This window comes from Carex rostrata, chromosome 1 (assembly GCF_964058835.1).
Source record: "Carex rostrata chromosome 1, lpCarRost1.2, whole genome shotgun sequence".
In the NCBI taxonomy this organism is placed as follows: Eukaryota; Viridiplantae; Streptophyta; class Magnoliopsida; order Poales; family Cyperaceae; genus Carex; species Carex rostrata.
Window position 1 is genome coordinate 502,770 of NC_135918.1, and position 72,089 is coordinate 574,858.

The following is a 72,089-nucleotide window of genomic DNA, read 5'->3' on the forward strand; positions in this document are numbered from 1 at the left end:
CAAGCGATTACAGATGGGTGTCAGATAAAGGGTCCAGCTCGGTGGGCCATCTGTAGGTGTCAGTAACCCTACAGATGTGGGTTTGATAAAGAGTCCAGCTCGAAAGAACATCTGTAGTTGCTACAAGCCCTAATGAGTCGAGTTAAGCCAACTATGTGTTGTGTTTGAAATTCATCTTGGAAATTCCGTAAACTGTGATTCAGTTCGATTTAGTTGTTGTCGAGTATTGGCATTCTGTTATTTATGAATATATATACATCTGTTTGAATTGCTATTGCATGGGTTTCATTTTTGAATATGGAGTTTGATTGCAAGTCCAATAATCTAAACTGTGGCAAATTTCGCACTGAGAATTTATTCTCACCCCCACCCTCGGGTTATTTTACAGGTACTGGTGCGACTGATTCCGGAGAGGCACGCGAGTAGTAGGCCTTAGTAGCTTACCATTACATGACCCTAGATTCGTTTTGTTGTATAGATTTAGGGTAGGCCTCATGGTTGGTATCCGGATGAGATACTTTTGTTGTATTATATTCTGACCAGACTGTGTACTCTGATTTATATTTAGAAACTTGTTTTATATTGCTTGTTGTTTGGATTAAATTGTTAATTGCCTTGTAAGCATACACGGCGTTGTATGCTTACGGCGGGAGACTGTTACGACCCGTGGCCGCGGGGTGTGACAATTAATGTGGTTCATTCAGATGTGGTTGTCATCAAGAATTTTATTACCAACCACTCAATGCGGTTGCATATGTATCTTGAGTGTTGTGATCTCAAGTTACTTTCGGTGGTCGAGATGCATTTTTCCTCGGTAATTGTTGTGTTCAAAAGGTTCTTTCAAGTTAAGAGAGGGCTAAAAGAGATGGTTATAAAAGATTGTTTGAGTAATTATCAAGAGGATAATGTTGATAGAGCTAAGTTGAGTATGTTCTTAAGTAATTATCAAGCGGATAATGTTGATAGAGCGTTGGAGTAATTATCAAGCGGAGTTTTGGAAGAAAGTTGAGTATGTTCTTAAGTACACCGAGCCAATTTATGAGATGTTGAGAATTGCGGATACTGAAAAACCTTGTTTGCATTTGATTTATGAGATGTGGGATTCCATGATTGATAGAGTGAAAACCATTATTTATCATCATAAGGGAAAGAAAGATGATGAAGAATCAATATTTTTTAATGTGGTGAGCAAAATTTTAAACGAAAGATGGGCAAAAAGCAACACTCCTCTTCATTGTTTGGCTCACTCGTTGAACCCAAGGTACTGTTACACTTATATTTTACTTAAATTCATACTATAATGTTTGGCTCACTATATTCCTCTTCACTGTTTGGTGTCTAATGCATGTTTTTACTTAAATTTAGATCTGATTTTTTACTTAAATTCTCAATATTTGATGTCTAATGCATATTTTTTACTTAATATTTTTGTAATAGGTACTATAGTCCACAATGGGTTGATGATCGTCCAAATCATGTGCCTCCTCATATGGACGAAGAGATATCACACATGAGAAATCAATGTTTTAGAAAACTCTTTCCCAATATCGAAGAAAGAAGAATCGTGATTGGTGAATTTGTGAGATTCTCCATTTGTGGTGTCGGATTTGAGCATCATGATTCTATTGCGGATAGGGGAGAACTAGATCCGCTTGCATGGTGAGTTACTTATGGTGGAGCGGCTCCTATTCTCCAAGGTGTAGCTTTGAAGTTGCTTTTTCAACCGTTATCATCTTCATATTCTGAGAGAAATTGGAAAACTTATTATCTTATCCATGACACTAAGAGGAATCCAATGACACCCAAGCGTGCTGAGGATTTAGTTTTCGTGCATTCTAATTTGAGACTTCTTTCTAGAAAATCCAAAGAATATTCTGAGGGAGATAGCACCTTTTGGGATGTTGCGGGTGATGCACATGAGCCATTTGATGGTGCCGAGCAACTTGTCATTGCAAATCTTTCACTTGATGAGCCGGAGTTTGAGAGGATAGTGTTTGGAGATGATGTGTAATATTTGAGATGAACTATGAATTTATTTTGGAGATTTAGGGTCTAATCGGAACGAAAATATAAAAAAATTCAATTCATTTCAATAGAATAGAGTTCAAAAGGATTGATTTAGAATTGAATTTTAGTGATTGGATTGATTAAATTAAAAAGAGAAATTGATTTGAAAGCAAATAAAAAAGGTTATAATTTTCATTATAATTACAGTGTATGCCATTGAGAATTTCATCACTCTTCCCATTCGCATTAATTTTCACTCTCCTTCTTCCTCTATCCTTCCCTGCTTCTCAGTCCACCCGACAACTCATCAGTTTCCTCCCCTCATTCTATCTCTCCCCCTCTCCTTCTCCGTCTCCATTGCTCCCCAGCGCCGACACTCAGTCTAAAGGTTTTTTCCTCTCCTTCTCCATTGCTCTCCTGTGTCAACATCTAGTTCAAGAAGATAAGGGTAAAAGAGGCTTTTCACACTAACAAAACGAATTCTCCCCAAATACCATCGTTTTTCCCGTGATTTCTTCGCACGATTTGGGGCTCCTGAAATCTCGTCGAATCATTTCCATTCTCGTTTCTCTCTGCGTTCTGATCAGCATATTGGGAATGAATTTCGGTTCAGTTTCTCATTTGAGCGAGAAAGGACCATTCCGATCAGACCCTTAGTCTTTCACTTGTTTTGTTGGATCTTTAATTAGTTTAATTTGTTATGAACTTGTGATGAAATTAAGTTTAATTTTATGGACTTTGAACTTTATAAGTGTTGTTATGAACTTGTGATGAAATTAGTTTCGTATTTTTTCATACTATCTCAAAATCATAGGTGTTGTTATGAATTGCGGTCATTTTTATTAATATCCTTAAAAAAAATTAATTTTAAAAATAATCCTACATTTCATTTTTTATTAAAAATGCCCTAACCGCCAGGCCCACGGGCGGCCCAAAACACAAGCGGACCGCCCGTGGCTGGGGCGCTCCATACCAACTAGCGGAGCGCCCGTGGCTGGGGCGCCCCATGGTCCATTTTTTTTCTTTCTTTTTTTTTAGAGATCTTAGTATTTTGATTTGAATAATTTTGTGAAAAAAAAAATTTCTTATTTAGAGTGTATGCCAAAAAATAAAATATTTGATATATTTACGAAATGAAGTCGTAAATTTTTATAACTTTGATTTTTTTTTTTTTTTTGGTGAACTTTGATTTTTTTTATTTTTATTTTTTTGGTGAACTTTGATTTTATTTATCAGTTGGATATCACAAGTCTAAATATAACACTAATAAGGACTTGGCCTTTATTATGGTTTTTATAATATATGTATAATACACACACACACACACATACACATATATATATACATATACATATGCATATACACATACACATATACACATACACATATACATGGATGTGGCTAATTTGCTGCCGGCAACATTTCTGCTGGCGGTGCTGCCGCCCATTTTTCTATTTTGTGATGTCCAAACAACAAATCCAAACCGTTAGATGTTTAATCTATATTATAATCTACTTGGAGACCAAATTTTACATTTTTTGGAATTTTTTTACTATATATTAAGTAGGTTTGAAAACCGCTGATTTCAATGCTGCAGAAATTTGTTGAAATCAGCAGTTTTCAAACTAGCTTAATATATAGTAAAAAAATTCCAAAAAATGTAAAATTTGGTCTCCAAGTATATTATAATATAGATTAAACATCTAACGGTTTGAATTTGTTGTTTGGACATCACACGGCTAAATATAGCCCCGGCAACACCTCCGCTGAAATGCTGCCAGCAGCAATTTAGACAGACCCCATATATACATATACATATACAAAGCTACATATATACACATACTATTTTAGTAGCTCTAAACTACTATTTTGAATAAAGGTCAAGTCCTTAATTAGTGTTATATTTAGACTTGTGATATCCAACTAACAAATAATATTAGTATACATATACACATACACTTTTGCTTTGGTCCATACTACAATTATAATTTGATATTATTTAGTAAAAAAAAAAGGTAGAAGATTACAATTCATGCAACATATATATATACAAAGCCTTTTGTACATGCAATCCCATGTGATAAAACATAACATATACTCCTCAGGATCCAATACAATGTTTGTATAAAAGTTATGTCATTACCACTTAGTAACAATGTGATCAAGGTTTGGCCCAAATTGCCAAAATGCTTGGTTATGATCTAGTTTGGACCGAAATTTCATACAAACTAAGACGTATTAGATCCAACATATCAAAAAAAAGAGTATGCATGTGATCCATGACATGATGTCTCTTGGTTAAAGATCTCCAACATATTGCATCTCCAAATGACATTCATCAACATATATGTGCATACATAATAAAAAATAAAAATTCTCAGTTAAAATTTTCGTTCAAAATTATACGAAAATATTTATACATAAAATTAATTGAATCTGTATAACTTTTATACGAACCACTGAAAATCAATTTTGTAAAAAAAAAATTATTGCATATTATATGAATTTACGACATCACTTCATAAATATATCCAAATGTTTTATTTTTTGGCATATACTCTAAACAAGAAAACTTTTTCTTCACAAAATTATTTAAATCAAAATACTAGTATATGTATATCTGTGTGTGCGTGTGTGTGTGTGTGTGTATTATACATATATTATAAAAACCATAATAAAGGCCAAGTCCTTATTAGTGTTATATTTAGACTTGTGATATCCAACTGATAAATAAAATCAAAGTTCACCAAAAAAAATAAAAATAAAAAAAATCAAAGTTATACAAATTTACGACATCACTTCGTAAATATATCAAATATTTTATTTTTTGGCATACACTCTAAATAAGAAAACTTTTTTTTCACAAAATTATTCAAATCAAAATACTAAGATCTCTTAAAAAAAAAAAAAAAAAAAAGGGGACCATGGGGCGCCCCAGCCACGGGCGGTCCGCTTGTGTTTTGGACCGCCCGTGGGCTTGGCGGTTGGGGCATTTTTAATAAAAAATGAAATGTAGGGTTATTTTTAAAATTAAGTTTTTTTAAGGATATTAATAAAAATGGCCGGAGTGTTGAATTAATAATATAATTAAAATAATAAATATATAATAGCCGTGTCGTATCCTCTATTTTTGAGAATTACTTTGTCGCCGTACCCGTGTCGTGCCCGACACGACACCCCTACCTGTATCATGCAACATAGGTCGTACCCAGACATATAGCATAATGCAAATTATTTTGATTGCTTTGGTAAATGAACTACATATTTAAAATTATATTCCTATGTAAATACTAAATACATTGATGGTAAAAAAAAATTTGAAAATTGAAGAACCAACAAAACTAAAAGGCTCGAGATATTTTTACAGTGTGAATTTTGTGACTGTGGTGGGTTAAATGAAAGCAGATGTCTTTTATAAGCATCTCATCAGAAAAGTTGAAATGCTGAAAAAATCAGCATTTGTGGTATAAAATGAGATTTTGGTGGATTATTTTTTTTTAATGCTAAGGAAAATTATCGGGATAATGATTGCTCTCAATTGGATATACAAAGCCAAACCAACATGACAATATATATATATATTTTTAAAAAAATAGTGGTTGTATCACCGATTTCATTACGAAATCAAAATAGTAGTTGTATAGGTATTCAAAACGGAGACCTTAAGACAAGTACTATTAAGTCATATACTCATATGTTCATATTATAATATAGCAATAACAAAATATAAGTACACTACAAATCCAGCCAAAATAACAAGTAAATGTAGACAGGCCCTCAAAATATAGAAACACAAATGTGAAGTCTAAGTCACTCTAATTTTTTATATTTATTTTGCTTAATTTTTTTCCTTTTGCTTTCAGGAGTGTAAATAATAAATAGCTATCTGTAATCATAACTTTTTATTATTTATAAAATTTGTTGACGGCAACTTGCCGTCAACCATAAAAAAAAAGTCTAAGTCACTCTAGATCACTCGAAATAATGGAGTCAGCATCTTCCTCATTGACTTGATCATTTCCAAACATTCCATCCCAAACAACATACACACACCAACACCATCCATTCACTCCATTCCGTCTGAGCAGGTGCTTCTGTCCAGTAGATCTAATCATTATTCTCAATGCTTTAGTTTAGTAAATATGACCACTGCAAGCACCTATCCAGTAGATCTGATCACTATTGTCGATGCTTTAGTTTAGTGAATATGACCACCGCTCTCAATACTTTCACGTAGTGGATTTGATCACCGCTCTCATTGTTTTCGTCTCCTATATCTGATCATCGCTCTGGGGGTCTTTATTCTCCAAAATAAGTGGTTTGTTGTGCCTATTAGTTCTCAATTCTATTTGATTAAGTAGTTCTTAGTTCGATTTGAATTAATGTCTTCTCTGCTGCACAAGTCTATCAGAAAAAACAAGGCACAATATGCACACAAAAAAAACAAGGCACAATATGCACATAGAAAAAACAATCACTAATTCCTTATCATTACAAATAAGCAAGAATATATAATTTATATTCATATGATGTCATGTAGACATTGGTAAATGCCCCCGGGGGCTCAATCCGGACCGGACCGTGCCCGTGCCACAGGTATGCACGGGTATTAAACGGGCCGGGCCCGGTTTTTCGAAAAAAAAACTCGTGCATACCCGGACCGCCGTACCCATTAACCCATACCCGAGAGTTCGTGCCCGTGAACCCGTGTAACCGTACCCATTTTTTTCAAATTTCAAATTTTTTGAAATTCCCTCCAAACCAATACATTTTCACATAAAAAATAATATTTTAAACTAATTATATTAGACATGCATAAATTTATTTTATATAAAGTGACTAAAATATATAATTTAAATGACAATTTCATTTGCAATTTAATAGATATATGATATTTCATATATTTTAATGAAATTACTTTCAAAACGTCATATTGACAAGAATATTAATTTTTATTTGATCATCTCATAAATTAATTTCATATATTTTTTTTTAAACACTAAAAGCAATAAAAAAATTAATTGCATGAGTACATTGCTTTTTTTTTTGGATTTATAATTTACATATGTTTTAATGAATTTGGATTTATAATTTATTTATATTTCAATAAAAAAAATTATTTATATTTGATTATAACAAAAATTATTGAGTTCAAATATACAACCATGTCAAATAAATTTTAATTGGTATGAATTTGGATTTACAATTTATTGGTTTTCAAAGAAAAAAAAAAAAAAAAAACAGGAAAAAAAAACAGAAAAAATAGGAAAAAAAAAAAAACCGGACCGCCCGGCCCCCCTACCCAAACGGTCCTGCCCCCGAACCCGTGACGGGCACGGGTATTAAACGGGCAGGGCAGGATTTTTGAAAAAAAAAAAAATCCGTAATGCCCGGCCCGTTGTACCCGTGTGCCCATGATACCCGTGACCGTGTCTACCCGTGCCCGTGCCTGAATTTTGCCCGGACCGTTTACCAAACACTAATGTCATGTGAGTTCTTTTTATTTGTACTTGGTTGAATATTTGTAAAAACACTTGTTGACTTATATTATGTTTCAGGTTAATACTCTAGTAATACATATTGTACCCGGTACCATGTAACTTTTCTGATGTACTCTCCCTTGTACTTTAGTAAAATATATACCTATATACGGTTTGACCAAAGAGAAAAAATACTCTGATCCGACCTCCTTTTAGCAGTGTTATGAGAACCGGACCGGATCGGCGGTTTAATAAAAAAAAAATCGGACCCAAATGCCTTACCGATTTGGTTCATTTTAAAGACCGATTGTGCTGTTGAACCGATAAAATCCGGTTTAATAGACCGATTTTTCAAAAACCGGCTACTCGTTTTAAAGAAAAAAAACGCTTTAAACAGTTCAAAGTTCAATCTTTTACACTGTTACGCATTAAATGCGACATAGTACCAAATGAAAGGACTATTAGACCTGTATTCTTCTAAAAAAAGGAGTAGTAGGCCTGTACTGTACACAAGTCTGTGGCCTAGGTTTAAATTTTATTCATTTCACATATTTTATTTATTTTTATAAAATTTACACATGAAACCTTAAATTTTACATATTCTTAAGTATCAATCATGCGTATAAAATTTTGTGTGTATATATTTTTTTGAAACCTAACAATTGTTATTATTATATTATGTATTTTAATTGTCGTTATTTTTTTGTTGAAGTCCTTTTTCATTTTCATTAGGATATAATTTATTGCTATTACAAAATAAAATTCCTAGTACTATTCAAATAAAAATGAAACTTTTGGTTTGCTAAATTATTCCGCCTTAAAAAAAATACTCAGTCATCTCTAATAAAAACTAGTATTTTTTATTATTTAAATATTAAGTTTGAAATATATACACACACATATATATTATAATTTAGTCTTGTATTATATTATTTGAATATACGTTGTATAACAATTCTCATATCTCATATCTATGTGAATGTTTAAATAAACCAGCAATTGAACCGGTTGACCCACCGGTTCGATCAGTAAACCGTTGACTCAAAGCTTTTCCGAGGTGATGTCCGGTCCAGTTCTAATAACATTGCCTTTTAGGGTAGAATCTCGTGTACCCAGCAATACGTCAAAATATCACGTATAAAAAAGTATCAGGCATTCCAAGAAATCCTTAATAAACCACCGAATTTTTAGCAGTTTGTTAATAATCTAGTTCATCTAATACTACCATTACTTGGAGAATTTATCTTATCATACTCCAAGCCAGAATAGATCGCATGTTATATTGAGGCTTGTATGGGTTCCAAATGATAACTGTAAACTGTTACTAGATCCTATAAATTCTATTAATCCAAATTCAACAAAAAAATCTGACCTTTTATTTGTTCGCATGGGCTGCTAAAATTTAACACAACACTCGCTTATTTAATTTATTAAAAAACTTTTGTAGGTAGGGATTGCTTTGATTTTCACTTTTAAACACTAACAGATTGAATAAAACTGACCTCATTACCATAATCACTAAGCAGTAACTTGATTTCCAAAAGTACTACCAGCAAGAGCAGGACAAAAATAACAAATAATCCATGTTGTTTGTTTCAAACACAAAAATAGACCCTACAAAACTCGACCAAAACGAAATCTTACTCTCTGCTTAAAGTTTCAAGAACAGCAAACACCAATCTCAAAACAAAATTAAGCCTTGCCATAGTGTTTCTTCTTCTCATCGGTTGTCTGGAAGCGGCCATGACCGAACTTGGAAGAGGTATCGATGAACTTGAGCTTGATCTCCTCCAGAGCAAGACGTGAGGTCTGCTTCAGGAGAGACTGGCGCAGAGTCACCACCCTCTTCTTGGGCCCCACACAGCAACCCTTGATCATGAGGTAATCATCCTTCACAACACCATAGTGTGGGAACCCTCCCATTGGAGTGATATCCTTGTCAGTCCTGTATAAACACAGATGTTAGTGTACACTAAACAAATATATTCTTTATTTAATTAATTGCCCTCCCCACATTCACACTCCAACAAGGACAAGAAAAGAAACTGTTAGCCTAAACCAACTTAAAATGTGAAATAAAGCTTGTGGATCTATAAAAAAAAAAAAAATCCAGCAAGAAACAGATCATAAAAATGTTACCTGTCGAACTCAGTCAAGGCCATGTGAGACTCATCACCACCCTTGCCAATCTTGTAAATCTTCTTGTTCATTTCAGTCCTGTGGTGGTATCCATTCTGACCAGCACGTGCCACAGTGTATGACACTCTGGCAGGATGCCAGGCACCGATACAGGCAACCTTGCGGAGACCCCTGTGGGTCTTGCGGGGGAGACGAGTAACACCCCAACGAGTGACCACACCCTCATATCCCTTACCCTTTGTTACACCAATGATGTCAATCATTTCATCCTTCTGGAAGATAGCATCAATAGGGATCTGTTTCTCAAAGAAACCATAAGCATAGTCAACCTTTTGTGCAATGCTCCCTCCATTGACCTGGATTTCCATCAGGTGTGCCTTCTTCTGCTTGAGCCCCTTCATCTTCCTGATCTGTAGATAGTAAAACAAAGATGCAGGTTATTATTCAGATTTGAACATGCAATGTAATCTTTAAATAATATTTTACATGAACCAAATAAAACAGCAACTACAAAGCAAAAGGCAACTGAAATGGTGTTTTAAAAAGTTCGATTCTAACCTGAGTGTGCGCAAGGACACGGATGACAGTAGCATACTTCTTCATCTTCTCAAGCTGGGCCTCAATCTCCTTCTTGCCATCCTCGGATTCATACTTCTTCGAGTACTTGAGGAAGGCACGCTTCTTGCTCTTGTACCAGTTCTTGTAGAACCTCCTCCTTAACTCCTCACTCAAGTGCTGTGCCCACACTGTATTTAGTGTTCGCAAGCCACGGGGTGTCTTGATGTAGCCAACCACACCAACAACAACCATTGGTGGTGCCTCGATGATTGTCACAGCCTCGCAGGTTTCCTTCTTGTGCAGCTCTGTGATACAAATAGCAAGGTAACTCATTTGCTTGAGCATATACAATGTCAAGTAACAAGATAACTCATGTTCATTCCAACATATTAGGACCTAACAATTTGTAATGACTAGTTAAATAACATTCAACAGATTAAAATTTAACAAGTTCAATAAAATGGTGGCAATTCATACTCACTACAACTACACTCAAAAGGTAACTTTCCTTTCAAGAAAATCACCTAGTATTTAGGGAACAGTTTGTATAGAAAACTAGATGAACACATCTAAAATTACAATATAGTAAAACAAGAGACAAAAGCATACTTGATCCAGGTTTCTCGACCTCACGAACAATGTGGGTCATACCAGCCTTGTAGCCAAGGAAGGCTGTCAGCTTGCATGGCTTTGTAGGATCATCCTTGGGGAAGCACTTCACTGAAGTCAACATTGGCAAAATGTTAGCACCAAATTTCATAAAAATAAACAGCCAAGTACCAAGTAGAACAAATACCCAACTCACAACATGTATTTTTCTATATAAATATTTGATTGTTGCAATTCAAATGGATCTACAACTGATTTTATATCTACATGTTACAAAAGTATATACAATATTAGTTCTTTGTTCAACTTATTCAGGATAACCTACAGCATTACTAATTCTAGCACAAAAGTCAATCTTATTTAAAAATATTGAAAACATGCTGTGAAATTCTTTCAAATTATATGATCAATCCTGAAATTGAAGTCAATCTAGAAAAAACACAACAGGTAATATAATGTCGTTACCCTTTCCACGGTGACGGTTAGCTCTCTTCCTTGGAAGGAAACCAAGGGAACCATGCCGTGGGTGCTCAAACTTCCTATGAGACATCTTTGCTCACACCTCCTCTTACCTTACAATAAACAGATAAGAAGTCGGAAGGGGTCAGAAGAAACAGTAATAAGCTAAGTTATACTAATAATAAAGAGGGAAATGAGACTGATATCCAGAACTACTAGTAAATCTATAACGGAATACTAAGTTTTTGCGTTTCCTGAGCTGCAAGTCTCATCCTTCGTTTAATACCAGTAAATGCAACAATTCAGAATAATTGCAATGTGTTTATTAAATGAATGGAGGCTACTAGATCCTATAAAATACTAAACTATTCCACTATTCGTATACAATGTTATACAGCAATAATTAGTGCCTGAACTAAACAGATACACACATACAAATTACATGACTGAGCCTGTAGAAGAAGATTTATGATTGTCTAAAAACATCCAATGTGATAATGTCTACCAACGAGCTGGTAGAAACCGAGATTAAATGATTATAACAACTAATAGACGAAGGAAATGAGAATTATCGAACAAGATAGAAAATCAAACTTTGATGATATAAATAAATATAAAGAGATGGAAACGAGATTACAAGCGCGGGGTAGGTTTCGGGGAGTACCTGGTTGTGTCCCGGCGGCGTAAATCTAAGAGGCTCTCGCATAAACCCTAGCTGATTATATATATAGACTGTACTGGACGCCTTATTTCGAAATGGACAGAAATACCCCTTCATTTCTCGGGGGAATAGGGATCATCGTCTTTTACGGGCTTTAAGGGAGTAGCCCATGTTTGATCCGGGTGGGGCTTTTTTGTTTGTTAACCGGGCCTAGTCTGTTGAAGTTTAAGCTTGTCAATGTTTCATAAATCCACGGCAATTTGTTCCCATCGAACCCTTTTTGTTTGTTAACTCAGGACCGTAAACGAGCCCAGTTTACCTGTTCCAGAAGAGCGTAATCGGAGAGAGAAAGGAAGGAACGCGAGTACTGTAGTGAGGAAAACCCGGAGGAATACGCTTTGCAAAGTTACGAGATTTGTACCCTCCAAATCGAGGTGTAAGTTTCACTATAGCGAGAGTAGCAGCGCGGCACTCCTTCCCTTGCTCTTCGTACTAGAGTTGTGGAGCACAGCCTAACAGTTCCAGTGATTTCTTGTTCACATAATTTATAGCTCCCCTGTTGTACAGAGAAAATTTAACATACTTATTGCTACTAAAATTACAAATTCCGACGGTATGTCATTTTTATCTTTTTCTTATTTTTGATATTTAGTAAAAAATGAAATATGCAAATCGAATTGGATACTGGTTGAATAGTGAAAAAACCATATTCGTATTTAATTTTTTCTTTTTAATATGGATACGGATTGGACTTGATATTTATTAAAAAATATAAAAATATTATTAAATAAATTAAAGTTTATAGTATTTATCTAATTATAATGTTGAATAACATAATTTTTTTTCATAATATATATTAAACTATATTGTATATATCTACTATTCTGATAAAGATAATAAAAATTTAAAATCATATTTGTGTCTATATCCGCAAAGATATTCAAATATAAGATATCTGTATCTAATTTTCTAAGACCTTGATAACAGTCCCTGCACTCCAGTCCCCAAACTACCATAAATGTCTTGGGAGATCGCAAAAACTCTAGCGCTGAATTTTTTTTCTAAAATATTAATATTTATGTACGAAAAAATTTATACCTACATACGGAATACATATAAGGTGAACAATTTTCACCTAAATAATAGTCCCTCCAACCAAATTTCTCAAACGTTCTCGCACCATAACTACCATAACTTCCTGGGAGGACCGCAAAAACTCCAACTCTGATTTTTTTTTCTAAAGTATTAATATCTATTCACGGAAGTATTTATTCCTTTGAGGTGAACAAAGTTTACATAAATAATTCTCCCCTACCAAATCTCTCAAATGTCCCCGCACCATAAATATATGTCAGGAGACCACTCAAACTAAATGGTGGGGGGTGGAGGCCATACACGTTTCTAAAAGTTAATCTTGCTATAACTATCTGGAGGGGCAACAAAACTTGAAATTATTTTACATATGGTACTGGGTGACATCTGAAAGTATTAATATCAAGTATTACATGTATTTTTAAAATTATCACTGAGTTACTATTTAATAGGTTTGCCACATTAATAGACACATTAAAGGTAAAATTATTTAATAACCACATTAAAAGGTAAAATTATTTTTGGTGATATTGTATGTGCTCATGAAGTATCACGTCAGATAAAACAAAATAAGATTGAAGGTACACTTTTTTCCATGTTTACTTTCTAGTGAAAATACTTCACGGCTGGGAATTTTGGAGATAGCTATATATAGTGGTTAGATAAGTTTCGTTGTTAGAGGTGCAAACGTATCGAATATTATTAGTCAGTATTTGATTCCTTGTTTGATTTTTTTTTACTGATTTGGATATTCAGATGCATAAAATTTGTAGAATTGAATACGGATACATAAAAGCTTTATGTGATACAAATACAGATACAGTTTCATTTTATGAAACAGATACAGATATAAATATAAATAATTATTCGTTTTTGTATTTTTTTTTTTAAATGTTCATTTGTGTGGATGCATATCCAATTATCTGTATTTGTACTATATTAATTTTTCAAATATATGTTTGTGTCGACACGAATACATATACATATACCAATTATCAATATCCATATTGTTTTATTCATTTGTTTTATAATCGTACATTTTAAGAGAGAAATATTATTTTTTCTGGTATCTTTTGATTAAAAATATGACTATTTTTGTTAACAAGATATATATTTTTGTAGTAATTAACATAAGAAATTTAATATAAAGAAAATATTTTGTTCACCATAATGATTGAAAATTCAAACTATATTCGTAATTCATGTTATTTTTATTTTTTAATAGAAATAATCTATTGAATAATATGTTATTTTTTACAATTTTAAATTAGATATTCGAGTTATATTGTACATGTGTAATATATGATTTAAACATATGATATATATTGTACATGTTTAATATGTGCTTGTATCTGTATATGTTTAATATCTGATCAGTATCAATAATTCAATATCCGTTTAATATTTAATTTGTATCTAAAAAATAAAAATAAGTATGGACTATACTACTGAATTGATTCGTTTGCAAGTTTGCAACCCCAATCGTTGTACGCAATTGATTAATGGCCATTAAACATATATTTAATTCGTTTGCAAGTTTGCAACCCCAAGTCTTAATTGGGTTGTCGAGTTCGATCGGGTCGTATCGTTATAATTAATTTTATTTTTCTTTTTCTTTGACTTGATCCGGCCAGACTCCTGACTCGAATAAAATTAATCATTTGACCCGAATTGAATTTGATTCGAGCAGGTCATGACCAATTAACCCCATGCATGTAACTTCATTACTAATTTATTCATGCACCTTAATCTTACATCAATATCTAATTAATCTTAGTTAGTGGGTAAAAATATTAATTTAACAAAACACAATGAAATGAGTCCGATTATGTCAAATATTCGAGACCTGTGCACAACCCATATAACCATCCTGTACTTCCTCATTAGGCCGGATCGGATCGGATCGATTATTTGTCGACTCCGATTATGTCAAATAATTATTATGTGTGGTATATATAAACACAATAATTCAGATGTAAATAAGTTTTATGTTCAGTATAAATTTTTTTTATTGTCAAATCTTGATATTAACTGCTGAAATTTGAATGTAAGCGTAGGCCTTATAGTGTTACATAATTCGAAAAAATTCCACTTAAAATGAAGATTCTCATGATTAGTATAAATAGATAATTTGTTTACTAAAAATAATATGATTAAAAGAGAGAGATATGGGCAAAAAATATTATTTTAACTTCTTGTTGGTTACTTAATTAAAATTACGACTCATTTCCAATAGGCTCTGACTACGGGTGTAAACGAATCGGATATTATATGATTTCGTCTGTATTCGAATATGAAAAATTACTTAAATTATCCGATCTCTATCCGTATTCGAGACTATCTAAAAAATTATAACGGTTAAGGATACGGTAACATTTTTAACTATCCGTATCCGACTGTTTACATCCGTAAACCACAACAAATGTACTCTTTGTTATTAAATTGATTTATTAAATTACATATTCATACTAATGATTTATTAAATTGCATATACATATATATTTTGATGAATAATATAACACTATGACATAATTAGTGTCTAATGTTTTGATAATATGATATATGTTTTTTAATCAACAAACTTATTATGAAAAATATTAGATCTAATTTATGAATGAAAAAAATATATTTAAATGTTGATAGTATGATATGAGAAAAATTATGATATGAATAGTGACTAATATTTTGATAATATGATATACGTGTTTTTTTTTTTTAACAAAAGTGGGTATCCCCACATGTTTCATATAGAAACTAAATGTTGCAGTTCATACAAAAGACAATGAGATAATTCTCATCGTGCAAAATAAAATCATACTGTGAAAGTTTCAACAGAGGACATATTACAAAACAACTAGAAATAGCAGATTGGGAAATAACAGACATATTCTAAGAAACTAAGCGTCTGTAGAAGCAGTGGTATAATCCATATAGAATTCATCAGAAGGTATAACAGAAGATGTGGTATGAGAATCTGATTCAACCCTGTCTATCAGGAAGTTTGAAAGGTCCAACTCCCTGTATCCAGGTTCTACTTCCGCTGTATCCAGAGGATTGACCTCTTCTGGGGTATCTGGTGCCAGAAGAGGAATCATACTGTCTACCTGGGTCAAATTGTAAAATTTATTGACAAAATTAAGGTTAATTTAAAGTAAGTTTCATCATTTTTAATTTTGCACTAAAAGGAAGCTAAGAGATTATAGCAGACATGCACTAGCTAATGATGGAATAGAAGTATTTTCAAAGCATATTTGATTCCTATTTAACCACAGCATCCAAAGAGTAGCAGCCCGTAAAAGTTCCACTAAGCAGATATTTTCTTTAAGGGGAATACAACAATCTAAGAACGTACCAAAGGTCCTCAATAGTTTCACAATTAAAATAGAATCCATTATGATTAGCTATCCATAACCAAATTGATTTAGAAAAAGAGCAAGTGACTAACAGATGGCTAATGGTTTCAAAATCTTCACAAAATAAATAAGATGTATTAACAGTCCACCCTCGGTTTAACAAATTTTCTTTTGTCAAAATCCTATCTTGTTTTAATAACCATAAAAAGACCTTTATTTTTAGGGGTATATTTGCCCTCCAAATGGTTGTAAAGGACATATTTTTAATTCCCCCATACTCTAACCATTTGCATAAAGAATATACTGTAAAATTTGCTTTTGTCAAAAATCCTATCTTGTTTTAATAGCCATAAGAACACCTTTATTTTTAGGGGTATATTTGCCCTCCAAATTGTTGTAAAGGACCTATTTTTGATTCTCCATACTCTAGCCATTTGTATAAATAATGCACTGTAAAATGACCATTAGAAGTCCATCTCCAATTGATTAAGTTAATCTCCAATTGATTAAGTTAGATCCTACAGTAGGGGTAAAGGAAGTACAATGTATTAAATTATTCCATTCAGCGAGTAAAATCTCAGTAAGTTGTCTATTAAAAGTTAAAATTAACTGTGAAGTTAAGGAGAATGCATTAGCCACATAAATTGTTGGATTAAATCTAGCTTGAAACAAATTGGGGTACATATATGATATATGTTTGTAATCAACAAACTTAGTATGAAAATATATTAGATCTAATATTCATATCCGTAGCATTTAATATATGATCCGTATCTGTATTCAAAAAATTATAACAAATAAAGATACTGTTTGACCACTATCGGATTTGTATCTGACCGTTTACACCCCTAGCTCTAATGGTTTGCCAGTGCAAGTAGATGGCCCAGTGAAGCCTATAAAAGAAAAGGAGACTTTCGAAAGCCCAGCCCTATAGTTTGGTGGACGTACAGGAGAAGTTCACATTAATTGATTTTTTGAAATTGTTAATTAAGTTGATCTTTGGTCAAAATAGATCGTCTTAGTCTCAACAGTACACTGATATATACGTGGTTGTTTTTTTGTTTGATGTAGCTAGCTAGGGGTGAAAACTACTCGGATACGGAGCGGGGAGAGAAAAATTTTCGGATACAAATATAAATAGGGATAGAGATCTAATCGCATATTTATTAAATATATAAATATTATTCAAAATATTAAAGTTTATAATATTTATTTAATTAGAATGATGAATAGTATATATATATATATAGAGAGAGAGAGAGATGGGCTATGGTGCATTGCAATGCATGGAGGGATTTGTGCATTGGACCATAAATCTAAAATTCAAAATCCAAATGACCAATCTAAACCATTCATCTTGTTCTCTATATTAATATGTGCTTGGAGACGAAATTTTACATTTTTCTGAATTTTTTTTACTATTTATTAAGTATTTTTCAAAATTGTCGATCCAACGGTGGTTTAACAAAACAGTAAAATCAGCAGCCACCGTTGGATCGACAATTTTGTAAAATACTTAATAAATAGTAAAAAAATTCAGAAAAATGTAAAATTTGGTCTCCAAGCACATATTAATATGGAGAACAAGATGAACGGTTCAGATTGACCGTTTGGATTTTGAAAAATCAAATTTGGACCGATAGCACTTCGGTCCATATGCAACCGAATGCAAATTAGCCACTATATATATATATATATATATATATATATATATATAGAGAGAGAGAGAGAGAGAGAGAGAGAGAGAGAGATAGGCTAATGTGCTTCCGGTAGCATATGGGCCGAAATGCTACCGGTCCAAATTTGAAATTTCAAAAGTCAATCTGAACCGTTCATCTTGTTCTCCATATTAATATGTGCTTGGTGACCAAATTTTACATTTTTCTGAAATTTTTTATATTTATTAAGCCACTTTGAAAATCGCTGATCCAACGGTTTTACTGTTTTGTTAAGCCACCGTTGGATCAGCGATTTTCAAAGTGGCTTAATAAATAATAAAAAATTTCAGAAAAATGTAAAATTTGGTCTCCAAGCACATATTAATATGAAGAAAAAGATGAACGGTTCAGATCGACTTTTTGGATTTTGAAATTTCAAATTTGGACCGGTAGCATTTCGGCCCATATGCTACCGGAAGCACATTAGCCTCTCTCTCTCTCTCTCTCTCTCTCTCTATATATATATATATATATATATATATCCTCCTTATTAAGGAGCTTAATGTCTTGATACTGCAAGGGTACTGTTTTTTTTCGGAATGATGCTCAATCGTTGAATTTCCAAATCGCACATAGATGAATTTTCCAAATTATGAGCTTCAACACTTAAGTATGCATTGGTTGCGCCGCATATGATCCCAGTACCCGTAGACCGTGCGCCGCACCGGTGGACCGCGCCTCTGAACCACACACGGCACCTGCGGACTGAGCCTGTGCACCGCGCACCCTTTTTCTTTTTTTCTGCTGAAGGCGGGATTCGAACCCAGTTGGGTTCTGTTGGTGCCAAAATTCTTACCACTACACTAGAGTTCACATGTGTTATCTTGTAGATAAATATAATATTTAACTATTTTTCTCTACAAATTTAATTTAAATTATCTCTCCTCCTTATTAAGGAGCTTAATGTTTTCTACTACATAATTTGCTCCCTAGAGTTCACATGTGTTATCTTGTAGATAAATATAGTATTTAACTATTTTTCTCTACAAATTTAATTTAAATTATCTCTCCTCCTTATTAAGGAGCTTAATGTTTTCTACTACATAATTTGCTCCCGTTGCTGTTTACGGGCACGATTACTAGTAGATATATATATAGATATGCTAATGTGCTTTCGGTAGTATATGGGCCGAAATACATATGGTCCAAATTTGAAATTTCAAAATTCAAAAAGTCGACCTGAACCGTTCATCTTGTTCTCCATATTAATATGTTCCTGGAGACCAAATTTTACATTTTTCTGAATTTTTTTACTATTTATTAAGCCACTTTGAAAATTGCTGATCCAACGGTGGCTTAACAAAACAGTAAAATCGTTGGATTAGCGATTTTCAAAGTGGCTTAATAAATAGTAAAAAAAATCAGAAAAATGTAAAATTTGGTCTCCAAGCACATATTAATATAGAGAACAAGATGAACGGTTCAGATACACTTTTTGAATTTTGAAATTTCAAATTTGGACCGTGTGTATTTCGGCCCATATGCTACCGAAAGTACATTAGCCTCTCTCTCTCTCTCTCTCTCTATATATATATATATTATTTTGTTAAAGTTTTTTTTTGTATATTTTGATATTTTTAAAATGCTATTTTCAAAAATTGAACATGTTATCTATTAAGAGAGAGACGGGAGTCGTTGTATCATAAATTCACAGTTTTTTTCATAATATATATTAAACTATATAACATACATCTACTATTCAGATACATATATTTAAAATTCAAAATTATCTATGTATATGTACGAATTAATATTTATATATCGGATATTCATATTTAATTTTTAAATACGGATTGGATATTATCCGTTTTGTTTTCACCGCTAGATGTAGTTGTTGGAACTGATCGGCACTGATAAATTTCTACCGTATAAAGGGGTGGATCCGTTCACTTTCTTTCTAAAAATAAAATTGCCGTGGTTTCAACGATTCAAGAGTATCATATTCTCCTCTCCAACGTTCCACTTGATACAAAGTTGAATTTATGATAACAAATGAAAAGGACTGTTTTATTATTAAACAATGAGTGAGTCTATGGTACTATGCATATCACGGGTTGTTACCGTGCTACGGCTCTATATTCGAGTTTTCAAATCCTAACGGTCGATCCGAACCGTTCATCTTGTTCTCCATATTAATATGTGTTTGGATACCAAATTTTACATTTTTTGAAATTTGTTTACTATTTTTTTAGATATTTAGAAAATCACTTGATCTGAAAATTCTGGACCATCCAAAAACAGTGATTTTCAATAAATCTAAAAAAATAGTAAAAAAATTTCAAAAAATATAAAATTTGGTCTCCAAACACATATTAATATGGAGAACAAGATGAATGGTTTGGATCGACCGTTAGGATTTGAAAACTCAAATATAGAGCCGTAGTACGGTGCCAAATTGTGATATGCATATTACCATAGACTCACTCTTAAACAATTCATCTATATTATGTACGCCATGCAAATCTACTGCATGTACAGTTCTTAGTACAAAAATAAAAATAAAAATAAATAAAAAGATAAGACAAAAACAAAGTGCTACTGCGTTCTCTGTCCTTCTGTCAGTTATATATTATAAGTTTATTACATCATAAATTTTCATAAAATCTTTTCACCTTCCTTAACCGTACCGTTACAACTTCTGAAACCCAATTCATAAGTTTCATAAAATATATATGTTGATATTCAATTTTCAGAAGTAAGAAATTAATTATGCTTTAAACTTTACATCTCCCTGAAACCCAATTCACTTAAATTTAGTGTGCCAAGTTTATAGACAGATTTTGTAAGATTAATTTAGGGATGACAAATTTCTGGAACTAGAAGCGAAATGCTTGAATTAACCTTTCTAAATTCCAAAACGTAGATCGATCTGAAACCATCGTCTCTCTCCCTTCCTTCTGCTTAATTAATTTGTATCCTTGCTCCTATAAATACTCTCAGTGCAGTGCATACCTCAAATGCACTACACATGCATCAACAACTCATCGATCTTTCTTAGTTCTTACAACAATTACCTCATAACAAATTAACAATGCATCACATTTCAAAGCTCATAATCTCTCTTCTCCTCACCATCACCATTTTATCCTCCACAACCACCGCCACACAAAATGCCCATCTCAAAATAAACCCTAACATCACAAAGTACGCCTCTCTTCAATCGCGCCTCCAACTGAGTGGCAGTGGCAGTGACAGCCTCGTTGACTGCTGGAATGCGCTCACCGAGCTGAAATCCTGTACCAGCGAGATCGTTCTCTTCTTCCTTAACGGCGAATCGTACCTCACCATTGATTGCTGCCATGCCATACGCACAATCACCTTCCACTGCTGGCCGTCCATGCTGTCCACTGTCGGGTTCACTGCCGAAGAGGCAGATATTTTGAGGGGATATTGCGATGCTGAGGTCGGGCCTGGGGCACCAGTGACCAGGGCCCCACCTACTCAGAGCCCTGCACTGGCTCCGGAGGTGGCGGCTTAAAAGAGAGTTCAAAGATCGATACTGGTGGTTTAGTGTTAGTTATACAGAATTACAGATGTAGCTTTTGCACGTGCGAAGTTTTTAGATTGTGTTTTAGTTAATTATAATTTTGATGTAACCACCGAGAGCTCTTAATGAAATAAAATGTTATGTTAATTTCTAGTTTTGAGTTTATTGTTTAAAAACATACATATATATATATTTTCTACGATCTAAACAATATAATATGAAAATTCGGACATGTAAGCCATATATATATATTATTGGTGCGTTGGTGCGGAAGTGCCACCAAAACAATTAAAGATATGTGGCTGTGAAAGGAGTTCCCGCGCATTTAATCACCGTTGATTTCAAGAGATTCAAAAACTTTCTCAGTGCGAATCCTAAAGCAGGGCAAAGCTGTTTGAAATGCGTTTTGCAAGGAAGGTGATACCAGAAAAAAAGGAAAAAAAGAAAAGCAAAAAACACTGATGGTGGTGTTATAGGGAACATAACATCTAGCTCGGATCTTTTGCGCACGACATTAATAGCAACAAGAAAATTAGATAAAATAATGGACAAAAAAGAGTGGTACAGCATCAATCGGAATATCTTTTACGCACAACTCGTGAATGGCAACAAAAAAACAAATCCCCATTCAGACAATTAATTGTAACATACATTCAGTGATTTTTTTGTTATACATCTATTTTATATGTACTGCGCGCTGACAATATTTGTAGGAACAAAAGGTTCAAGTTACTGATGATTTATAATAAGTTTTAAATAAAATTTATATCGATTTGACATATTATAAATTACTTCACTATTAGTGACGATTGAACTTTTTAGTAGTTTATTGTTGCGAATATATAATATAATCACACATTTTTTTTATCTGGCCAGTATTAAATGATAGATATATGCATGACCCGTTTATATCTTTAAATTTTGATTTGGGCAAACTTTAAAAAAAAATGAGTAAGAATATAAAGGAGTCAGACTAATTTCACTTTATTAACCGCAATTAATTACAATGTTTAAAAAAATTGTCAAAAAGATTGATTAGATATAAGTTAAAATCTTAAAAAGGATGTTTTTTAGAATCATTGCCAAAGTTTACCGGTAAAAAGTTTTCTTTTAAAATAAAAAATAAATTAAAAAAAATACGTGCGAAAGGAAGTTGAAAACGAGAGGAAATTGAAATAAGATGCTGGTGTCTAATGAGAAGTATTCTTTTGGATCTGTTAATTACTTTATATCTAACAAATATCACTTAAAGTTCGCCCCAAAACCCTTATTCTATAGAATAAATAAATATTTAAATATATTATCATATACTAATTAATTTTTTAATCAATCGTTTCAACATTTTATATATGATTGTAAATTTGTAATTAATGACTATACTATTGATTTATGAAACATTCCGTATTACTATTTTATGATGTACAAACTTTCGTTATATTTTTCTGGCATTATACGTACACATGTTTTAGTCCCTTCATTTATTTGTTCAGTTGATTAACATCTAAATAATAGATTTTTCTAAATTATTAATTTATTTGATAATTATTTATCGCCCGTTAATTGTTAACCTTGACATGTATCAGTAGGCAAAGAATGAACTATTTTTCACGATCCAGTATATATGTATAAAAATGCATTTAATTATCTGATTCATATACAACAATTTGTCAATTTGTAGGCTTCAATAAATGATAGAAGGATATTAGGTCGTCTTCAAATGATAAATTGCAGAGTATTTCTGGATTGGGAATTATTTAGAGATTCAGGAAATATCTTACTATATATGTTAATAAACTATTATGTTTTACTTGGATTAAAATTCGTCTTAGAAATGCATATAGTACAAAGGAGCCCTTTTTTTTTTAAAATTTTATCACAGCTCGTAGTCACTATTCTTGCTCCTCGCAAGATTCGAACCCTGGTTCTCCTGGGGAGAACACTATGTCAATTCCACTGCACCAGCAAACGGATGACTGCAGCTACGGATTGCTACTATTTATTTGCTCTACCTTTTCAGTTATCAGCTAATTTATATTGATCATTTTGCTATTTTTTTATTCTCGATCATTTATTGATACTGAATATGTCTATATATTTATTAATTGAAAAAACCTCAGCAATTGTGCAATCTTATATGTTGCAGAAATCATAAGAAAAAGATCCGCTTGATTTTTTTCCCCATATTTAACAACAAGCCATTCATAAAAGACCCTCGCGGCTACTATTTTATTGTAGTAATTTTTTTTTAGTGTAATAATTGTTCTTCAAATAAATTTGGAATGCACTTTTTATGTATTTAATGTCTAATTTTTATTTTCAGCGCTTACATTTAAATTTTTAAAGCTTTATTTATAATTTTGTACAATGCTACTTGCAAACTTTTAGACCTCTATCTATAAGCATTTAAATTCTAAATCTGAGTAGTTTTAACACCTAACTACTTTCTATTCAAGTCAAAGAAAGAAAATTTTCTTTCACCCATTTTTTCCTCTTATTATTCTCATTCATTTTCCCTACGATTCATGATAACTTCTACGAATCTAAAAATACGAATATTTTCACTCAATTTTTCTCTTTTAAATTAGATCCATGAAGAAATACTTTTGAATAATTTTCAAGTCGTCATTTTTTTTAAAAAGTAAAACCAACAAGCACTTTAAATTCTCAAGCTTTTAAACCTCAGTCTAAAACCTATTAAACTTGACATGGAATCTACTTAAATGCTTAATACAACTACTTTAAAGGATTGTAGACAGAGGTTTAAAGGTTTGATACAAGTACTTTAAAGAGTTGTAGACAAAGGTTTAAAGATGAGTCCGGCTAGTTTGACATTGGTGTCATATGACACTAACTTCAAAATTGATTGAATAGACTTCAAACGATTAATCCAAACCATTCAAACCGATTTACTTTATGAGTGATGCGTTTACATGCAAATTTTTTATATTTTTGAGTTATTTTAGTATCAAATCAAGCGGTTAAAATGTTGAAAAAATGAATGTATTAAAATTAACTTAAAAACTCATTCATTTGACCGCTTGACTTGATACTAAATAAATACGAAAATTTATAAATTTGTATGTAAACACACAACTAATGAAGTAAATCGGTTTGAATGATTTGGATTCACCGTTTGAAGTTGATTCGATAGGTTTTGGAGTTGGTGTTATATAGACTTAAATGACACTGATGTTATTACTAGCCGGACTCTTTACAGATTGTGAAGAAAAATAAAACAAAAATTAAAAAAACAACTAAAACTTAAGGATTGTACACAGAAATTTAAATGCTTGATACGAGTGTTTTAAACAGTTATAAATAGAGGTTTGAAGGCTTGATCCAAGTACTTTAAAAGGTTGTAGATAGAGGTTTAAAATCTTGATTGTAGTGATTCAAATGCTTAAGTGTATTACTTTAAAAGTATGATACTATATGATCGACACTAGAGGTTTAAATACTTGAACATAATAATTTAAATGATAGACATCAAATGATCTTAAGCAATCTCCTCGGACTTGGTTTGGTCGTCTATCTCAAGCTCTCAACCATTTCAGTATAACTTGGAGTTCCAATAATCACTTAGTTTTGTACAAACACTTGAAGGGAAAAACTATAATGTTAATTGCGTATGTGGATGATCTCATCATTACTTGAGATGATGACGACATGATCTCTTCTCTGAAAAAGTTTTTGAGCGAACAATTTCAGATTACCGACCTTGGAAAAATCAAGTACTTTCTTGGCATTGAGGTATTACGATCTTGTGACAAGCTTTTCATATGTTAGAGGAAGTAGGTGTTAGATATGCTCTCAGAAAGCGAGTTGCTTGGATGCAAACCTGTTGATTCGCCGAGGGTCCTTGAGACCAAACTTATGCTAGGAGATGGAGAGCTACTACATGATCCTGAGAGATATCGAAGACTGGTTGGTGAACTAAATTATTTGATAGTTACTCGGCCTGACATTTCTTATCCAGTGAGTATTGTGAGTTAGTTCATGCCGAACCCTCACACTACACATTAGGATGTTGTTGTTTGGATCCTCAGGTATCTCAAGGGATATCCAAGAAAATGGCTAGTATACTCTGACCAGGGACATGACAGGATAACAAGCTTTATCGATGCTGATTGGGCCGGCTGTCCTACCAGTCGGAGGTCCACTACTAGAGTTTGTGTCTTCTTTGGTGGGAACCTTGTTTCCTAGAAGAGTAAGAAACAAATTGTCGTGGCTCGATCCAGTGCAAAGTCAGAATACCGTGCGAGAGCAAACACTTTCTGTGAACCAGTGTGGACAACGTGTTTGCTCAATGAACTAGGTGTTCACCACGATGGTTTGATGACACTACACTGTGACAACCAAGCAGCAGTGCACATTGCCAAGAATCAGGTCTTTCACGAGCGGACCAAACACCAAACACATCGAGGTAGATTGTCACCTTGTTCGAGATTTTGTCATAGGCACAACTTCACACTCTCCATGCATCCAACTGATTCATGTTGAAACAGATTTTCAGCTCGCAGATATCCTAACTAAGCCACTTTGAAAAACACATATTGATAATATACGTAACAAGTTGGGCATGTTAGATGTATATGCTCCAACTTGAGAAAGAGTGTTAAAGGAAAGTAATCATAGTAATTATGCGATAGCTGTGATTTATATGTTTTCGGTTTTAGATTTTTCTTTTTTTTGGTTTTCCTTTTCTTTATATATTTGTACAGAACTATTTATTGAGAAATATATAAATTTCAATTTCCACTTTCAAAAAGTATTTTTTCATAGATCTCATTTAAAAGAGAAAATCGAGTAGAAAACGTTCGTATTTTTATGTTCGCAAAATTTATCAAGAGTCGTCGAGAAAATAGACGAGCATGATCAAAGAAAAAAAAATGAGTGAAAGGAAATTTATGTTTTTTTTAGCTTAAAGACAAAAAGAATGGGAAAAGGGCGCTCGAATATAATGATTCAGAACATTTCTTTTTTTAAACATATTTTAACTTCAATTTTATGTATAATTTTCATCGTGACAAACATGACTAAATTTTTCCAACGTCAATTAATAACAAGAACGGAACTAGAAAATTTAATTAGCAAAACAAGTACCATAGTAGATCCATAAACCCGTCATCTCGAAACAGGATTAGGGGTGTTCATTGGGTCTGGTTTAATTGGTTTTGAATCGAACCGAATTAGTTTGGATCAAATGGTTTGGTTTTTTCGGTTTAACGGTTTAGTTCGGATTATTTTTTGAAACCGAATTATAACTTCGGTTTGGTTCGGTTGGAATTTTTAAAACCAAAATAACCGAACTGATTGAACTTTTATATATTATGAATTTGATCCGGACCGTTCTGATTTATTTCTTAATACCCCAGTTTATTCCTTAATTAATTGCTTTAAATACTTTGATTTATTTCTTAATACCCCGGTTTATTTTTTAATATACTTCGATTTATTATAAATCAATTGCTTTAAATAAAAAATTAATATATTTCAGTTTAAATCGAACAAATTGAAATAAAACTTTGAATCGGTTCGGTTGCAATGCTAAATTGGTTCGGTTAGGTTCTATTTTTAAAACCGAATTAGAACTTTGGTTCTATTTTTAGATGAACACCGCTAAACAGGATAGTGCTTAAAGTGAAAATAAAATTGAGTGCGAAAATGTGAAGAAAAAGAAACAAAAAATTAGCAACGGGGAGGTTCGGATTAGTTAACTACTCAACTGTAATTGGATGTGGGACCCTCTCCGGTAACGCTCCCGACGCGTTAAGCATATTCGTGGCACCAGTTGGCATTATCCATTTATGATTTAACCCTTTTGTCGTCGTTGCCGACAGCATTGCTTCGAGTAGCAAGATCCTCTCCAGTCCATGAAAGTCCCTGATTCTCCAACTATTATCCCACTTGTGAATTTTGGCAAAATTTAGTCAATATTACTACAACAGAATGGAGAGGATATGAAAACTTCGGCCCGACAACGGGGCTTGGGGGGGGCCTCCCGTTGGGTGCGTATCCTCTGAGATATCTCAATTTTTGCGTGACCGACGTGTCCGGTGCCTATTCGGGGTGATGTAGGGGTCAGAAATTATGTGTGCTTTGAGATTAGTGCAGAACGTATTTAAACGGTTGGGATTTACCATAAAGTCACGCAAAGTTTGAGATATCTCAGAGGATATGAATTCGCCTCCCGTTACCGTCCCCATAAGATGCAATTAATTACTTTGGCAGTTTGGCGAGTTCCTTTAATCCACCGACCACATCGTTTTCGTTAAGACCTGTTTGCAGATCCCACCTTCCCTAATTATACACCATAACATAATTGGTCCCCAAAAAAATCACGCCTTTGCAAATGCAAATCTTGCTAAGCACATGCAGATCCGACTGGCCTTAATTTTCTGTTAAAGAGCACAGGTAACAAGGATCGCATAACACAAATCAGTTCAGGAATAAAAAAATACTAGTGTTTTCATATTTTATTCTTATATATTTTAAAACTAAGACAGACAAATAATATTGTCTAACTTCTATTGTCAGCACTAATATCCAAACATTTAAAGCTATGTTTATAACATTTTACAATGCTACTCGTAAGCATATAAACCTCTGTCTGAAAGCATTAAAATTCTAAATCTGTATAGTTTTAACTCCTAACTACTTTTGTCTTCAAGCCAAAAACAGAAATATTTCTTTCACCCACTCTTTTTTATTTTTTTCTCTGATCATTATAATTTATTTTCCCGACGATCCATGATGAATTTTACAAATCTAAAAATACCACTGTTTTTTATTTGATTTTATCTTTCAAATAAGATCCATGAAGAAATACTTTTGAGTAATTTTAAAGTCATTTATTTATTTTTTTTAAAGTAAAACTCATGAACACTTTAAATTTTCAAGTTTTTAAATCTCAGTCTACAACCATTAAAATTTTCAAGACTTTGTACATGAAGTTTATATGCTTTGTAAAAGAGCTTTGTAAATGAAATGTTATTGTTGAGGTTTATATGTTTTGAAGTGTTATTGTTGAGGTTTAAATTCTTTGTAAATGAGATTTATATATTTTGTTCTAGAGATTTAAAGTGTTATTAATGAGGTTTATATGCTTGTACATGAGGTTTATATGCTTGTAAACAAAGGTTTTAATTATTTTGAAGCAAAATTAAAAAAAAAGCTGAAAGTCACAAATATTTAAAGTGGTAAAAAAAATTACGATACAAATATAACTTGAAAGTTATTTTTCATAGATCTCATTTGAAAGAGAAAATCAGATAAAAAACGTTCATATTTTTTATTTGCAAAATTTATCACGGATCGTCGAGAAAATGAATGAGAATGATCAGAGAGAAAATAAAAAAAAAGTGGGTGAAATGAATCTTTCCGTTTTTGGCTTGAAAACAAAAGTAGTTAGGTGTTAAAATTATATATATTTATAATTTTAATGCTTACAGATAAAGGTTTAAATGTTTACGAGTAGTATTGTAAAATGTTATAAACAGAGCTTTAAATGTTTAGATATTAGCGCTGGAAATGGAAGTTAGATAATATTTGAAGTTACTCGGGGATTTTGTTTGGGGTACAATTATCAGACTCCTTTTTTTATACCCGATTATAGAAAAAAAAATGAAAATTCTAAAATTAAATAGAAATTGGTAAAAATTAAAGGGGGGGGGGGGGGGGGGGGGAGGGTTTCAAATATCTTGTACCTTTCATGCATCATATCGCATATTTTTTATCTTTGTTGTCCAAACAATCAATCCAAATTGCTCAACCTGATATCCATATTAAAATATACATGAAGATCAAATTTTATATTTTTTGAAACTTTTTTACTATTGTTTTTAGATAGGTACAAAATTATTATTTTTGAATGGTCTAGAAACAATAATTTTATACATATCTAAAAAAATAGTAAAATTTGGCGGCCATTTTTATTAATACCCCCCCAAAAAAAGAAAATTTTAAAAATGCCCCTGCCATCTGTTTTTTTTTCAAAACTGCCCCGACCGTCAGGCCCAATAAACCCACTAGACCGCCCCATGCAAAGGCGGGCCGGTCCTCTATTTTTTCTTTTTTAGAGATATTAATATTTTGATTTAAATACTTTTGTGAAGAAAAAGTTTTCTTGTTTAGAGTGTACGCCAAAAAAATAAGACATTTGATATATTTATGAAATGGTGTCGTAACTCTTTACTACGATTTATACAGGATATGCCCATAGGATATAGTTATGAAGTTTTTTTGGCCTAGATTCTTAATAATTTATTTTATTCAAATATACACAATGAAATATAGTTAGATTGCCTCAATGATGTCAACTTTTTTTTTTTTTAGAGAATAATATTTGCAGTTTGAATGTCTTTATATGCTTTTGATTTTAGATAGTAAAGTAACAGGGTATAGTTTATTAACTGATTGATTATAATTTCTATTTTTTTTGGTAGCATAGATAGTATCAGTTTGAATGCTCTTGTATGATTTTCTATAATGAAAAATCGATGGGATCTCCATAAGCTCGCTCAAGTATATGCTTAATTTGTATGGGTCGGGTAGTCGGGTGGTAGGTGGAATGTCCAAACCCGACGCAACGGTGACGCTTCTCGAGTTAAGATGATCCATCGATTCCATCCTATTCGAGGGAGGCCCAACTGCTGGTCCAAAGGGAAATAAGACCCCATGTCCATGTCCCCATCCATACAATCAAATTGAACAATCCGCTTCCACTTTCCACAATAAGCGGACGCATCAAATCTGTGAATTGGGTTAATTAATTGGTCACACCGTCCTTGTGATTTTTCAAGTGCTAAATCCTTATAAATACCCTCACTCTCTTGGCCAAAACTCAACTAAACCAAACTTCACTCAATTAACTCTTGATTGTTGATATATCATATATATATAACAAACACACACACACACAAAGAAAATACAACTATATATAGACATGGCCGAAGAGCACCGTTCCCGCGGTTTCTTCCACCACCACCGCAAGGAGGAGACACCAGCCGATGAGGAAGTCATTCAGGAGACAGCATACAGCACCGGCGCTGACAAGTACGGTGACAGTACTTACTCCTCCGAGACCAAATATGGTGCCAGCGCTGACCAGTATGGCGACAGTACTTACGCTTCTGAGACCACCGGCTACTCTACCGGGGGATACAAAGGGTCCGGCGGCGGTTACTCCGCCAGTGAGTACAAGGAGAACACGGGCTACTCCACCGGGGGGTACAAGGAGTCAGGTGGTGGGTACAACGAGAGTGGTGGTTACTCGACTGGTGGCGGGTATAACCAGACCACAGGTGGGTACAGTGACACGAGTGATTACTCGGACAAGTACAGCAGCCAGACTACAGCTGTAGCCTCTGGGCCAACTGACGAGGAGGAGTATGAGAAGTACAAGAAGGAGGAGAAGCACTACAAGCACAAGGAGCACCTCGGCGAGATGGGTGCACTTGCAGCCGGCGGCTTTGCTCTGGTACTTGTTTCTTCAATCAAATAATTTTATTCTTTACATATAAATAAACTTGTATATATATATTTGAAATCTATTTAATTTTGTTTTCTTAAAAATAGTACGAGAAACATGAGACAAAGAAAGACCCGGAGCATGCCCGAAGGCACAAGATTGAGGAGGAAATTGCAGCTGCAGCAGCAGTTGGGGGCGGTGGCTATGCGTTCCACGAGCACCATGAGAAAAAGGAGGCTGAGGATGAGGCGGAGGAGCATGAAGGAAAGAAAAAGCACCACTTCTTTTGAAATCAGATTTACATTAAAAAAAAAAAAATGAATCATATATTACCCCTTCATCATTTTCTTCCATTTGAACGTGTTTGTCGTCTGAGTGCGAATTGCTTTGAACTTTCTTTAATTTTCCCTTTATCATCATCTAGTATTGGGTGTTTGTGCAGTGGAATAAGGAAAGGATGCCAAGTGGTGTGGTTTGATTTATGACTTGTATGTGAACTTTTCTTCTAAGATTTTGTGTATGTATTAATTTTTGTATTTTGATTGCTTTTCTCCGATTATTGCTCTTGAGAATTACTTAATTATTATTTTCTGGGACTCGTTCATGCACAGTGGACCTGGGGAATCAATGCACTTCATTGTTTCTGAAATATTAGTTACAAGGACATGTTGAATACTGATGCGTAATACCAGCTGAAAAATCAATTAGAAACTTTACTTAATTTAGCAACATGAAGCTATAGATTATATACCAGTATACCACAAATAGCGGCCGGTAGATGAATAATTTGTAGTTTGTACCAATGCTTTGATTCAATCGTTGTACAAATTCAAGTAAATCCATGACTTAATTAATTAGATCGATGTTGCTGTCAGCATAAGGAATATATATATATCCAACTTCCAAAACTACATATATCCTCATTATATGCATCCCCGGGCTGAACCTATAGATCATCTATAGCAACCAAAAATTATTTTTTGATTTTTTCTCATTTTAGAAGCTTTTACTAATTTGCAAATTAAATGGATGACGAGAACAATTAAGAAGCACCATCACCATTATTTCCACCACCATCGCGACGACAATGTAAAGCACTATGACAAGAATCACGAACACCCCGAGCGAGATTGGTGCACTTGCGGCTGCAGCCTAGCTATGCTCGATCGGGTATATCTATATATCTATTGTGACAAAGAGCAACTTTAATTATCACAATAAGACGCCCGACTAAATCTGTGGATTTCATCTCCTATCGAATCAATTGCCCACTTTAACTGATGAGATGTCCACACAGCAATTAATGAGGGAAAAAAAAGTCTTCTTGTCAAAAAATTCAAAGATAAAGACATTTTACAAGATAAATTATAATAAATTATTTACAAATAAACAGATAATAAAAGTGTGAAAGAGGATAAGTTAGCTGCAATAAAAGGCAGATAACAGACAACAACATCATTCATTTAAAAACTTTATATTTTTTCTTTTCTTTTACTTTATTACCCCCTTTTAAAAAATATATGCTAATTTAATAGCACGAGAAACACGAGGCAGAGAAAGACCCGGAGCATGCGCACAGGCACAAATTAGAGGCAAAGATGGCCGAAGCTGCCGTCTTGGCAAGTGGAGGATACGCCTTGCATGAGCACCATGACAAAAACGAGGAGCATCATGAGCAATACATGAGAAGAAGCATCATTTATTGTAAACTCTGAAGCGCTGCTCAGCCTGTTTCTGCCAAGGTTTCATAAAAGGAATTAAACATAAAATTTAGGAAAAAGAGAAACATGTACCACTATTCTTCACTATCAAACCACACACCCACAGGAAAAAGAGAACCTTCAGATTTGAAAACTACTGGCTTCGGTATCCAGAGGTATACCAGATAGTCAGTCGAGCCTGGTCTGCTCCCACACAGACGGGTCAGTCTCCTGCGTGGAATTTCCGACAGAAAACCAGGATCACTCAACGGCAGCTAATGGAATGGGCGCAAGCAAAATTTAAAAACAAAGATACACACTTGACCAGATCAAAGTGGGTGCTACAACAATTAGACAGGGTTGAGGAAAAAAGAGAACTTAACACCGTTGAATTCAGACTGAGGATCAGGCTGCGTGAACACATATACAGACTGGCAGGGGATCGAGAAGAAAAATGGAAACAGCGTTCCGGGGCGAACTGGCTGAAGTTGGGAGATAAGAATACAAAATATTTTCATGCGGTGGCAAACGGAAGGAAAAATAATAACTCTATTTCAGGGCTGAAAACGGAACAGGGAACGCCCATTCCAGATTCGGAGCTTAAGAACCACATCCATAGACACTTCAAGAACATGATGGGTCTGAGGGGCCCGAGAAGCAGACCTTTCGACTTACGTGGCAAGGTGGGGCCGGGTATGAATATGGCCTTGGGACATATGGACGGCATAATCTCTGAGCAAGAAATACTGGAGACCATTAACTGCATGCCTAAGGACAAAGCCAGTGGGCCAGACGGCCTACCGATTGAATTCTTCAGAGCATTCTGGCCAACGATCAAGGTAGATACTGTCTCACTAATTTACTTCCTTTTTGAAACAGGTGGAAACATTTCATGCCTGAACCAAGCCACTATCGCGCTGTTGCCCAAGAAATCCTCTCCGGTCGAAATTACCGATTACAGACCGATAAGCGTGATCAACACGGTGGTGAAGATAGCAACAAAGCTAATGGCGAACAGGCTACAACCGCACCTCCAGGAGCTCGTTGACAAGAACCAGACAGCATTCGTAAAAGGCCGTTCCATGATGGAATCGTTCCTTGTCACTAGAGAACTGTTGGCTTTCTGCTCCAAACAGAAACTGCCGGCGATCCTCTACAAGGTGGATTTCGAGAAAGCTTTTGATACGGTGGACTGGTGCTTCATGACCAACCTGCTCATTGAGAGAGGGTTCCCGCCTAAGTGGCTTTCGGCTATTATGACTATTCTGAGGTCTTCAACCTCAACAGTCAGAGTTAATGGGGTGCAGACAAGGCCAATAAAACACATGAGAGGCCTGCGTCAAGGCGACCCGCTGTCGCCTATGCTTTTCATACTCGTGGCTGATTCGTTAAATAGGTTCTTACAGAATGCTCAACCAGCAATGGGACCTCACGTCTTCCTCAAGACACAGGCCATTCAATTTGCAGATGACACGGTGATTATCTCAGAGGCACATCCAACCTCATTAAGCATCATCAGCCGGATCCTGTCGGTTTATGCTGAGTTATCAGGCCTCAAGATTAATAGATCCAAGAGTGCATTTGTCCCAATAGCACTTTCCCCAAACATGATCCAGGTCGTGTCTGGAATCCTGGCATCCCAGCCGGCTCAACTACCGTTGAAATACTTGGGTCTGCCGCTCACAATTAGGAAGCCAAGAAAGGTGCATTTCGAACCTATGCTTCAAGTGGTTAGAAGTCGGATCGAGGGTTGGAAAGCCAATCTTTTGTCATACGGGGGCCGCATTACGCTAGTAAAGGCTGTACTGTCAGCAATACCACTCCATTTCATGCAGGCTTTGAGGATGCCTAAGGGAGTGGTAAAGCACATTGACAAGATGAGGAGAAGCTTCTTATGGAGGGGAACCCAGGAATGTAAGGGTATCAACTGCCTGGCTAATTGGGAGACGACGTGTGCACTAAAGTCCAATGGGGGCATGGGCATTATGGATCTAGATCGCCAGAATGAAGCCCTGTTACTGAAGTGGATTTGGTGGTTACAACTTCACCCGGAAGGCCAATGGTCTCAGACGCTCAGACTCCTTTATGGAATAATGGACGAGAACACCCTCGCCCAGCGGGCATCAGAATCTTTCTTCATAAAGGACCTGGCACAACTGGTACCATTCTACACTAGTTCACTCAGGGTGCAAGCAGGTCAGCCGATAAGAGTATGGCGCTGGAGCAACACGGGCATGTTCACGGTGGCATCGGCATACTTGACCCTCCACAACACAGGTATTCAGTCAGCGCATCACCGGGAGTTATGGAAGCTGAAGGTACCAATGAAGGTCAGGGTTTTCATATGGTTAATGTTGCTCGATAGGATACTCACGCAGGAGAACTTAATTATACGCGGTTGTCAGGTAAACACGGGGTGCAAACTATGCAGTAGTACCAGCGTGGAGACATCGGGCCACATCATGTGGTCCTGCCCGCTTGCTAAAAGGTTTTGGCAAGGGTTATGTGCCCAAATTAATGTTCCAACGCGCACGGAGCAGAACATAGAGGATGCATGGCTCCGCGGCCGTAATTCATTGCAGGGAAGGACTAGGCAGCGATGGGACATGGCCTGGGCAGGTGGATGTTGGACACTTTGGAAAGAAAGGAACAGGAGGACCTTCTCTGGGACAAGCAAGATAGTGAGAATATTAATAGATGAATCCACAACCGATTTGCACAACTGGGAACTCTTTATATAGTTATAGGAATGCGGGAGGATTGTTAGATCAGGCAGGAGAGTATTGTGTACTTCTTGCAGCGTTATTTACTAAGTAGCTTAAATTCAAGTAGCTAGAGTGTATTGTAAATACTTTTCTTTTAATATATATCGTTGCCGACAAATTGTCGACAACCTTCAAAAAAAAAAATTTAGGAAAAATTTCTAGTGTGCCCATATAAATTTTAAAATAGCCAATATTTTCATGAAAACACCATAATATCCAATATTCCCATCAAAACTTGATATTATTTCATCTATCCTCATTTATTTATTTAACCCTTTTATTTCATTATTTTAAAAACTGAAATGACAAAATTGCCCTTTCATGCTAAATGAAGACCTTCCTTTAAGTTCTAACACAGATTGAATAGGAGGAAAAAAAAACGGTTGATATCACTCTAATCGTCTTCACCCCCACACAATCTCAAAAGAGAAGTGAAAGAAGAAGGGGCCAATGAGTTCACTTTTCCCATTACGAAAATGATTCGACAATAATCAAATAAAACCGTAAAGAATAAAAGCTTACTTAATTACCTTAAACCTGCCATTCAAGTATATGCAATATATCATGCATGCTTTATCGTATACATACAAGTAGCATATACAATAGGTCCTTAATTATATTAATGTCAAGTGCGAGAATTTGTACTAACTTAATTTTCACCCAACAAAATAAATTAAAAAAAATAAAAGATACAAAAATACAAAACGTGTATTGGAACATTTATTTATATATAGAGAGAGCTTTAATTAATTGTTTCTAACATCCTGGCCACTCTAATATTTGATCTTATATAGGGTCACCTCCGTCGTGGCATGGACATGGGGGTACCTTCAAAAAGGTCTTCTATATACTTCTCTATATCCTCTGGTGAAAACCTGATATACTTCTCTCTGTGTCTCCCTGAGCCCAAATGCTGCTCAAAACGACCCGTAAATGACCGATAAGCCGGTACCAACACTGCTGACACTGAAATCTTAAGCTCTGACTTGAGCTGTTCATCACTAACCACCCAAGCACTCTGTGTCCTGTGTATATCCTCAAACATCGAATTGAAGCTTTTGAAACGTTCCTTTAGCATTGTTTTATGTACGGTTCCTTTCACCGTTAAACCATCATCCTTAAGGCATGCAAGAATCTTAGTCCATGTTTCCCTCTGGTAATTCTTGTGGTATTTTCTTAGTTCACTGAACCGTTTACGTGCCCAAGAAGCCCCTAACAACATGCTGATCTCCTCGGATCCTTTGATCTTTTGTCCCATATAGCCGCCATTATTCATGAGGAATATGTAACTCAATGAAACATCCTTATATAGCTTCGACTTCTCCTCAATGTTTTCATTGAGGAGATCCATCAACTTAGTCAATTCTGCTGCGAAAGGGTTATTGTTATCATCTGATGCATTGTCATTATGGGGTGCTGGTTTGTAATGCTCCTTGAAGATATGCTCCATGGTGTTCTTGTACTCACAAACTAATTTGAGGTAGTTCATGACATAACGGGTTAGAGGATGAACACCACCTGCCATGGCTGATCTACTGCTGTCATCTTTAATTGACCTTTCTAGGTTACAGAAGATGGCAACAGCTGCTTCACCAAGATATGACCTGGCGGACTTAACCTCGGACTTGAGATCTAAGTTATATGATAACAAAGGATCATCAATATTGGCTTCCCCTTCACTGAGGAGGAGAGAACCAATTAAAAGTTCTGACTCCTTCAAGGTTTCATACATGTCAAGAACTTTAAACAACTTCTCGATGGATTGTGTTGTCATTACCACCGCCTCAGGAAAAGTTAGGTGGTAAATGATAGCTTCTCTTGCCAAGTTTTGGAAAAAATCAGAAGAAAACTTGGAATTACAAGAAAAGACCTTCTCGACAAGCTCACGCTCACATGGAATGACCTCTTTTATGGTGTGCTGGCAACTCTTTATCCACATAGGGATTTGTCCTTCTAATGTCTCCCATGGCATTCGAAGAATGTCATCAATGCTAGACCTCTCATAACCAAGAGATGAGATGATAGAACGGAATGCATTGTGTCTTGCAGTGGCGAATGCCTGGCAACACTCTGTGACATACCCAGCAGATATCATAGAATCAGCAATGCCTCGAAGCCGCTCAACAATTTTTGAAGTGTACGGCAGAGATGGTTTCTCTGATTTGCCTTGGGTTTCCTCTGGAGGTGGGGGGATGATACAACATAAATTAGCATTGCGGTCCTCTAGTAGGAGGAGATGAAACTCATCTTCAAGAAATACCATGCACCGGTGGAGGATGCTGCCTGATCTGTCAATGATTCGAGTGTACATTGAATTAGAGTAATGTTTAATAATCTCTGAGTTGATTATAGCTACACGGTTAATGGTGGCTAAGAGCGGGTGATCGTCATCCTCCGGGACCCACGGTTCATCCCCTGAGCAATATTTTATGATGACCTTTTCGACCACATCAAGAAACTTGCTGATGACAAGTTCTGGCAGTTCCGGTGGTGATTCAGCAGGTTGTTCCAGGTCATTGAGTGTGGCAAGAAATAGGTCAATTTCTTGCAAGATTGTTGCAAATTTGAGGATATGGTTTGCCTCCTCTGCATTGTTGGTATTGTTGTTGTTAGGTTCATTCTCAGATTTCTTATTTTTCTGGCCTTCTTTTATGTGGTTCTTCAGAAATTCTGCTGTTTTTTTCTCAATTGAGTTGGGATTGATGAAGCCTAACGAGAGAGTGCGTTGGATTTTCTTTCTGTGACTAGAAAAAGAGAAGCTATTGGACTTTTGAGGGATCAGGCGTCTCTCATTTTTCTCCATTTTTTGTGCTCTAGAGGATCAGATAGAAAAATAAAAAAGAAATCAGAATTGGGATTCTGTCTTAAACAAATGACTTGGCAAAAGAGAAATGAGAGATGATTGACCATGGGTCAAGTATCTCCTGTTACCTAAAAATAGATAGAATTAGCCTGTAAATTCTATATAAAATTAGCCTGTACAAGAAAATAGAGATGACTTAAAGTGTCAGAGGAGATGTCCAGAATAGAAAAGAAAAATGGATAGACATACCTCTGATATCTTACCTCAAACAATTTTAAGAAGAATATTCGCCTCTCCGGCTCAGTATAATAACCAAACCCAAAAAGATATGAATCGGTAACTTCTATTTTTATATTTGAATCATTCACTATTAGTATAACACACCAAACAAAATCAACAGTAGTAACAATAGAAACATGAATCACAGTTCAGCAGCAGGGGTGGAGCTGAAACAAGGAGGGGGGTAGTTGACAAAAATATTCAACATTAATTAGACTCTAGATGACAAAATAATTGCCACAATGGCAACAAACAAACAACCATGCACCGATTTGTATTCATGTCTCTGAAATAATATATGAGGTTGACTTGGGTTAGTGGTTTGCAAACGGGCCGGGCAAAACCCGTGGCAAGCGACGGGTAAACGGGCACGGGTACAACAGGTACACGGATACAACGGGCATGGGTACAACAAGTACATGGGTACAACAGGCATGAGTTCACGGGTTTTTTTTTTTTTTTCAAAAACCCTCATTTCAAACCCGTGCCCGTCTCAGGTTCGGGGGCAGGGCGGTCCGGGTTCACAGGTAGGCCGGTCCGGTCTAGGTTTTTTTTTCTTTTTTTTTGCTGGTTTTAGGTGCTTCAAGATTAGTGCTGAGTTGCATCCAAAGGTTCAAATAATCCATAATTCAATATGTACTCATTTAATTTGTTAAAAATATGTTTTCATTCCAATTTCGAATCGAAGGTTTGTAAAATATTACAGTGCGTACGAATATTATTACGTGTTTATAATTCGACTTTAAAAATCTTAATAGTTCAATATCAAATAGTGTATATATATATATATATATATAGAGGATGGCAAAGCTCAAATCGTTTGTTCCTGGACTAAGGAACAAACGATTCAGTTCTCTAATTTCCGAAGTTCAAATGGTCAATCCAAACCGTTAGATGTTTAATCTATATTAAAATGTGCTTGGAGACAAAATTTTATATTTTTTGGAATTTTTTTACTATTTATTAAGAGGGTTTGAAAGTCGCTGTTTTTATTAAAATTCTGCACCATAAAAAAACAGCGACTTTCAAATCATCTTAATAAATAGTAAAAAAATTCCAAAAAATATAAAATTTTGTCTCCAAGCACATTTTAATATAGATTAAACATCTAACGGTTTGGATCGGCCATTTGAACTTCGGAAATCAGAGAACTGAATTGTTTGTTCCTGAGTCCAGGAACAAATGATTTGAGCTTAGCCATCCTCTATATATATATATACATAAAATTATCAAGTCACATCTTTATAATTCCTAAATAAATAAAATTTGTAACTTATTTATAAAAATTATTCGATCAAAAATTTGTATATTTATTCAGCTAAGTACAAATCTATTTATTTATTTCTTTACACAAGTCATTTTATTTTATTTTCAAATTCTCATTCTAATTATATAGTTTCATATTTATTTATATCTTGAAATTTTTAGTTTACATTTTAAATTGATAATATATTTTCTAAACATTCATTTTGAATTGATAATATATTTTCTAAACGTTCATTTATTTTTAATAGGTTAAATAAATATAAATAAAAAATATCTTAAATTAATTACTTTAAAACAATAAAATATAAATAAAAAATTTCTTAAATCAATTACTTGAACTATGAAAAGGTGAGCAATTATTTTTATTTTATCAGCAATATTATGTGGAAATTTAGTGTTACGTTACGGAATTTTAACAATTAAAATTTCAAATGATTAAAAACAAGAATCGAAAATCGTGCTAACAAAATAGGAGTTTAAGCCTAAATTAATGCTTCTCTAAATAAGTACGTCAAGTGTGAATTGAAACCGCGTCGAAATTTCGAGATTTTGACACTTTATAGGTTCAGTGCGTCCGCACTGGTGGTGAATGCGGGTGACTGACCCGCACTGGCTTCTGTTTTCCTTAAATTGCTTTCGAAATTTCTGTGAGTGCAGATGGATTGACCCGCACTGGATATCAGTGCGTCCGCACTCATGAATTTCTGTGTTGATCTGAAATTCCTGAAAAATCGACTAAGTGCTAGGTGCGGATGGGCCAACCCGCGTTGGAGTCTCAGTGCGTCCGCACTGGGCTCAAACTTTTCCAAATTTTTCTGAAAATAACTGATAAGCCGAAATTGTATCTATTGAAACCTAGGGTTTGTTATGTAAATTAAGCCAAGTTTTGTTGAAATTAGGTTTAATTAGGTTAGAAATGTCCAAAAGTTCAAGTTACTGCCCTAGTTATGTTTGTTTTACAGGTAATCAAGTGTTTGGAGCTTAACGAAGCAAAACGGGTGAGTTAGCATGAAGATTGGAGCAACTGCCAACATCCATTGCGGCCCGAAATGGAGTTATTGCGGCCCGCAATGACTCTCCAGATTTTTCTGCGCAGTCTGTTAACTGCCTCCATTCATTGCAGCCCGCAATGAATGTATTGCGGCCCGCAATTAGGTCGGTTCAGAGCCCGAATTTGCTATTTTTGGTTAGTTATTTCTAGGTTTTAGAGAGGGGTATAAAAGGGGACCTGTAGAACAGATTGATGACGTTTTTTTAGGGTTAATTTCTGATTTTGAACAAGGAAGAGCAAGGAAAAGCAAGAAGAGAGAAGAAGGGAGAAGAGATCATTGATCAATCGGTTTTATTATTTTCTTTCCTTTGGAACTCTTTTATTCTTTTGATTTCAATTGTGTCTTAGCCATGACTGGCTAAGGGCTTTTCTAAGGTTGATTAGGGTTGTACTTGAAACTTTTGTTATGATTTAGTTGGTTTTATTTTATATATTATTGTTCTTTTCTATGATCTATTCTTTATTTTAATTGATTGTGAGGACTTAATCGAAATCACATGAAACCCTAGGATTTGGTATTTGCAATTGAGAAATTGAATATTAGGTCCAGACCATAAGGAATAGGGTATTTGATAGGCTAAGTACCGAGAGGTGATGCTTGTCTTATACGGGCTTTACCTAATAGTTTAGAGAATTGTGCCAAGTACCGAGAGGTGAAAGATAGTTTTCTAGATTTATTGGGACAGTAAGAACTTAATGACTTTAGATTAGGGTAGCCAAGTACCGAGAGGTGACGTTTATTCTAATTTAAAGATGGTATTAATATAGAGATATCCCTTTGTACCTACAACACCCAACTGTGCCTTCATAACTAAAAGAACAAATTTAATAAACCAATTAGTCATAACACTAGTGGATAGGAACCCTAAGAAACCCTAATTTCTCATTCTTGTTAAAAACCAAATTTCGCCTTAAGACTTTAGTTTAATTTAATTTAATCACAATCAAACCAACCAATTGAACAAACAAAAACCTCTTTACTTTCTTTTACTTTCTTTTACTAAATTAAATTGTTAGGTTAGACTTAGATATGTTATACTTAGGGGCACCTCTAAATGAACAAAAACTGAAAATAAATTGCAATTGAAAGTAAAAGAGATGAGTTTAGAGAAATTGACACGCGGGATGATAACGGAGTTCGGCAAAACAATGGCCTACGTCTCCGGGGCGTCGCAACCTCTTTCTAGGTGCGCCTTTCTATTACCCAATATGAAAGGATTACAATTGTGAACCGTGAGCCCTTACAAAACGGGAAGTCACGGCCAACGAGAGATGAGCGTCGGCGAGCCCTTACAACCAAGGGAAGTCACACGAGCAACTCGAGAACAAGAGAAACACTCAATAGATCACTCTAACCTAATCTAACTAGAGATTAGTGAAGTGGATTTGAGGTTGTTTGAGATTGATTGAGAGATATTGAAGTTTTAAGCTCAATCAACAATGGTGGAACCAAGCTCTCAGAAAATCGCCTCTTTTGAAGTTTAGGGACGGCTAGGTTAGATTTGAAAGTGATCCCTTCGGTCTATTTATAGTGGCAGCTCAAAAATGAGCTGATTGAGCTAAAAGGTTACAACGTTTTCCAGAAACGTTGGTAACGTTTTATGAGCCTTCAAAAGTCCGAGAGCTGCACCAAAACGTTACACAAACGTTTCAAAAATGTTACAACGGTTATAAAACGTTACAACGTTTATAAAACGTTACATAACGTTTTGCACTGTAAAAAACTTGATCAAAATCAGGAATTTCTGAAGTTTGGAAATTAATTAAAACGTTACCAACGTTTTAAAACGTTACCAACGTTTTAAAACGTTCAGAAAACGTTACAGCACCGTTTTTTGACTTTTTTTGACTTTTTTTGACTTTGATCGAGTTGTTTCACAGCGTTTTCTTAAGGTATAATCGTTATAACGTTTTACAAACGTTACCAACGTTTTTATCCTGTTGAAACAACATCAAAAACACTTTACCAAGTTTAGATTTTACAATTTACATTCTTGATAAGTCTTCATGATTTCTTCAGTTCAAGTATTCCATATTGCAATTCCATTTGACTTGAACCTGCATAATTCTAAAATAGAAGAAATCGTAAAATTCAATAATTGTATGTTTTTGCAAATTAGTCAAATAGACTAAAAGGATTATTGCTAGAACAACAATCTCCCCCTTTTGACGATTTGCAAAAACATACAATGCGAGTAAGTGCATAAATGAGAATTTTTTTTTTTTTTCAATTTGGTTTACCCAATTGTTATTTTGCACGTTTAGCAATTTCTCCCCCTTTTGGAAATCGACGAAAGGGAGAAAAATTAGCACAAATTAAGAGTGCTCCCCCTCAAAATATGCACTCCCCCTCAATTTAGTAATATGATGCCGATAATTACAAATGAGATAAAATTGAGGGATTACTCTAATACTTCATGTCAAACATTTTACAAATCCATTTAAATGTCGCAATTTTAAAGCAATGATTATCAATCGACAAATCAATTCAATGCATATCAATTCATATAAAATAATTCAATTCATGCATTTCTATATATCACACAACTTGTCAAGATTCTAAGATACACAATTCTACTCATTCAACAATTTTGCAATTTAACCCTTGACAAGTTATCAATTCACACAATTCAAATAATTCATACATCTCATACATACCAACAACAAATACCAAATTAACTAAGATATAGCAATTCAAGCAATTAACATTTTTGCATTCAAACCCTTAACAAGTTCACAATTCATGAGACTCAACAATTCAAGGATTTCGTGAAAATATTGACAATTTGGTTTTTGGTGTCGATATGTATGAGTCATAGCTAACACAAATATTTTTATTTTGCTTAGTTTTATGGCACTAGTGTTGTCACACATAATTGGTATGTAGCGGAAGCGAATTTCATAATTATGCAGAGTTTAGATTGCGCATAATATTTGTGTGTAACAACAACTATCAATGATCCAAGCATTTTGTTTATGAGATGCAATCAATCACTCCTACAATAGTATATATTAGTTATTGTTGAGTTAGTAACTAACACATACGTTGTTTAATCTCCCCCTTGATTTTTGGCAAATTGAATAAATTAGGGGAGATTATGTATGAATCTAAGCTAGTTTAACTTTAGGAACCCAAACAACATTTGAGTTGTTGTCTCCATTCCTAAACCTACACTCTAAGGAGGTATGGCCAATTTTGCAACAATAATTACAAAATGTAATTGATGGCTTTTGAGCAATAGAACCTTGCTTGAAAGCGGATTGGTATTGATGCTTAATTTCATGCATGCTACACCTACGACTATCATGAGACCTATTTGCAACTTTAGATGTGACACTCTTAGTTTTGTTGAAATCAAATCGATTATGATGTTGGGGAACATCTCTAGCTACACCATTTCTTTGAGTTTGGTTTTGTAAAGCATTTTTATTTTTAAGTTCATAAAACCATCCATCGGGTCCTTTGAAATAAGTTTTGTTTGACCCCTTTGGATTAAACATGTTCTTATCACTATTTTGAAAAGTATTTTTGTTCTTGAAATTTCTTTTATTGTACTTATACCTAAATGCATAATTTGGTGACTTTTTATCTTGTTTAGCATTTGAGGCATGAGAAGACTTCAATTTGGATGACTCCTTGTTCAAGGGAGTTAAACCCTTTTTGGTAAAGAATTGATAAGTTGAGTATTGCTCACAATTAAACTTAAGTTTGGCATTTGGAATACTTGAAGTTTGAGAATGTTCCCATTTTTCTTTTGGGCCTTGTATGTGATTGGATTTAAATGAGGATTTATCCTTCTCAAATCCAAGACCAACTCTATCTATTTTATGATAAGATTGATCATGTATCAAATTACTCACATAATAAGGATCTAGACTAGTGACATTTGAAGATTCACTAGGAGACCTTAATGCCCTATTTTCGGTCTCTAAGGTTTGAACTTTAACCTTTAATATGCCTATTTCACCTATGTGCGATGTTTTTAAATTCCTAACTTCACATTCTAACATGTCATTTTTAGCAATCAATTTTTGAATAATACCTTCCTTTTCAACCAAAATTCTATTGGACTCATCAAGGAGAGATTGCCACCTAGGTTCATCATCATACCGTGTTAGAATCTCATTTGTGAAATTGCTTGTATCATTGGTTTCTAACCGATTGGTACACAAGTCATATTTGGTCTCATCAATTGAATCATTATATTCTTCACCACCTTCTTCCTCATCGGTCAATTCATCTTCGGTATCAAGATCATTAAGACCAAAACTTAAATGTACCTCATTAGCGGAGCTAGTTGAGGCTTCAATTTCATCACCTTCCTTGTTGATGTTTCTTGATTTGACAAGGTCTTTAAGGAATTCGATGGTGATCTCATCGGTGATATTCTTGCTTGCGATAATCGAGTCGACATCAATTGCCGAGAGACCTTCATCTACACTTGCCATCAATGCAAGGTTTGTCTCTTGTTCATTTTCCGACTCCGTGTTGGATTGCTCGGCCTCGCTCTCATACGAGAATAAGGCTTGCAAGGCTTTAGCCTTTTTCTTGGCCTTGTACCCATCCAATTGGAAGCAAGTTTGAGTGGTGTGCCCTTTTCTATGACATGCGAAGCACGTCACTCTTTTATTCTTCTCTTCTCGTTCCTTGTTGTAATTTATTTCGAGATCAAGCATGTCTTGAAACATTTTGGATAGGAGAATGGTATTTTTGGAGGTCTTATGATCAATTTTGTTTATAAATTGATCATTTGAGAGACAAGTGTTTGAGGAGCTAGAAGGTTTTCGGTTTTGAGCCGGAAATGCCATGGTTTTGAATTTTGAACTTTGCTTTGGGTTTCCGGATTGCCGAAGTTTCTCTTCGAAGCTTCGTAAGTGTGCATAGAGGTCATCCGGTGTGAGTGAGTCATGTGTACCTTGAATTGCTTCTAGCGCACTCACCAAGCCGGACCATTTGTCTCTCATGAGCATGATCCTCAATAGCTTCCCTACAATTTTATTGTTAGAAAGCGGTTCTCCCAACTCGGTAAATTCATTTTGGATATGCATAAGTCTATTATACATATCCTCAATGCTTTCACCATCTTCAACCTTAAAGGTTTCAAATTTGGCTTCTAAACCGGTTAATTTGGTTCGTTTAATTTGGGTATTTCCCTCATACCGGTTTACAAGAGCATCCCACATTTCTTTTGCGGTTGAAGAGCTACCAAAGATTAAGGCAACCGATTCACTAACCAAGTTAATTATGGCATTAATTGCAAGATCATTGTCTTTCTTGGTTTGTTTGGATTCGGGAGTCTCGATTTTAATGTCGGTGGTAGTGGTAGTGAATATTGGTGTATACCCCTTGTTAACCACATCCCATAACTCAAGAATGTTTAAATAATTGATCATGGTTTTCTTCCAATGCATAAAATTTTTGGTCGAATTGCCAAAAATTAGGGGTTCCTTCACGGGTCTATAGGGTGCCATTTGACAAGTTGATCTAACTCTAATTAAGTGTGTCTTAATTTCAGTAACTTGCTCTGATACCACTTTGTTATACTTAGGGGCACCTCTAAATGAACAAAAACTGAAAATAAATTGCAATTGAAAGTAAAAGAGATGAGTTTAGAGAAATTGACACGCGGGATGATAACGGAGTTCGGCAAAACAATGGCCTACGTCTCCGGGGCGTCGCAACCTCTTTCTAGGTGCGCCTTTCTATTACCCAATATGAAAGGATTACAATTGTGAACCGTGAGCCCTTACAAAACGGGAAGTCACGGCCAACGAGAGATGAGCGTCGGCGAGCCCTTACAACCAAGGGAAGTCACACGAGCAACTCGAGAACAAGAGAAACACTCAATAGATCACTCTAACCTAATCTAACTAGAGATTAGTGAAGTGGATTTGAGGTTGTTTGAGATTGATTGAGAGATATTGAAGTTTTAAGCTCAATCAACAATGGTGGAACCAAGCTCTCAGAAAATCGCCTCTTTTGAAGTTTAGGGACGGCTAGGTTAGATTTGAAAGTGATCCCTTCGGTCTATTTATAGTGGCAGCTCAAAAATGAGCTGATTGAGCTAAAACGTTACAACGTTTTCCAGAAACGTTGGTAACGTTTTATGAGCCTTCAAAAGTCTGAGAGCTGCACCAAAACGTTACACAAACGTTTCAAAAACGTTACAACGGTTATAAAACGTTACAACGTTTATAAAACGTTACATAACGTTTTGCACTGTAAAAAACTTGATCAAAATCAGGAATTTCTGAAGTTTGGAAATTAATTAAAACGTTCAGAAAACGTTACCAACGTTTTAAAACGTTCAGAAAACGTTACCAACGTTTTAAAACGTTACAGCACCGTTTTTTGACTTTTTTTGACTTTTTTTGACTTTGATCGAGTTGTTTCACAGCGTTTTCTTAAGGTATAATCGTTATAACGTTTTACAAACGTTACCAACGTTTTTATCCTGTTGAAACAACATCAAAAACACTTTACCAAGTTTAGATTTTACAATTTACATTCTTGATAAGTCTTCATGATTTCTTCAGTTCAAGTATTCCATATTGCAATTCCATTTGACTTGAACCTGCATAATTCTAAAATAGAAGAAATCGTAAAATTCAATAATTGTATGTTTTTGCAAATTAGTCAAATAGACTAAAAGGATTATTGCTAGAACAACAAGATATTCCGACTTGTCCCTGTGGAGACGATCCCTAAGTACTACTCGACAAGGTTGTACACTTGCAACCGAATTGAGCGTAAATTAGGATTTATTACTTGTATTGTAATAATCTACATCAATAACACTAAGTATTGAGTGCGTCTGCACTGATGGTGAGTGCGGGTGGATGACCTGCACTGACACCAGTTCTTTTTCCTGTGAAGCGCTGAAAATATCAACTAAGTGCTGCGTCCGCACTCAGATCCAGTGCGGGTGAGCGAACCGCACTGGATGATTATGAGGGTTTATTTGCATAATTCCTGTGTTCTTTCTCTCCCACTTCATTTTCTTTCCCCATTTTCTGTGATTTTTGCCCAAGAGAGAAGAAAAAAGAGTGAGAGAGCTTCATTTCCCTCTCAAACCCCCGATCGTTGCGAGAAATCGAAGTTGGAACCGCGCAAGTGGCCGTAGATCTCTCCTAGCCCTCTTATTCGGTATTCCTTTCTCTTCCTGTTTCTCTCAAAAATCTCAGATTTCTCGATTGATCGGGTTTTCATTTTAAACCTGATATTTGTGTTTGAATTGCTTGTAGACTAGCTCCTTGAGCTTCTTTGATTGTTTATTTGCCAATTCTTTCCCGATTTCATCTTGATTTCGAATTTCAATTTTTAGGGTTTCCGTGCCAAAACTGAAATTGGGCATAATCTTGAATTGATTAGTTTAATCCAACCGATTAGACTTGTAATCGGTAGGGTTACCTATTGACCTTAAATTTCTAGAACGTTTAACGGCTAATTTGAGGTTTTGTCCAAATTAGGGTTAACCAATCGGTAAATTGAATTGTTACGGGAACCAAATTTGTGAACCAGTAAATGAATTATTACTAAATTGAGATCGTATATGGTTTGGAAGACCCAAATGGAAATTGTGAGAAGTTAGAGATTCTTAAGCGAGAAAGAGGAGTAGAAAAGTATAAGCCCTAATATAACTCGAGTGAACATCTCGATCGTGAACCAGGGTTAAACCAAGTTTATGTGTAATATAGGCGTAGGCTCGGTCGAGCAAGACTTTGCGGGACACCTCGAGACGTCTGATCCATAAGTACGCGATACGCTCGTCGTAAACAGGTGCAGGATTCTTGGACTTGTTTGATATTTTATTTTCAGGAATTAAACTGTTTATTCGTTTGTCATGTTGAATGCTTAATTGTTGCATATTTTGAAATTCATGTTGTATATTGATTCTTGCATAAATGAGAATGATTTGAATTGTTCGGTTAAGGTTATTTGGCATGTTGGTATGGTTATTAATTTATTAGTTTTATTAATTGTTCTATATGTGAATGAAATTGCCAGGCCAACCTGTTTAGGCGGCTGGATAAGGTGACGGTGACCTATCCGTTGACCTGTTTTTGAATTTGCTAGGCCGACCTGTTTAGGCGGCTGGATAAGGTGATGGTGACCTATCCGTTCACCTGTTTCTGAATTTGCCAGACCGACCTGTTTAGGTGGCTGGATAAGGTGACGGTGACCTATCCGTTGACCTGTTTATGAATTTTTGCAAGGTTGATAGCTGATTTCGATCCTATTTGAATGAAATTGCAAAGTTGAGCAGTATGGCTGACTTTGATTTCGTGTGAATGCATTTTGTCAAGTTGACCTGTATAGGTGACTTGGAACCAGACCTTAGGAAATGGTTAAGCCAAACAGCTACAAATGGGTGTCAGATAAAGGGTCCAGTTCGGTGGAACGTCTGTAGGTGTCAATAACCCTACAGACGAGCGTTTGATAAAAGGGTCCATCTCGAAAGAACATCTGTAGTTGTTACAAGCCCTAATGAGTCGAATTAAGCCAAATATGTATTGTGTTTGAAATTCATCTTGGAAATTCCGTAAACTGTGATTCGGTTTATTATTTGTTGTCGAGCATATGCATTCATTTTTATTATGAATATGAATTGATTTGAATTGCTATGGTTTGGGTTTCATTTTTGAATATGGAGTTTGATTGCAAATCCAATAATCTAACTGTGGCAAATTCGCACTGAGAATTTATTCTCACCCCCACCCTTCGGGTTATTTTACAGGTACTGGTGCGACTGATTCCGGAGAGGCACGCGAATAGTAGGCCTTAGTAGTTTACCATCACATGACCCTAGATATGTTTCGTTGTATAGTTTTATAGTAGGCCTCATGGTTGGTATCCGGATGAGATACTTTTAATGTATTATATTCTGACCAGACTGTGTACTCTGATATATATATATATTTAGAAACTTGTTTTATAATATTATTGTCTGATTAAATTATTAATTACCTTATAAGCATACACGGTGTTGTTTGCTTACGGCGGGGTACTGTTGCAACCCGTGGCCGCGGGGTGTGACATTTAGCGAGGAAGGAGAGTTTGATGAAATAGACTACTAATCAAAAGTGAGGCTATGGTACCATGCATAGCGCGGATTATTACATATTATGAATCAATATTTTTGTTTTCAAAGTTTAAATAGTTAATTTGAATTGTTCAACATAATCTCCATATGAAAGTGTACTTGCATATTAAATTTTACATTTTTTTTGTTTTTTTTTACTATTTTTTAGATAGGTAGGTACCACTTTTGAATGGTCTAGAATTTTTATATCAAGTGATTTTCCATCTGTCTAAAAAATAGTAAATACAGAAATAGTACCATAGCCTATACATAGTACGGACCAATCCACACTATGCAGATTCACTAATCAGACTATCAATTGCAGGAACAAATGCTTTTTGTACGGTATACAAATAATTAATTAATACCGCGAGATTCAAAACTTTAAGTAAAATAAAAATAATAAACAACAGCGGCCACTATTATCTAATATATATATCGCCCTAGCTCATCCTAGACATATAAATAAAGCCCAAGTTCAACTTGGCCCAGCCTCTATAAGAGAGGGAATCCAACATGATGGATAGATGATAGATCGATCTTTCATTTAATTTATAACAGAAATCAGTGTGTACTCTTCATGTCTATCTTCGTTCAATTTGTATGATATATGCGGAATGAACCAACCTATCAATTCTTGCTTCAAAGTTCACACGTCAATCACAGCAAGAGGGAAAATGATGTTGTTTGGATCGACATATAAAGCCCGTAACAAGAATTGATGCAGAAAATAGACCGAAGCTAGCTAGATTGGATATTGAGATATATCAACTGGAAATGAAATTAGCAAAAACAATAGTCAGCGTCATGTTTTTGGCAATATACCATAAGTGTTGAAACCTATGTTTAGAAAACTCATAATAGAACAATAAGGAATCTCTTCAAACTAGAGATCAAGAAAAACTATTGCTTAACTTCAATACTAGACAATTACAATTTCCTTTGATATTTTTATATGAGATGACAATATAATTAACACAACCGTCTCAAATTAATCAAATCCAAAAAGTACATTAAAACAATAATTTATCCTAATTTCAATGATCAAAGATAACAAAAACAATAAAAATAGATAGCCCAACACTCATTATATTTTGAGCATTACCACTTATCTCCGCCTCACCATGGATGTCGGATTACCTTCAAATAGTTCATCAACATACCTCTCTAAATCCTCAACAGAAAATTTAATGTACTTCTCTGTTTGTCTCAAATCCCTGAAGTTTTGCTCAAACCGGCCCTTAAATGACCGGTATGCCTGTACCACCACCGCCTGTATCGAAACCCTAAGCTCAGATTTGAGTTGTTCATCACTCACCACCCATGCACTTTGTGTCCTGTGAATCTCCTCAAACATTGCATTGAAGCTCTTGAACCTTTCCTTTAGCACAGGTTTTTGCACATTGCCTTTTACCACCAACCCATCATTCTTTAGACATGCTAGAAGTTTAGACCAGGTCTCTCTTTGGTAGCTCTTGTGATAGTTCCTTACATCGGCTGACCGATTCCGGATCCATGTCTCCCCAAGTAGCGCACTGGCCTCCTCTGATCCTTTAATCTTCTGCACAATGTACCTCCCATTGTTCATTAGAAAAATGTGGCTCAGCGAAATGTCCTTGTATAGCTTCGATTTCGTATCAAGGTTTGAATTAAGGAGATCCATCACCTCAACCAACTGCGCCGCAAAGGGATTGTCGTCGTCGTCGTTGTTGTTGTTGTGGTTATTGTTGTCGTTACCTTTCTCAGGTTTTTCATCATTGTCGCAACTGGTCTTGTGGTGTTCCCTGAAGATTTCCTCTAACGTGTTCTTGTACGCGCAAACATACTTGAGATAGTTCATCACATATCGGGTTAATGGATGAACTGCACCGCCAGGCACTGGATTCTTGGTGGTGTCGGCTTTTATTGATCTCTCTAGTTCACAGAAGATTGCCTTGGCTAATTCACCAATGTGTGATCGGACTGCTGCAACCTCCGACTTAAGATCCAGTTTATAGGATGCAGTCGGATCCTCCTCTCCATCCTTTACATCACCCTCAGGGAAGAATGATTCAATCGCAATCTCAGAGTCCTTCAATGCCTCGTAAATATCGAGCATTTTAAATAGCTTCTCAGCAGAGCACTTTGTCATAAACATAGCCTCCGGGAAGTTGAGGAGATGTAAAATTGCCTCACTAACCAAGTTTGAAAAGAATTCAGCAGAAATTTTTTTATTGTCATTGAATACCTTATTGGCCAGATCACGCTCACATGGAAAACCCTTCATCAGAGCATGCTTGAATGCCTTGATCCATGTGGCAATCTCCCCTTCTAATGGCTCCCACGCCATCCTTACCAAATCATCAATGCTTGGTCTCTCAAAGCCCAGCAATGATAGGCTGGACTCAAAAGCATTACGCCGTGCAATGCTGAAGATTTGGCAACACTCGGTGATGTAACCAGCGGAGATCATCGTTGTAGCAATCTCCCGAAGCCACTCTATAGTTTCTGAAGGGTACGGCAAAGAGGGCTCCTTTGATTCCCCTTCCCCTTCTGCTGCTGAAGAAGGGGGGAGGACACATCGATCAGATTCATGGTTCCTTCCAAAGGAACTAGTTCGATGTGAGTCAACATGGGGATCCTCTAATAGGAGCAAATAGAATTCTTCTTCGAGGAATGCCATCGATAGGTGGAGAATGCCTCCCGCATGGTTCATGGCATGAGCATACTTCGGATCAGCATAATATTTTTCGGTTTCAGTTGTTAGACGCATTACACGGCCAATTGCTGGTAAGAGAGGAAGATCATCATGCTCTGGCAGCCATTTTTCATCTTCATTGTCATACTTTTTGAGTGTTTTCTCCACCACATTGAGGAACTTTTCAATGACTGATTCAGGGATTTCGGGCACTTCATCAGATTTTTCAGTGTTAGCAAGAGAGGCAAGAAATTGGTCAACTTCTTCTGAGAGGGTCGCAAAGTCGGGTTCATTTTCAGCTGGTGGGTTGGCTTCTTCTCCATGGGAAGCATCTTCATCTTTTCTTTCTTCATCAGCATTCTCCCCTTCTTCATCCTCTTTTATTTGAGTTTTAGCCAAATCAAGTTCCTTCTTTTCATGGGTTTCAAGCTTGATATTGCCTAATGAGAGGTTTCGGTCTGATTCACGAAGCTTCTCTTCACGGGCTGAGGAAGAGAAACTACTGAATTTTTGAGGGAGAACTGGATTGCCGTTTTTGTCCATGTTTATCAGCAATCCTCAAATAATATGATTAATAATGGTGTTGAAGTTTTTTGAAACAAGTGAGGAACAGAATCAATCAAGAGAGAGAACAGAAGGGTAGAGAGAAGACAAAGGATAATAACTGCTCGCCTGTCATAAGTATCTATTTTTATCCTTTTCTTTTATGAGAACAAAACTAATATAAGGAAATTGAATAGTTGTTCGAGCTGTTGTATGGTTGTTGACTACTTTTGTTCAAAAATAAAGACTAAGAAAATGCAAGAGAAACTAACTAATTCTGAAGACATGGTATGCACGTAGTGTTGGTCATGTCATGGGTTGCATTTAGGGAGATTTCGGTAATAATACTACCGTTGATTAAAAAATTGTCGGTCAAAGTTCCCTTTATTTTTGAAATGTTATTTTTAATGATTTAGTTGTGCAACCATAGAGGCACTATGATATAAATTATTCTCTGTTTTTATCAATTCCCATTTTAACTCCCCTTCCCTCCCTTCGGCTTCGCGTCACCTTCCAATTTCCATTTTAATTGTTTTCCTGATAATAAATAGTAAATGCATGAAATAATGACCAAGTAGTGCTTAATTCCTTTCTCAAAAAAAGTAGAGCTTAATTCGTATTAAAAATAGTATTTTACGTAGTCAACGTATCGGTGCAGGATGACATATTTCAGTAGAAACAATAGTTAACCGGGGTCTCAAATTTTTGACAGAAACAATGTAACATAATCACTGATATAAACTGCGTCCTAACTCACAACATACCAAAATTGAATTTCTCAACTTTTTATTAAGTATTCGGCACCTCAGTTTCCAGATTAAAGAAAAAATAATCTGACATTTAGGCCAATTAACTAGGATTTTCACCTCATGAGCCCCAAAAAAAAAAATTCACATGCACTCAACCCAATTATAAATCAAATTAATTACAAGCATCGGACCTAATTAATTACCCCCACTATTCAAATCCCTGCAATCATTGTTCATGGTTTTCATGATCCTTGGTCCTACAAACCAATCAAAAACTTTCTCCACCAAGAACTTGACAGCCCGACCACAAAAACCCAATTCCGACCAGCTATGATGAGTCCAAACTGACATGTAGGACCATGCTGCCACAGCAGCTACACACCATCTTCGCTCCTTTACATAGGCCTCTATCGCATCCTTCCGATCATGCTGATTTCGCATGCTGCTGCTGATGTGGCGTGCAAGGATAACTGCATCCTCTAAGGCCATGCAGCTACCAAGAGATAAATCAGATCCAATCGGGTGAAATGCATCACCAGCTACTGTGATAAGGTTGCGGTGGGGCTGACCAAGAAGCAGACCCCACGGGGATCGATATAGCATGTAGGTCCATGTGACAGTGTTTGGGTCAGAATAGCGCACGACATTTACAAATCTGTCAGGAAAGCCTTCAGCCAGATTATGCATCACTTGCATTAGGGTCCGCTTTGGGCGTCTTGTTGCCTCCAAATCTGATTAATGTTTTTCCCTTATCATAATTAGAAGTGGTTGATTGAAATTTCCCAAAAATTAAGTTCACTGCATTAGCCCTTAATTTTTGTTGAATGCTATTCTCTACAAAAATTCTGCATTAGGGAAACTGGGAAAAGGTTAGGAGAATACTGCACAAAGGGTCTGAACTTGGGATTTGCTAGTGCTATTGTCGTATAATAAGAAAAAGGTTTCACCCTAGTACGGAGTCAGAGATTTGAGAACTCGCTAGGTGGGTTTCGGAAAGCTGATTTTTTCCCATTGGAACAGCAATATTATTGAATCAAACTTTAATTAACTTAAAGCTAATTATGGGTACTTCCTCATTTTCTTCGACTACCCAATTCTACATCCTAATTAGTTTTTCAGAAAATAATGCATATAACAATTGACAATTCCATAAATTACTTTAATTTCCACTAAATCCATTTTTTTTCTGTCACATCATAACAAATGCATTAATATTCAAAAACAATCATTTGTTATTTCTTAAAATAGTATTTCAGTCCGATCCACTCACTCGAAATCTCATTTCTTGAATTTTTTTTTTCTTGCAGTAAACTCACTTGGGACTAAAGGCTTGGTTGTTGGTTGGCAGTAAACTCACTCTGAATCTTAATAGCCCACCATTACTTGCTTTGTGGAGGTAGCATTTTACATTTCTGTTTCTGTTCGCAATTAAAGTACCATAACTTTCTGGTTCTCTGACAGACTTGATCAGAGATACTACAAAAGGTAGGTCATTCGACAAAATTTCCATCAAGGATGTTTTGAGGCAATTAGTCTATGTTTTTTTTTTAATGCACCCCATTTCCCTTTCAAAGAAGGTACACCATCAAAAAACTAATAAAGGAAATGGAAAAAAATGACTAAAAAAAGTATGGGTTATTTTTCCGGCTAATTTTCCAACTAAGACATGTGCTCATATCTCAACTCCCATGTTAAATCTTAAATGAATGGTAAAATAATGAACTTTTGGAAATTTCTACTGATGACCTCTAAAAATCATATGTGATTTGGTAATTTATGATTTAGTACCACATTATGAAACAAATACAATTACACACACTAAAAAAATATAATTGTTTTCTAAATAATAAAAGAGTTACCTCTTGGGCCAGTGTCATGTGTGATGTACCAATAAACCTCCTTACCATTTACAGGTACAAATGCACCCCTTTTGTCCTTGAGAACGTACTCTTGCAATTCATTTGAGAAATTGTGGCCATTCTCAAACTCCGCCAAACCACGAATAATGGAGCGCTTTGATTCTGCTGCCCGGCTCAACCCTAGCCATTCTGCCACCAGTGAGTGCACACCATCACATCCTATCAGTACCTGGCATTAGCAGCCTATTAAATGGAAAACTTTATAGTTCTAGGATGCATATACTATATGCTTGGAGTGCATTTAATGATTAAAAATGAACATAACAAGTTATGTTGATATTTGCCAGTTCAAACTTAAAAAATGGAGTAAATGTTCAGAATGTAACTTATTTGTTTGGAGTAGGAAAGATTTTTTTTTTTTTTAAGTATACATGTTAGCATTGGACACATATTGGAATTCACGAATTCTAAGCTAATGTACCATATTGCTCACATGTTCTTATAGATGAGAACACCTTGCTAGTGTTTTAATGTACTTTTCCTAGAAATTCAATTACTGAGTACCCTATATATGATGATTTTGCTTTTAGAATTGCATCACTGAAAAACAAAGATTAGATTACTTGCTTTAGTAAAATCTTTCAGAAACAAAAGGAAACCATGGAAGAAAAGAGTTTACAGTACCTTTGTTCTTATGACACTACCATCATCCAATTGCAATTTTGTGAAATTGAAAGAAGTTTTTCCTGATGCGGGCTCGCTCTTTATGGAGACAAGTCTTGAGGTAAATCTAACATTATCTTGTGGTAGTTCCTCTGCAAGAGCTTGTAGTAGCACCTTTCTGTGGACGGTTCTAACTCCAATTCCAGGCCTTGAAATTGGCAAAAGAAAGTCAGAATGAGCATGATCAATTTCCTTTCTCAAACCCTCGATTGTATTATTGAAGGCAAAACTTTTACTTCCATTATACATTCAACTATAATAGAATAGAATTGGTCCCACAGAAACAAACCTGTAACTGAAAGGAAATTGGGCTTATGGGCCTATGGGCCGAGCAAATCGGGAAAAATCCTCTAACACTAAAATAGTAAAATGCCTCCCCACCCCAGTACAGTTTGGGAATTAAATTTATATCAACGCTGGTTTAGGAAGCTGGGAACTCTTCCTAATTTCTATTGAATAAACATATCCCTTTTTGTTATACGAGAATCAAAACTGGTTTCTTAACAAGTCTTTTTCTTACTTCACAAATTATTTTTGAGTTTTGAGATAATTAGAAAAGGTCTTGAGGATTTCTTGCTTTACATATACATTTAAGATTCTTGCGAATAACAAAACGTACCCCCATCAAATTATAATTAAGTTAGCTTCTATTTTGATGATATCCTAGATTTTGTTCTCAGTGATCTTGTATAGCAATGAACTGTTCCTCTTAAATCTGATGCTAATTTGGCAGAACAAGTAGTTAGAATTACCTGTCCACAGTGCCAGTCAAAAGCATCTCTTTAGTCTCCCCCGTCTCAAGATTTGTTTGTTTCCTCCTAATTAACACAGTTAATTAAGTTAGCAAAAATAATTATCCTCTTTTAATCATAAACAATCTGAATAATATATTTTTCAATATTAATTCTAATAAGTAATAATTAACATAAGAGAGAGAAATACAAATGACATGTCGGATAGACACCACCCTTAAGCTTGTCTGCGAGGCCGAGAGCCTCCAAGGCATGCCAACCATTAGGATATAATAACATGGCCGCCCCATCCGATCGAACACCGTCATGTTTATCCAATAACAGCAAACGTCGCACTCCCACCTGATGCAGTGCTCTGGCACAGGCTAGACCAGCTATTCCTGCACCAACCACCACCACCTCATACTCCACCGCCTCCTTCTCTTCTGCTGGCATCACTTTCTCTTTCTCTTTATATGTTAGATTTGTTCTTCTTAATTTCTCTTCTATCCATGCATGTTTTATGCCCTTCAATGTTTTATTGAAATTATTAATAAATAAATTAGTACATATGACTTTGAGATGGTCTTACCCCTTTGAGCTTTAATTAATTATTTATATTTTACAAACACACGAGATCAAGTTTTCCTTCTTTTTTAATTCTTGTAGATATGCAACACAGGTCCCTATACTTCTTAATTATCTTCCCCTCATGTGTCTAGGTCTACGATGTATTTTATAATTAAAGAGTTGCGACTTAATCTTCTTTTAATTTTTATTAACAAAAAAGGCTCGTACATATGTAATTGTATACTATTTTATTTCTATGAAAATTTAAACATATTACTTGTTAATACCTCATCGGATAAATTACAAAGCCCTTTGTGTTTATGATGTGTCCAATTCTATATACATTTTTTTCTACTGCTGACTATTCGTAAGTTTAACATATTCATTCATAATTTCATATCATGAGAACATTTCGATACATTCGTGATTACTCGGGTACACACGATTACCAGTATAATGCAAATCCTGCCACAGGAATTACCGCAGTTATTCTTTTTTCTTTTCTTTTTTAAAAATGAATGCAACAGTATTAATTATTAGAGGCTCATGATTTTTCCTCAACTCAAATTGGTGATTAGTATTAACTCGGTCTGTGATCTTTTTGTAAGACAATGAGAGAAGAGATTAAGAAAATAAATTGTATTTGCAATCTTATTTTTCTAATTACAAGTGTCTCTATTTATATTTAGGAATCGACTAACAGTCCCCCTAGTTCAGTCCCCTATCTGTCCCCCGCACTAAAAGATAAAAAAAATAGTTAAAACGTGCTAACTACCACCAAAGAGCAAGATTAATGTTATTTTATTAATAGTCAAAACGTATAGTATTCATACTTATTATCAGAATCATTCGTCATATGTAAACACAAGTTGGAGGGGACTAGTAACAACCAGGGGGACCGCTGACGTCTTGTGACAGTCTGGATTGGGGACCGCAACCGCCTGAAAGTGACATTTGTCAAAATTGGAGACCACTACAGCGAATCTATATATTATTCATATCTAAATAAAGAAGTATTCATATCTAAACAAATGAAGTATTCATACATGTTTGAAATAATATACAATTCAAAATTCAAAGTTAGACCCTTCTTCATGCATATCTAACAAATGACGTATTCATATCAAACAAATGAAGTATTCATATATGTTTGAAATAATTTATACAATTCAAAGTGAGACCCTTCTTCATGCATATCTCTCTCACCCCACCTCTTCCAAGAAGTATTCATACTGACGATTACGAAGTATTCATACATGTTTGAAATAATTTATACAATTCAAAGTCAGATTCATCTCTCTCACCCCACCTCTTCCAAGAAGTATTCATACTGACAATTACGAAGTATTCATACATGTTTAAAATAATTTATACAATTAAAAATTCAAAGTCAGATTCATCTCTCTTACCCCCATCTCTTCCAAGAAGTATTCATACTGACAATGACGAAGTATTCATACATGTTCGAAATAATTTATACAATTCAAAATTCATTGTCAGATTCATCTCTCTCACCCCACCTCTTCCAAGAAGTATTCATATATAACATGAAGTATGCATATCTAACAAATGAAGTATTCATATCTAACTAATAAATTATTCATATGTTCTACTTTGACAACTTTCGCTGGGCTAGCATGGACCCCTCCAATGGTGCACCACACTCTCCCCGTCGGATCTCGATGGTGCATCGGACTCTCCTCGCTGAATCTTGTCAGATCTCGACGGTGCATCACGCTCTCCTCGTCAGATCTCAACGGTGCAGGAAGAGAACGATCCGACCTTCTCTCTGACGACATCTCTCGATGGCCTTCTCTTCGACGGCTACGACGATCCAGTTTTAATTACTATTATCTGATCGTGCGATTTCTTTTGGATCGATTCAATTTTCTCGTTTCTCAAAATAGTTTCGTATTATCTGACATATTATCTTTTGGATCGATCCAATTTTTGTATTTTCTCAAAATAATTTACTTGACATATTATCTGGGGTAATTATAATATCCCCCGTCCAACAATCCCCTATCTATCCCCCGATCAATCTAACTAGTTCAACTAAAATCATTAACGACTTAAACTGTCGTTGTTGGTCTCACTTTCCCGATCCCCCGCCTCCCTCTTTCTTTTCCTCCAAATCTCCTCCCTCTCGTTTTCTTCTCTTCCGGCCAGATCGCCTCATCTCTGCTCGGTCTTTCTCTGGACGGTGACGCGATACGGCTCTGTCGTTTCTGCGCTCAGGCTCTCTCCGCTCAACCTCTGCCCCTTTCACGAATTGGTTGTTGTTTTCGAGAAAAGGCGCAGTCAACTCCGTTGCTACCTCCGCTGCCTCAGACTCCGGATTGCCAGGATGTCTCCGCCCGGTGCCTCCGTCGACGGTCTCCATCTCCAACCACGCTAAGCCCTGCTCCAAATTTGCCTCCATCACAGATGAAGATCTTGACGATTTTGATCCAGATCTAGACATCTCCAGGTACTCCGTGACATTCTTATGTTCATTCCCTTTTATCCAGTAGATCTATTGCTTTACGTTGATTTATTTGGATTTTATCATTTTTGCTTCAATTGCTTCACGTATACCAAGTGTTTGTTAAAATGCCTCAACGAGTTATCAAGTATGCAGTGGTCCGTATTTTGTCTCAACAATTCCTCTTTTCATAGAAATATGTACAGATTGACAATACAATTCACAATTATTCTCTAAAACTCAAGTAGATACATTCAGTGGTGAGGTTTTCAAGGGAAACCGTGTATGTTGGAAGAGAATGCTGAGGTGGACAAAAAATGGATGCTATCCGAGTTCGACACTCTTGTCACTGCCTTCCTTTCGCGACATGTTTTCAATTCACATGATGCGAAAAGTAATGATGATGATTCTCCTCGGTTTCGTATATGGTGGTTTACTGCAACTGTTGAGGTGTAACATATATGTCAGTAAAATATTATCCAAATTCATAAAGTCCCATTAGTGCTTCTTTATTCAAATAGCAAGCACTCATATGCATAAGGTTTCTTTGTTTTTTAAATTATACAATTTATTTTTAAGTACTAGAAGAAGAAGAATTATCGAAGAAAATTGGTCACCGCCAGATAACTTATTACTTGCCATGAATTAAGGATGTATGATTTTGAATGTACATGTACAGTAAAAACTCGTGGTTTTCTCTTTTATCCATTGTTTTCTTTTATTATAAACACAAATATAGAAGAGGTGCTGATGCATTTAACTTGGAGCTTAATCAATTGGAGAATTGAATGAAGTCAGAGGTGCTGATGCATTTAACTTGGTGAGTGGATCTCTCTCAATATCTGAAATTTTGCATGAGAATTTAAATTGTATTTCTGTTCTAGCTAGCTTTATTTTTCTATTAAAAAATTTAATATAATTTGTTAAATACAAACACTTGATGCATGAACTGTTTACATTTGTTTGACGATATATGAATACTTGCAATACTTGAAATTAATACTATCAAACATCATCCAGTGCCATATAAAAAAAAATTAATATAATTTATTAGATACAAACACTTGATGCATGGAGTATTCACCTTTCGTGTCTATATTCCTCTTGCTCATGCAGTAGCGAGTTATTTGAAAAAAACAAATATTCATTAATGGTGAATTAGATCAATGCGTACTAAGTACTAAGAAATGACAGAAAGACAAATTTTGAAAAAATAGATGTGTATGAGTGAATACTTGATGTCTTAGGTATCAATACTTCAGCGTATATGAATGAATACTTGATATCTTAGGTTTGAATATTTCAACGTATATGTATGAATACTTGATATCTTATGTGTGAATACTTCAATGTATATGTGTATGAATACTTCAATGAAGTATGTTTTGTTTATTTTAAATATTGTTTTTGTTTGTAACATTTCAATTACATAATCTGTAAAATTTGATATATTATTTTTATTTCGACAGTGAAACATATGACAACTATTTTTTATTTTCAAAAAATAAAATTGAACTAGAAAACAATAAAGCAATGTTCAATACTATTTGGCTGCTCTTGTAAAATTAATCAAGGTATGCACATATGCTTGTAATACTCGTAATACATGAACTATTTACACTTACAAGACGGGGATGAATACTTTCTCGATGAGGTATGAATACTTGAGTGACGAGATATGAATACTTTTGCAACGGACAACTCGAAAGTATGTCATCATCTCATTGGAAAGATAAAATTGTGTAGAAGACGTTCGTGATTTTAGATTTTCAAAATTTCTCACAAATCGTCAGAAATATTGGTTAGATTGAACGGAGAAAAAAAACTCACCTCTAAAAACGTGTAAAAGATGGATGAGTAATGTGTCCAGCTTTTATATTTACACTTGCACGATGAGAATGAAAACTTTCTTGATGAGTGATGAATATTTGTGCCACGGACAACTCGAAAGTATGTCATCATAGATCTCATTTGAAAGATAAAATTGTGTAGAAAATGCTTGTGATTTTAGATTTGCAAAATTCCTCACAGATCGTCAGAAATATTGGTTAGATTGAATGAACAAAAAAATTTCACCTCTAAAAATGTGTAAAATATGGATGAGTGATGTGTCCAGTTTTTATATTTGCACTTGCACGACAAGGATGAATATTTTCTCGATAAGGGATGAATATTTGTGCAACGGACAACTCGAAAGTATGTCATTATGGATCTCATTTGAAAGATAAGATTATGTATAAAACATTCGTGGTTTTAGATTTGTAAAATTTCTCACCGATCGTCAGAAATATTGATTAGATTAAACAAAAAAAAATTACTTCTAAAAACGTGTAAAAGATGGATGAGTGATGTATCCAGTTTTTATATTTACATTTGGAGGACAAGAATGAATACTTTCTCGATGAGGATGAATACTTGTGCAACGAACAACTCAAAAGTATGTCATCATGGATCTCATTTGAAAGATAAAATTATGTAGAAAACATTCGTGGTTTTAGATTTACAAAATTTTCTCACCGATTGTCAGAAATATTGATTAGATTGAACGGGAAAAAAAAACTACCTCTAAAAACGTGTTCAGTTTTTTTTTAAATACTTGATATATTAGGGATGAATACTTGATGTGTTATAGATAAATACTTGATACATTATATATGAATACTTGCACGCGTCAGTTTTAAAATCTTTCAAATATTAGATGGTCCACAAATAGTAAGTGGTCCCCCTAGGTAGTTAGTAGTTATCCAGGTAGTTAATGGCTGGGGGATTGTTACGGGGGGATAGCTAGGTTCTCCCTATTATCTGATGGTTGCGACGATCATTATCATTTTCCAAAATAGTTTCGTAAATAGTAATGATATTTTTTTTGGATTTGGATAAGGTTCGTTATAAGTCAACTGAGTTGAAAAGTTAGAAGTGGTATTAAGATGCGGGGGGGGGGGGGGGGGGGGGGGGGGCGTTTAGGGGATAGATTCAAGGGGGACAAAATCATTTCTCTTATATTTATATGGTAACAAAAAATTAGCTATTAGAATGCATTATTCCCTGTTCCTATTAATTACAATGCACTATTTCCTAGAGGCATTATTTCCTATTATATTAAATAAATTATTTGTTATAATTTGAATCACATTTTATATTTCAACACTCCCCCTCAAATTAGGAATGTGTATATTGTACAATCTTAGTTTGCTTGTAATTTTCTCAAATGGACTCAGATCCAAGCACTTACAACATCCAATTAAAATATTTTTTTAAAGTCCAAACAGTCAATCTGAACTGTTCAACATGATATGTGTATCAAAATGTGCTTGTATTTCAAATTTTACATTTTTTAAAAAAAAATTTACTGTTTATTACGTAGGGTGCAAAATTCAATGGTCTGAAAACAACACTTTTGTAAAACACTTAGTAAATAGTTAAAAAAAAATTTAGAAAATGTAAAATTTGATATCCATACACATTTTACTACAAAGATCATGTCGAACGGTTTGAATCGACTGTTTGTACTTTGAACAATCATGTTGTAATTAGACGTTGTAATGTTGTAACTATAGAAAAAATTTGAAAAAATAATCCAAACTATGTATAACAAAACTCATATATTCCAATCTAGCATCAGATGCAGTCTAACTTTTCGAATAACCCTATTTTAAAGTAACACACAGCTTGAACTTATATTCCACCATCAAATTTGAGCTAGCAATAATATTATATCACACAATTACATATCAGATCATTCAATTCACAACTCAAAATTTACAAGACTTTTGGCCAAGTTCGAAAAAATGTGTTGAACTTCAACATCATCGATTCAGCCAATAGTATTAACTACTAATAACATCAGTTTGGACAATTGAATAAAATTAATTTAATTTCTCTTGACTATTCATCTTCCACTTCAAGCCATTCTCTCTACTGTTGGGGCTCTCATCTCTCCCCCTTCCTCTTTATGTCACCTTTTTTTTCCACTCTTCTCACTAGTTCCCTTTCTACTTATGCAATGATGCGTGACTACATAAGTAATTTGTCCGACCCAATACTTCTCATAAACAAAGGTTGCTCGTAACCCAGGAGGTAGTGCGTACATGTGTGTTGTCTAAGAGATGGAACAACCTGTGGACCTCTTTAACCATCCTCAACATCAATGCGAGAAATTCTCAAACTCAACCTTTCATGAAGAGGATCAATACTTTACTCCAAAAGATTACAAATGTTCAACTTCTGGAGTTACATCTCATTATCTCAAGTGTGCTTTGAGCCTAATATAATATCTCTAACTCACGAATTTAATTATTTTTTTACTATTGTGCATGCATGTATGTATGAACATCATCAATTGACCCCATTTTTTTTATTCAAATTTGTTGTATTTATATGTTATTTTCTATAATAATTTACAATAAAATGTTCAGTTGGGTATGTAATTAAAAAATTATAACACAAAAGTTTCAAGAACGAGTTAATCTTTAGTTAATTTTTTATTGAGTTGATATTATGTATGTTATTAAATAATTATATCATTATAATTGCACAATATGTTTCTAAACTTAATTACACAATGCATAACCATCTAGTTGAATATATGAAGAAGTTATTTTATAGTAAAATATAGGTTCTAAGTTTTTACAACGTTGCCTCTGAGAACATCGCTATCAGTTAAAAAAAACAGATTTGATATTGATCAGACTAATAATGATGGCTCATCTACATCATGGATGGTAATATCACCACATCTACACTATCGGCCAATAATACAAGCGATATCGCAGAGTCACTCAAAACAAACAGTAGAATAAAAATAACGGATGGCAAAGGAGGGGCATCAACGCTATCATTCGGTAAAAAGTTCTAAGTAATTATAGCATTGTCTCTAATTACATACTCCATCGTAGAGGTGCTATCGGGTCAGGTAGGGTCCGGATACTATTATATTTGGACCTATACACTAAAAGTGTTTGGGTTCGAATTTCTATCCATATACTTATTAGTTTTAAATCGGGTCGGGTCCAAAACCAGATACCTATCAACCCGTAAATATTTCGGGTCCAGTCTTTCGGTTCTGAGTAGATATATATCTATAGCTTGTTTGTGGATTATCGGGTCCGGTTCGGATTCGAGACGAGTCCGGATCCAGAGCGGGTACATGTCGCAACTCACAAGCATTTGAGAAACCATTTATGTTTAAATATAATTATAATTTCTTAAATATCCAAACATAATATATCATTATAATATAAATTAAAATATGCTTCAAAATATTAAAGGTGAGATAATTATAGAAAGCAAAATATTGGAGATGGTGATTTCATTCTATGGTTCCAAAAATCCATGAATGGAATATTAATACCAATTTGTTTTAATCAGCGAAATGCACAATAAATTTCAATAATTTCTGCAGAAAGGCAGATATATGGTAGACAAAGAGATCAAGAAAGGAATTAATTAGCTTCAAAAGTTTATAAACAAAAGGTGAATATGGCATTTAATTTTATGTGTGAAAAGAGCAACAAAATTCCATTTAAAAAATTAAAAAATACTGTAAATAATTGTCTTTTCATAGTTACTAATATATGTTTTTATATTAAATAATTATAAAAGAAATGGTATTTTAATTTATCGGGTACTTATATGGATATCGGATAGGGTTCGGTTATGGGTCGGATAATTAAATGAAACTCATATCCTACCCATTACAATATCAGTTTTGATTCCGATCCGAATCGGATATTAAATTATTAATTTTGTAACTATATCCATAATTTAACCGGTTATATTTTTTAAACCATACCCTATTCAAATTAATCGGATCTGAGTAGGTTCCAAATCAGATCCGGTTCGGTTTTGAATCGGATCCGAATAATCGGGTAAAAGTAGCACCTCTAGTCCATCGGTGCCGATGAACGTCCGATACTACATGTGTTTTTGTATTAGTGTTATTTAATACTACGAAGTTGGTATCACTCTGATTTCTTTTTAATGGTTCGTAATTATTTAATGAAACTCGTTGTTACGTATTTCCCTATTTCAAAATATAAAAATCCAGACTTTATATCACATGAACAAAGGAAATGCCAGAATAATAAGAAAAAAAGTTGAGGCTATTCTATGTAACATAGACAATCTGAAAAAAACATTGTGTTTGTGTCTGACAAGTGCAAATATTGACACGATTCGGCACGCCTTCACCCACGTTAGTCGTTACACACGTTATCTTGAACTCTAAGACACGGTTAACACCGTTGACACAAAGAACAGAGGATACGCCTACGGGCTTCCACTCAAAAGAAAAAAGGAACAGAAGAACAGAGGATCAGATTCGGCTTGATCATGCATGGAGGAAGAAGAGAACCAAAGGGAGAGAGAACGAGAAAAAAAATCGTCGTGACATGGTTGGAGAAAAATACACAACTGCACTTTTAAATAAATTTGTTTTTTTTTTTTTGATAGTTGGGGCAAAATGCCTCCAATATATAAATTGATATTAAAAAAGAAAGGTTTTATTTACAATCCCTTGAGCGAACTCGATAAAAAAAATATATAATTAGCTTTTAAAAAGGCAGCCAAAAGAGCACAATAGTCTCTCCCAAAATGTCTTCTGCTCCCTTTTACCTCTTTGTACTCTTATTCTATCTATCATGAGATCAAAATAGTATTTCAGTTGTCGTATCATTAATTAAAATAAAAACATGCTTCCTCTTATTCGAGAATAGTCTTCTATTCCGTTCCCGCCATAAGGCCCATGCTCCTGCCGCCCACACCCGATTAGTATGCAACCTCAAATAAACCTGTTGTTACTCCAATGTATTTCGATTTCAAATTTTTTTCATGTGCAGATTTTAATGAAGAAGTTTTTTAATGCACAAATTTCAACAAAAATTAACGGTTGGGATCGGTTTTATAACAGGTTCCTGTTATTCCTTAGGAATAGCAGCAGATTTATTTCCCACTTTTTATGTGCAAATTAGGGAAACTGACAGTCTGACACCAAATTAGGGAAACAAATTATACATAATGAATTATTCTGTTGTGTCAATAACTGTCTAGTCTTTTGTTAATAATTTTTGAAAACTATTGCGTCATACAGTATAGTATTGGCATTCGTGCTGGCATCCGTACTATATGTATCGCGAGATAATTTTTGTTTTGATAACTAATTTATTATCCTGCATAAAAAACTGCCACTTTTATTTGAATAATATATCGTTATTGGAGTTATAGCATCCACTAAAGCTTGAATCCCAAGATTTTCAGAAGTCAATTTAGTAACTTACTGCTTCAATTAACTACTTGTTGGATTCATTTTTATTTGAATAATGCACATATTATAAGAAAAGGTATCAAAATGCAAGCAAGAATATATAAACATCACTGATAAAATCTGATTTTGGATGGGTAAATTTCAAGATTTTTATGAGAATTGGACTTCTTTAGAAAATATATAACTCTTGGCTCAATCCATGTCTCTCAAGAAAAAAAAAAGCCACGTTAATGGTAGTGAGGGCTATATGTTGGTGTATATGAAAAACTAGAAATTCTATGTGCTTTGATAATAACCCAATTCCCATAATTAGAAATATGATATTACTAATTTGCTCTATGTTGGATTATTGGACAGGTACAAAAAAAAAGGTTGTGATGGATTTTACTCAATGCTGGATCCCTGAGGACTTGAATATGATTCCCCTACAATCCCAATCTCCTTTGCCTGCACTTGACATGCCTCTTGTTCCCACTGTACCAGTGGTACCGACCCTCATGGTCCCTTGATGCTATTGACAAGATCTTATACCGGCGTGCATTATGGAATATGTAATAAATGGGTTGTATCCCTCAGTTTTGTTGGTACTCTATGTTAAGGTATTTAATTTCAGATGCTTGTAGTAGGGACCTTTACTGTCATGCATTCTCTGTTTTGCTGGCATGCTTATACTTGTTGGATATGGATATTAGGTTGGGTGTAATTGTGTTTTGCCTAGGGTCAAGGATGTAAGATTGACATGGCAGAAACCTTAATACTACTCCTTTTGGAGTTCATTATTTAGTTCAAGATGCCACCCAGGATACTGAGACCACAAAAGGCACTGGTTTTAACTTTTGGGTAGCTTACTATTTTTCATTTTATTTTTTCATTTGGAACATTTGTATTTTACATTTTATATCTCAACGGAAGGGCTCTGCCTATTTTTCCAAACACTACTACAAAAAACGTTTTTCCCATCGCCCCTTTACCATCGGATGTGCTTCCGCATAGATTGCGCTCGTCACAAGTGGCACCGCTGTAATTATGTTGAACTTTTTATCGTCTGTTTAGGATAACAAACTGATGGTCTTGATCGACCCCTCCTGCCCCCCTCCTTTTCCATCGGTTGAATTTCTCGAACCGTTAATACTGGACGACTCATCTACATCAGTTTGGCTAAACAAAAGATGGCACTGAGAGGATTACTTTACCATCTTGTTGTTTATTGTTCCTTTACCATCTTGCTGTTTCATGTTCCGTTGGTTTTTGGGTTGATCAACACTGTCTGGAATCCTTACTGAACTGATGTTGTATTTTTTATTGGCGCCTATGATAATTAGATAATTGAAATATTGGTCATGCAGGTACATCAATTTAACTGATGGTGTTACTACTACAAAAAAACACATTTAATGACCATATATATCCAATTTAATCATTATAAGAAAATAATTATTTAATAACATAAATAATCCCAACTCAATAATATCTAATTAAGGATCATTAATCAAGAGAGTAATATATATATATATATATATATATATATATATATATATATATCACTATCTATCACACAACTACAACAAATAGTTGATCAATTGATATATAACTAGCTAGCTAGATTAATTATGATATTTACTTAATGTAAACAGCAAATTAAAAATGAACAGAAGCGCTATGTATTTGGAATCTTACACAAGACTGATGTTGTACTAGTACAAGCTTTGTCGGCTTTGGATAGCTCTCTATGATCCAATATTGCATTTGAAGATATGAATAAAAACCTAGGGCAACAATGAGAACCGTCAAGTTTTCAAATCTGGGTTGTATTTTCAGCAACTTCTGTGTTAACAGATCCTACACATGTTTTGAATTAATATAAAATTTATATACAATTAAACACAAGTCAGAATAACCTATGTATAGAATTACATTAATTAATTGAGGAGGGATCCAATTACACCATTTTATTGTGTGACACATCTTAGTTAACACCACATTTTTAGAAGTCTATTAACCACTCTGTAGAAATTAAGGCCTCTAAAGTTTGTAACTCTCACATCTCTGAAACTAATTTTAGAGTTTCTATTAAGTCACATCAGCAACAAATTAAAAAAGAGAAATAATTTGAGCCAATCATTTAGTCAGCATGGAGTTTATAAATAGTTTCTTAATAAGAAACCTTACTGTAGAGTTTCCAAATAAGAAATTCTCTCACATCCCTGAAACTAAATTCGAAACTGCCACATGAAATTAGAAAATCTAATAGTTTTCGGGATGTAGATGCTATCATTTTTGCGATTTTAAAATCTAAACAAACGATCCGAACCGTTCAAAATGATCTCCATACTAAAATGTGCTTGGAGACCAAATTTTACATTTTTTTGGATTTGTTTTAGTATTAAGATGTGTACAAAATTGTTGTTTTCAGGCAATTTTGAACCATTGAAAAACATCAATTTTGAAAAATTCTAAATAAATATTAATAAATTTCCATAAAATGTAAAATTTGGTCTCCAAGCACATTTTAATATGGACATCACGTTGAACGGTTGGATCGACTATTTGAATTTTAAAATCGTAAAAATAACTTATAAAAATATGGTGTCAAGATGTGTGACCATAAAATATAATGGTGTAATTAATTGGATCCCTCTTCTAATTAATTATATTGTAAAAATGATATGATCAAGATATATATAGGTGTGCATACACGGCGCAGATGGCATCTGGGGAAAAACTCCAGAATGTGAACATCCTTAATCTTGTGAAGTAGAGAAGTGATCCCCTCCATGGTAGGTTTTGCAGTAGAATTCCTGAACCAAATTTCGAGGATGGGTAAATAGGTCCACAGGTTGATCCATCTCTTCGCCAACACGCACGTATGCACCGCCTCGTCGGTCTTGAGCCGCTCTAAGATTTTGAGAAGTATATCATCGGACAAAGAACTTATGTAGTCGCTCATTATTGCAAAGAGGAACTAGTGAGAAGAGATCTCTGGAAGAGGTAGGTGATCGATCACAGCACAATAAACGAAGGAAGACGAAGAGTGCTGGAGTGACTTTAATTTTGATTAGACAACTATCTCGATCAGAAATTAAACCTTCTCAAGTAATGCACGGTTTGAATTTAGATCCAACCATTGCATGTGAGATAGCACAAATATTAAATCACATAGTTACAGATCAAACTGTCATTTTGTAAATTACAAAATTTCATATACCTTTGGTCGGGTTTTGATTCTTTAATATATATATATATATAGAGAGAGAGAGATGGGCTACGGTGAGTTGCGAAGTAAAGCGACTATTTTACTTCACACTCATATTTTGCGATTTTTAAGTTCAAAACGTCGATCCGAACCGTTCATCTTGTTCTCCATATTGAAATGTGCTTGGAGACCAAATTTTATATTTTTTGGAATTTTTTTACTATTTATTAAGCAATTTTGAAAGTCGCTGATCTGATGGTCCAGAAAATTTTACTGTTTTTTACTGTTCACAGCAAAACAGCAATTTTCAAAAATGCTTAATAAATAGTAAAAAAAATTCCAAAAAATGTAAAATTTGGTCTCCAAGCACATTTCAATATGGATTAAACATCTAACGGTTCGGATCGGTCGTTTGGACTTTCAAAATAAAAATACGGTGTGAAGTAGAAATGTATTTTACTTTGCAACTCACCGTAGCCCACCTCTATATATATATATATAGAGAGAGAGAGAGAGAGATGGGCTATGGTGCATTGCAATGCATGAACCCTTCTATGCATTGCACTCTAAATCATGGATTTAAAGTCCAAACGACCAATCCGAACCGTTCATCTTGTTCTTCATATTAATATGTGCTTGGGGACCAAATTTTACATTTTTTGAAATTTTTTTACTATTTATTAAGCAATTTTGAAAGTCGCTGATCTGATGGTCCAGAAAATTTTACTGTTTTTCACTATTCACAGCAAAACAGCAATTTTCAAAAATGCTTAATAAATAGTAAAAAAATTCCAAAAAATGTAAAATTTGGTCTCCAAGCACATTTCAATATGGATTAAACATCTAACGGTTCGGATCGGTCGTTTGAACTTTAAATCCGTGATTATAGTGCAATGCATAAGGGGGTTCATGCATTGCAATGCACCATAGCCCATCTATATATATATATATATATATATATATATATATATATATTATTTAATTAACGCCATCGTCTTATGATTGAACGATGGTGATCACTTATTAGTGGTTTCGTCTTCCCGCTTTTTGTTGGTATGAAAGCCATCGGCTTGCCAGCGATTAAACAGATGGTGATCACTGTGTGATGTAATATTTGTATTCATTAATTAATTAGTAATAGTAATTGAACCGTTTGATCTGTGATTTTGATATTTAATATTCGAAGTGTACTCAAAATATTAATTAGTATGCTGTAATTCTCACTTTATATTTTTCCAATATTAGTATGCTTTTGCGAAAATATTTTCTAACTTTTACAGATATCATATGCACTTTTAATGAAGCTTTGTAAAGCTTTCAAATATAATGTTCAATTAGTT

The 72,089-nt window shown here is 34.7% G+C and overlaps 4 protein-coding genes and 2 pseudogenes across 5 annotated transcripts; 2 read left to right on the forward strand and 4 right to left on the reverse strand.

Moving 5' to 3' along the window:
* Positions 1–2,043, forward strand: part of LOC144564195 (uncharacterized) — a 4,847-nt pseudogene extending 2,804 nt beyond the window's left edge.
* A 6,907-nt stretch (positions 2,044–8,950) lies between these two features.
* Positions 8,951–12,044, reverse strand: LOC144550574 (large ribosomal subunit protein uL3z). Of its 2 annotated transcripts, none has more exons than XM_078298579.1 (6): positions 11,917–12,044; positions 11,259–11,365; positions 10,794–10,904; positions 10,185–10,489; positions 9,627–10,036; positions 8,951–9,432 (listed from the first exon to the last, which is right to left on the reverse strand). In XM_078298579.1, the coding sequence occupies exons 2-6, from the start codon at positions 11,341–11,343 to the stop codon at positions 9,180–9,182; spliced, it is 1,164 nt and encodes a 387-aa protein (XP_078154705.1). In that variant the 5' UTR covers positions 11,344–11,365; positions 11,917–12,044; the 3' UTR covers positions 8,951–9,179. The 2 variants fall into 2 exon arrangements, with proteins under 2 accessions (XP_078154705.1, XP_078154711.1); XM_078298585.1 differs by having other exon boundaries at positions 11,890–11,938.
* An 18,357-nt stretch (positions 12,045–30,401) lies between these two features.
* LOC144550565 (uncharacterized) lies at positions 30,402–31,514 on the forward strand. The gene is made up of 2 exons (XM_078298569.1): positions 30,402–31,041; positions 31,140–31,514. The coding sequence occupies exons 1-2, from the start codon at positions 30,508–30,510 to the stop codon at positions 31,320–31,322; spliced, it is 717 nt and encodes a 238-aa protein (XP_078154695.1). The 5' UTR covers positions 30,402–30,507; the 3' UTR covers positions 31,323–31,514.
* Positions 31,515–36,271: 4,757 nt separating this feature from the next.
* Positions 36,272–38,356, reverse strand: LOC144564773 (exocyst complex component EXO70C2 pseudogene; annotated as a pseudogene).
* Positions 38,357–50,966: 12,610 nt separating this feature from the next.
* On the reverse strand, positions 50,967–53,268 carry LOC144564783 (exocyst complex component EXO70C1-like). Its single transcript, XM_078314385.1, has one exon. It carries the CDS (start codon positions 53,197–53,199, stop codon positions 51,088–51,090), a length of 2,112 nt encoding a protein of 703 aa, XP_078170511.1. The 5' UTR covers positions 53,200–53,268; the 3' UTR covers positions 50,967–51,087.
* A 699-nt stretch (positions 53,269–53,967) lies between these two features.
* Positions 53,968–57,868, reverse strand: LOC144564793 (monooxygenase 3-like). The gene is made up of 5 exons (XM_078314395.1): positions 57,473–57,868; positions 57,283–57,348; positions 56,492–56,678; positions 55,808–56,036; positions 53,968–54,679 (listed from the first exon to the last, which is right to left on the reverse strand). Exons 1-5 carry the CDS (start codon positions 57,715–57,717, stop codon positions 54,144–54,146), a joined length of 1,263 nt encoding a protein of 420 aa, XP_078170521.1. The 5' UTR covers positions 57,718–57,868; the 3' UTR covers positions 53,968–54,143.
* Positions 57,869–72,089: the final 14,221 nt, after the last annotated feature.

Coding starts and splice junctions, on each gene's coding strand:
- LOC144564793 (XM_078314395.1), bottom strand. CDS start 57,717: ATGCCAGCAGAAGAGAAGGAGGCGGTGGAGTATGAGGTGGTGGTGGTT. Junction 56,037..56,491: donor GTAGTGTCATAAGAACAAAG/GTACTGTAAACT, acceptor TGCTAATGCCAG/GTACTGATAGGATGTGATGG. Junction 54,680..55,807: donor ACATGACACTGGCCCAAGAG/GTAACTCTTTTA, acceptor AACATTAATCAG/ATTTGGAGGCAACAAGACGC.
- LOC144550574 (XM_078298579.1), bottom strand. CDS start 11,343: ATGTCTCATAGGAAGTTTGAGCACCCACGGCATGGTTCCCTTGGTTTC. Junction 10,905..11,258: donor TAACCGTCACCGTGGAAAGG/GTAACGACATTA, acceptor TGTTGACTTCAG/TGAAGTGCTTCCCCAAGGAT. Junction 9,433..9,626: donor GCCTTGACTGAGTTCGACAG/GTAACATTTTTA, acceptor GTGTTTATACAG/GACTGACAAGGATATCACTC.
- LOC144564783 (XM_078314385.1), bottom strand. CDS start 53,199: ATGGACAAAAACGGCAATCCAGTTCTCCCTCAAAAATTCAGTAGTTTC.
- LOC144550565 (XM_078298569.1), top strand. CDS start 30,508: ATGGCCGAAGAGCACCGTTCCCGCGGTTTCTTCCACCACCACCGCAAG. Junction 31,042..31,139: donor CAGCCGGCGGCTTTGCTCTG/GTACTTGTTTCT, acceptor TCTTAAAAATAG/TACGAGAAACATGAGACAAA.